The following is a 72,089-nucleotide window of genomic DNA, read 5'->3' as shown; positions in this document are numbered from 1 at the left end:
ATGGATTGAGGATTGAAGACTGAATATTCAGGATTGAATGTTGACGATTGAGGATTGAGGATTGAGGATTGAGTATTGAGGATTGAGGATGAGGGCTGAGGATCGAGGATGGAGGATGAGGGCTGATGGTTGAGGATTAAGGTTTGAGTATTGAATCCTGCGAATTCAGGATATTCTATAGTGTATTGAGGATTGAGTATTGATGGTAGAGAATTGAGGATTGAGAATTGAGGATTGAGGATTGAGTATTGAAGATTGAGGGTTGATGATTGAGGATTGAGGATTGAGGATTGAGGATTGAGGATTGAGAATTCAGTATTGAAGATTGAGTATTGAGGATTGAAGAGTGAGGATTGGGGATTGAGCATTGAGGATTGAGGATTGAGTATTTGGGACAGAGGATTGAAGATTCAGGATTGAGGATTGAGAATTGAGGATTGAGGATTGAGGATTGAAGATTCAGTATTGAGGATTGAATATCGAGAATTGAGGATTGAGTATTGAACATTGAGGACTGAGTGTTGAGGGTTGAGTGATGAGAATTGATGTTTGTGGATAGTGATTTGAAGATTGCAGATGGAGTATTGAGTATTGAAAACTGTGAATTGAGGATATTCTATCGAGGATTGAGGATTGACAACTGATTGTTGAGGACTGAGGGCTGAAGATTGAGGATTCAGGATTGAGGATTCAGAATTGAGGTTTGAGGACTGAGGATTGAGGATTGAAGGTTGAGTATTGAGGATTGAAGATTGAGGATTGAGGATTGAGAATTGAGGATTGAGGATGAGGGCCGAGGGTTGAGGACTGAGGATTGAGGACTGAGGGCTGAGGATTGTGGATTGAGAATTGAGGATTGAGGATTGATAATTGAAGATTGAGGATTGGGTATTGAGGATTGAAGAATGAGGGTTGAGGATTGAGGATTGGGGATTGAGAATTGAGGATTGAGGATTGAAGATTGAGTGTTGAGTATTGAAGATTGAGGATTGAGGATTGAGGATTGAGGATTGAGGATTGAAGATTGAGGATTGGGGACTTAGTGTTGAGGGTTGAGTGGTGAGAATTGATGTTTGTGGATAGATATTTGAAGATTGCAGATAGGGTATTGAGTATTGAAAACTGTGAATTGAGGATATTCTATTGAGGATTGAGGATTGACAACTGATTGTTGAGGACTGGGGGCTGAAGATTGAGGATTCAGGATTGAGGATTCAGGATTGTGGTTTGAGGACTGAGGATTGAGGACTGAGGATTGAGGATTGAGGATTGAAGATTGAATATTGATGATTGAAGATTGAGGATTGAGTATCGAGGGTTGTGGACTGAGGACGAGGACTGAGGGTTGAGTATTGATGTTTGAGGTCTGAGGACTGAGGATTGAGGATTGAGAATTGAGGATTGAGGATTGAGGACTGAGGATTGAAGATTGAGTATTGAGGATTGCAGATTGAGGTCTGAGGGTTGGGGATTAAGGATTGAGGATTGGAAATTGAGGAGTGAAGATTGAGTATTGAGGATTGAAGATTGAGGATTGAGGATTGAGGATTGAGGATTGAGGATTGAAGATTGAGGGTTGGGGATTGAGGATTGACGATTGAGGATTGAGGATTGAGGATTGAGGATAGAGGATTGAGGATTGATTATTGAAGATTGAGTATTCATGACTGAGGACTGAGGATTGAGGATTGAGGATTGAGGATTGAGGATTGAAGATTGAGGGTTGGGGATTGAGGATTGACGGTTGAGGATTGAGGATTGAGGACTGAGGATTGAGGATTGAGGATAGAGGATTGAGGATTGAGTATTGAAGATTGAGTATTCATGACTGAGGATTGAGTATTGAGGATTGAAGATTGAGGATGGAGGATGAGGGCTGAGGGTTGAGGATAGAGGCTTCAGTATTGAATCCTGAGAATTCAGGATATTCTATTGAGTATTGAAGAATTGAGGATTGATGGTTGAGTATTGAGGATTGAGGATTGAGGATTGAGGACTGAGGATTGAACATTGAGGGCTGAGTGTTGAGGGTTGAGTGATGAGGATTGATGTTTGTGGATAGACATTTGAAGATTGCAGATAGAGTATTGAGTATTGAAAACTGTGATTTGATGATTTTCTATTGAGGATTGAGGATTGACAACTGATTGTTGAGAACTGAGGGCTGAAGATTGAGGATTCAGGATTGAGGATTCGGAATTGAGGTTTGAGAACTGAGGATTGAGGATTGAAGATTGTGTATTGAGGATTGAAGATTGAGGACTGAGGATTGAGGATTGAGGATTGAGGATTGAGGACATAGGATTGAGGATTGAATATTGAAGATTGAGTATTCATGACTGAGGATTGAGGATTGAGGATTGAGGATTGAGGATTGAGGATTCGGAATTGAGGTTTGAGGACTGAGGATTGAGGATTGAAGATTGTGTATTGAGGATTGAAGATTGAGGATTGAGGATTGAGGTTTGAGGATTGAATCTTGCGAATTCAGGATATTCTATTGAGTATTGAGAATTGAGGATTGATGGCTGAATATTGAGGACTGAGGATTGACGGTTGAAGGTTGAGTATTGAGGATTCAGAATTGAGGATTGAGGACTGAGGATTGAGGATTGAAGGTTGAGTATTGAGGATTGAAGATTGAGGATTGAGTATTGACGATTGAGGATTGAGGATGAGGTCTGAGGGTTGAGGATTGAGGATTGAGGATTGAGGATTGAGGATTGAAGATTGAGGATTGGGGATTGAGGATTGACAATTGAGGTTTGAGGATTGAGGATTGAGGATAGAGGACTGAGGATTGAGTATTGAAGATTGAGTATTCATGACTGAGGATTGAGGATTGAGTATTGAGGATTGAGGATTGAGGATTGAGGATTGAGGATTGGGGATTGAGGATTGGGGACTGAGGATTGAAGACTGAGGATTGAGGATTGTGGATTGAGGATTGAGGTTTGAGGATTGAAGATACAGTATTGAGAATTGAAGATTGAGAATTGAGGATTGGGGATTGAACATTGAGGACTGAGTGTTGAGGGTTGAGTGATGAGAATTGATGTTTGTGGATAGAGATTTGAAGATTGCAGATAGAGTATTCAGTATTGAAAACTGTAAATTGAGGATATTCTATTGAGGATTGAGGATTGACAACTGATTGTTGAGGACTGGGGGCTGAAGATTGAGGATTCAGGATTGAGGATTCAGGATTGAGGTTTGAGGACTGAGGATTGAGGACTGAGGATTGAGGATTGAGGATTGAAGATTGAATATTGATGATTGAAGGTTGAGGATTGAGTATTGAGGGTTGTGGACTGAGGACGAGGACTGAGGGTTGAGTATTGATGTTTGAGGTTTGAGGACTGAGGATTGAGGATTGAGAATTGAGGATTGAGGATTGAGGACTGAGGATTGAGGATTGAGAATTATGGATTGAGGATTGAAGACTGAATATTCAGGATTGAAGGTTGACGATTGAGGATTGAGGATTGAGGATTGAGTATTGAGGATTGAGGATGAGGGCTGAGGATCGAGGATGGAGGATGAGGGCTGATGGTTGAGGATTAAGGTTTGAGTATTGAATCCTGCGAATTCAGGATATTCTATAGTGTATTGAGGATTGAGTATTGATGGTTGAGAATTGAGGATTGAGAATTGAGGATTGAGGATTGAGTATTGAAGATTGAGGGTTGATGATTGAGGATTGAGGATTGAGGATTGAGGATTGAGGATTGAGAATTCAGTATTGAAGATTGAGTATTGAGGATTGAAGATTGAGGATTGGGGATTGACCATTGAGGATTGAGGATTGAGGATTGAGGATTGAGTATTTGGGACAGAGGAATGAAGATTCAGGATTGAGGAATGAGAATTGAGGATTGAGGATTGAGGATTGAAGATTCAGTATTGAGGATTGAAGATCGAGATTTGAGGATTGAGTATTGAACATTGAGGACTGAGTGTTGAGGGCTGAGTAATGAGAATTGATGTTTGTGGATACAGATTTGAAGATTGCAGATTGAGTATTGAGTATAGAAAACTGTGAATTGAGAATATTCTATTGAGGATTGAGGATTGACAACTGCTTGTTGAGGACTGAGGGCTGAAGATTGAGGATGCAGGATTGAGGATTCAGGATTGAGGTTTGAGGACTGAGGATTGAGGATTGACAATTGAGGATTGAACATTGAGGACTGAGTGTTGAAGGCTGAGAGATGAGAATTGATGTTTGTGGATAGAGATTTGAAGATTGCAGATTGAGTACTGAGTACTGAAAACTGTGAATTGAGGATATTCTATTGAGGATTGAGGATTGACAACTGACTGTTGAGGACTGAGGGCTGAGGGTTGAGGATTCAGGGTTGAGGATTCAGAATTGAGGTTTGAGGACTGAGGATTTAGGATTGAAGGTTGAGTATTGAGGATTGAAGATTGAGGACTGAGCATTGAGGATTGGGGATTGAGGATGACGGCTGAGGGTTGAGGACTGAGGATTGAGGACTGAGGACTGAGGATTGAGGATTGAGAATTGAGGATTGAGGATTGAAGACTGAATATTCAGGATTGAAGGTTGACGATTGAGGATTGAGGATTGAGTATTGAGGATTGAGGATGAGGGCTGAGGATCGAGGATGGAGGATGAGGGCTGATGGTTGAGGATTAAGGTTTGAGTATTGAATCCTGCGAATTCAGGATATTCTATAGTGTATTGAGGATTGAGTATTGATGGTTGAGAATTGAGGATTGAGAATTGAGGATTGAGGATTGAGTATTGAAGATTGAGGGTTGATGATTGAGGATTGAGGATTGAGGATTGAGGATTGAGGATTGAGTATTCAGTATTGAAGATTGAGTATTGAGGATTGAAGAGTGAGGATTGGGGATTGAGCATTGAGGATTGAGGATTGAGTATTTGGGACAGAGGATTGAAGATTCAGGATTGAGGATTGAGAATTGAGGATTGAGGATTGAGGATTGAAGATTCAGTATTGAGGATTGAATATCGAGAATTGTGGATTGAGTATTGAACATTGAGGACTGAGTGTTGAGGGTTGAGTGATGAGAATTGATGTTTGTGGATAGTGATTTGAAGATTGCAGATGGAGTATTGAGTATTGAAAACTGTGAATTGAGGATATTCTATCGAGGATTGAGGATTGACAACTGATTGTTGAGGACTGAGGGCTGAAGATTGAGGATTCAGGATTGAGGATTCAGAATTGAGGTTTGAGGACTGAGGATTGAGGATTGAAGGTTGAGTATTGAGGATTGAAGATTGAGGATTGAGGATTGAGAATTGAGGATTGAGGATGAGGGCTGAGGGTTGAGGACTGAGGATTGAGGACTGAGGGCTGAGGATTGTGGATTGAGAATTGAGGATTGAGGATTGATAATTGAAGATTGAGGATTGGGTATTGAGGATTGAAGAATGAGGGTTGAGGATTGAGGATTGGGGATTGAGAATTGAGGATTGAGGATTGAAGATTGAGTGTTGAGTATTGAAGATTGAGGATTGAGGATTGAGGATTGAGGATTGAGGATTGAAGATTGAGGATTGGGGACTTAGTGTTGAGGGTTGAGTGGTGAGAATTGATGTTTGTGGATAGAGATTTGAAGATTGCAGATAGGGTATTGAGTATTGAAAACTGTGAATTGAGGATATTCTATTGAGGATTGAGGATTGACAACTGATTGTTGAGGACTGGGGGCTGAAGATTGAGGATTCAGGATTGAGGATTCAGGATTGTGGTTTGAGGACTGAGGATTGAGGACTGAGGATTGAGGATTGAGGATTGAAGATTGAATATTGATGATTGAAGATTGAGGATTGAGTATTGAGGGTTGTGGACTGAGGACGAGGACTGAGGGTTGAGTATTGATGTTTGAGGTCTGAGGACTGAGGATTGAGGATTGAGAATTGAGGATTGAGGATTGAGGACTGAGGATTGAAGATTGAGTATTGAGGATTGCAGATTGAGGTCTGAGGGTTGGGGATTAAGGATTGAGGATTGGAAATTGAGGTGTGAAGATTGAGTATTGAGGATTGAAGATTGAGGATTGAGGATTGAGGATTGAGGATTGAGGATTGAAGATTGAGGGTTGGGGATTGAGGATTGACGATTGAGGATTGAGGATTGAGGATTGAGGATAGAGGATTGAGGATTGATTATTGAAGATTGAGTATTCATGACTGAGGACTGAGGATTGAGGATTGAGGATTGAGGATTGAGGATTGAAGATTGAGGGTTGGGGATTGAGGATTGACGGTTGAGGATTGAGGATTGAGGACTGAGGATTGAGGATTGAGGATAGAGGATTGAGGATTGAGTATTGAAGATTGAGTATTCATGACTGAGGATTGAGTATTGAGGATTGAAGATTGAGGATGGAGGATGAGGGCTGAGGGTTGAGGATAGAGGCTTCAGTATTGAATCCTGAGAATTCAGGATATTCTATTGAGTATTGAAGAATTGAGGATTGATGGTTGAGTATTGAGGATTGAGGATTGAGGATTGAGGACTGAGGATATAGGATTGAGGATTGAATATTGAAGATTGAGTATTCATGACTGAGGATTGAGGATTGAGGATTGAGGATTGAGGATTTTGGATTCGGAATTGAGGTTTGAGGACTGAGGATTGAGGATTGAAGATTGTGTATTGAGGATTGAAGATTGAGGATTGAGTATTGACGATTGTGGATTGAGGACGAGGACTGAGGGTTGAGTATTGATGTTTGAGGTCTGAGGATTGAGGGTTAAGGGTTGAGAAATGAGGATTGAGGATTGAGGACTGAGGATTGAAGATTGAGTATTGAGGATTGAAGATTGAGGATTGAGGATTGGGGATTAAGGATTGAGGATTGGGAATTGAGGAGTGATGATTGAGTATTGAGGATTGAAGATTGAGGATTGAGGATTGAGGATTGAGTATTGAGGACTGAGAATTGAGGATTGAGGATTGAGTATTGAAGATTGAGAATTGAGAATTGGGGATGAGGACTGAGGGTTGAGGATTGACGTTTGAGGAACGAGGATTGAGGATTGAGGATTGAGGTCTGACGATTGACGATTGAGTATTGAAGATTGAGGATTGATGACTGAGGATTGAAGATTGAGGATTGAGGATTGAGGATTGAGTACTGAGGATTGAAGATTGAGGATTTTGGATTGAGGATTGAGGACTGAGGATTGAGGATTGAAGATTGAGTATTGAGGATTGAAGATTGAGGATTGGGGATTGAGCATTGAGGATTGAGGATTGAGGATTGAGGATTGAGTATTTGGGACAGAGGATTGAAGATTCAGGATTGAGGATTGAGAATTGAGGATTGAGGACTGAGGATTGAAGATTCAGTATTGAGGATTGAAGATCGAGATTTGAGGATTGAGTATTGAACATTGAGGACTGCGTGTTGAGGGCTGAGTAATGAGAATTGATGTTTGTGGATACAGATTTGAAGATTGCAGATTGAGTATTGAGTATAGAAAACTGTGAATTGAGAATATTCTATTGAGGATCGAGGATTGACAACTGCTTGTTGAGGACTGAGGGCTGAAGATTGAGGATTCAGGATTGAGGTTTGAGGACTGACGATTGAGGATTGAGGATCGAGGATTGAAGATTGAGGATTGGGTATTGAGGATTGAACATTGAGGATTGAGGATTGAGGATTGAGGATTGAGGATTGAGTATTGAAGGTTGAATATTGGTGATTGAATATTGAGGATAGAGGATTGAGGGTTGTGGATTGAGGACGAGGACTGAGGGCTGAGTATTGAAGTTTGAGGTCTGAGGATTGAGGATTGACGATTGAGAATTGAGGATTGATGATTGAGGTCTGAGGATTGAAGATTGAGTATTGAGGATTGAAGATTGAGGATTGAGGATTGGGGATTAAAGATTGAGGATTGGGAATTGAGGAGTGAAGGTTGAGTATTGAGGATTGAAGATTGAGGATTGAGGATTGAGTATTGAGGATTGAGGATTGAAGATTGAGGATTGGAAATTGAGGATTGAGGATTGAGGATTGAAGATTGAGGATTGGGGATTGAGGATTGACGATTGAGGATTGAGGATTGAGGATTGAGGATAGAGGATTGAGGATTGAGTATTGAAGATCCAGTATTCATTACTGAGGATTGAGTATTGAGGATTGAAGATTCAGGTTTGAGGATTGAGGATTGAGGATGGAGGATGAGGGCTGAGGGTTGAGGATTCAGGTTTGAGTATTGAATCCTGAGAATTCAGGATATTCTATTGAGTATTGAAGAATTGAGGATTGATGGTTGAGTATTGAGGATTGAGGATTGAGGATTGAGGCCTGAGTATTAAAGATTGAGGATTGATGATTGAGGATTGAGAATTGAGGATTGAGGATTGAGGATTGAGGATTGAGGATTGAGTATTGAAGATTGAGGATTGTTGATTGAGGATTGAGGATTGAGGATTGAGGACTGTTGATTGAAGATCGAGGATTGAGTATTGAGGATTGAAGATTGAGGATTGAGGATTGAGGATTGAGGATTGAGGATTGAGGATTGAGGATTGAAGATTGAGGATTTGGGACTGAGGATTGAAGATTGAGGATTGAGGATTGAGGATTGAGGATTGAGGATTGAGGATTGAGAATTGAAGATTCAGTATTGAGGATTGAAGGTTGAGAATTGAGAATTGAGGATTGAACATTGAGGACTGAGTGTTGAGCGTTGAGAGGTGAGAATTGATGTTTGTGGATAGAGATTTGAAGATTGCAGATTGAGTACTGAGTACTGAAAACTGTGAGTTGAGGATATTCTATTGGGGATAGAGGATTGACAACTGACTGTTGAGGACTGAGGGCTGAAGTTTGAGGATTCAGGGTTGAGGATTCAGAATTGAGGTTTCAGGACTGAGGATTGAGGATTGAAGGTTGAGTATTGAGGATTGAAGATTGAGGATTGAGGATTGAGGACTGGGGATTGAGGATGAGGGCTGAGGGTTGAGGACTGAGGATTGAGGACTGAGGACTGAGGATTGAGGATTGAGAATTGATGATTGAGGATTGACGATTGAAGATTGAGGATTGGGTATTGAGGATTGAAGAATGAGGGTTGAGGATTGTGGATTGTGGATTGAGGATTGAAGACTGAATATTCAGGATTGAAGGTTGACGATTGAGGATTGAGGATTGACGATTGAAGATTGAAGATTGAGGATTGGGGACTGAGTGTTGAGGGTTGAGTGATGAGAATTGATGTTTGTGGATAGTGATTTGAAGATTGCAGATGGAGTATTGAGTATTGAAAACTGTGAATTGAGGATATTCTATCGAGGATTGAGGATTGACAACTGATTGTTGAGGACTGGGGGCCGAAGATTGAGGATTCAGGATTGAGGATTCAGGATTGAGGTTTGAGGACTGAGGATTGAGGACTGAGGATTGAGGATTGAGGATTGAAGATTGAATATTGATGATTGAAGGTTGAGGATTGAGTATTGAGGGTTGTGGACTGAGGATGAGGACTGAGGGTTCAGTATTGATGTTTGAGGTCTGAGGACTGAGGATTGAGGATTGAGAATTGAGGATTGAGGATTGAGGACTGAGGATTGAGGATTGAGAATTGAGGATTGAGGATTGAAGACTGAATATTCAGGATTGAAGGTTGACGATTGAGGATTGAGGATTGAGGATTGAGTATTGAGGATTGAGGATGAGGGCTGAGGATCGAGGATGGAGGATGAGGGCTGATGGTTGAGGATTAAGGTTTGAGTATTGAATCCTGCGAATTCAGGATATTCTATAGTGTATTGAGGATTGAGTATTGATGGTTGAGTATTGAGGATTGAGAATTGAGTATTGAGGATTGAGTATTGAAGATTGAGGGTTGATGATTGAGGATTGAGGATTGAGGATTGAGGATTGAGGATTGAGAATTCAGTATTGAAGATTGAGTATTGAGGATTGAAGATTGAGGATTGGGGATTGAGCATTGAGGATTGAGGATTGAGGATTGAGGATTGAGTATTTGGGACAGAGGATTGAAGATTCAGGATTGAGGATTGAGAATTGAGGATTGAGGATTGAGGATTGAAGATTCAGTATTGAGGATTGAAGATCGAGATTTGAGGATTGAGTATTGAACATTGAGGACTGAGTGTTGAGGGCTGAGTAATGAGAATTGATGTTTGTGGATACAGATTTGAAGATTGCAGATTGAGTATTGAGTATAGAAAACTGTGAATTGAGAATATTCTATTGACGATTGAGGATTGACAACTGCTTGTTGTGGACTGAGGGCTGAAGATTGAGGATGCAGGATTGAGGATTCAGGATTGAGGTTTGAGGACTGAGGATTGAGGATTGAGGATCGAGGATTGAAGATTGAGGATTGGGTATTGAGGATTGAACATTGAGGATTGAGGACTGAGGATTGAGGATTGAGGATTGAGTATTGAAGGTTGAATATTGATGATTGAAGATTGAGGATAGAGGATTGAGGGTTGTGGATTGAGGACGAGGACTGAGGGTTGAGTATTGAAGTTTGAGGTCTGAGGATTGAGGATTGAGGATTGAGAATTGAGGATTGATGATTGAGGTCTGAGGATTGAAGATTGAGTATTGAGGATTGAAGATTGAGGATTGAGGATTGGGGATTAAAGATTGAGGATTGGGAATTGAGGAGTGAAGGTTGAGTATTGAGGATTGAAGATTGAGGATTGAGGATTGAGTATTGAGGATTGAGGATTGAAGATTGAGGATTGGAAATTGAGGATTGAGGATTGAGGATTGAAGATTGAGGACTGGGGATTGAGGATTGACGATTGAGGATTGAGGATTGAGGATTGAGGGTAGAGGATTGAGGATTGAGTATTGAAGATCCAGTATTCATTACTGAGGATTGAGTATTGAGGATTGAAGATTGAGGATTGAGGATTGAGGATTGAGGATGGAGGATGAGGGCTGAGGGTTGAGGATTGAGGTTTGAGTATTGAATCCTGAGAATTCAGGATATTCTATTGAGTATTGAAGAATTGAGGATTGATGGTTGAGTATTGAGGATTGAGGATTGAGGATTGAGGACTGAGTATTAAAGATTGAGGATTGATGATTGAGGATTGAGGATTGAGGATTGAGGATTGAGGATTGAGGATTGAGTATTGAAGATTGAGGATTGTTGATTGAGGATTGAGGATTGAGGATTGAGGATTGTTGATTGAGGATCGAGGATTGAGTATTGAGGATTGAAGATTGAGGATTGAGGATTGAGGATTGAGGATTGAGGATTGAGGATTGAAGATTGAGGATTTGGGACTGAGGATTGAAGATTGAGGATTGAGGATTGAGGATTGAGGATTGAGGATTGAGGATTGAGGATTGAAGATTCAGTATTGAGAATTGAAGGTTGAGAATTAGGAATTGAGGATTGAACATTGAGGACAGAGTGTTGAGGGTTGAGAGGTGAGAATTGATGTTTGTGGATAGAGATTTGAAGATTGCAGATTGAGTACTGAGTACTTAAAGCTGTGAGTTGAGGATATTCTATTGGGGATAGAGGATTGACAACTGACTGTTGAGGACTGAGGGCTGAAGTTTGAGGATTCAGGGTTGAGGATTCAGAATTGAGGTTTCAGGACTGAGGATTGAGGATTGAAGGTTGAGTATTGAGGATTGAAGATTGAGGATTCAGGATTGAGGATTCGGAATTGAGGTTTGAGGACTGAGGATTGAGGATTGAAGATTGTGTATTGAGGATTGAAGATTGAGGATTGAGGATTGAGGATTGAGGATTGAGGATTGAGGATAGAGGATTGACGATTGAGTATTGAAGATTGAGGATTGATGACTGAGGATTGAGGATTGAGGACTGAGGATTGAGGATTGAGTATTGAGGATTGAAGATTGAGGATTGAGGATTGAGGATTGAGGATTGAGGATTGGGGATTAAGGATTGAGGATTGGGAATTGAAGAGTGATGATTGAGTATTGAGGATTGAAGATTGAGGATAGAGGATTGAGGATTGAGGATTGAGGATTGAAGATTGAGGATTGGGGATTGAAGATTGACGATTGAGGATTGAGGACTGAGGATTGAGGATTGAGGATTGAGGATAGAGTATTGAAGATTGAGGATTGATGATTGAGGATTGAGGATTGAGGATTGAGGTTTGAGGATTGATTATTGAGGATTGAGGATGAGGGCTGAGGATCGAGGATGGAGGATGAGGGCTGAGGGTATAGGAGTGAGGTTTGAGTATTGAATCCTGCGAATTCAGGATATTCTATTGTGTATTGAGAATTCAGTATTGATGGTTGAGTATTGAGGACTGAGAATTGAGGACTGAGGATTGAGTATTGAAGATTGAGAATTGAGAATTGGGGATGAGGACTGAGGGTTGAGGATTGAGGTTTGAGGAACGAGGATTGAGGATTTAGGATTGAGGTCTGACGATTGACGATTGAGTATTGAAGATTGAGGATTGATGACTGAGGATTGAGGATTGAGGAATGAGGATTGAGGATTGAGTATTGAGGATTGAAGATTGAGGATTGAGGATTGAGGATTGAGGATTGAGGATTGAGGATTGAAGACTGAGGATTGGGGACTGAGGATTGAGGATTGAGGTTTGAGTATTGAATCTTGCGAATTCAGGATATTCTATTGAGTATTGAGAATTGAGGATTGATGGCTGAATATTGAGGACTGAGGATTGAGGGTTGAAGGTTGAGTATTGAGGATTCAGAATTGAGGATTGAGGACTGAGGATTGAGGATTGAAGGTTGAGTATTGAGGATTGAAGATTGAGGATTGAGTATTGAGGATTGAGGATTGAGGATGAGGTCTGAGGGTTGAGGATTGAGGTTTGGGGACTGAGGACTGAGGATTGAGGATTGAGGATTGAGGACTGAGGATTGATGATTGAGGATTGAAGGTTGGGTCTTGAGGATTGAAGATTGAGGATTGGTAATTGAGGATTGAGGATTGAGGATGAGGGCAGAGGGTTGAGGACTGAGGATTGAGGACTGAGGACTGAGGATTGAGGATTGAGAATTGAGGATTGAGGATTGAGGATTGACAACTGATTGCTGAGGACTGGGGGCTGAACATTGAGGATTCAGGTTTGAGGATTCAGGAATGAGGTTTGAGAACTGAGGATTGAGGACTGAGGATTCAGGATTGAGGATTGAAGATTGAATATTGACGTTTGAAGATTGAGGATTGAGTATTGAGTGTTGTGGATTGAGGACGAGGACTGAGGGTTGAGTATTGATGTTTGAGGTCTGAGGATTGAGGATTGAGGATTGAGAATTGAGGATTGAGGATTGAGGACTGAGGATTGGAGATTGAGTATTGAGGATTGAAGATTGAGGATTGAGGATTGGGTATTAAGGATTGAGGATTGGGAATAGAGGATTGAGGATTGGTGATTAAGGATTGAGGATTGGGAATTGAGGAGTGAAGATTGAGTATTGAGGATTGGAAATTGAGGATTGAGGATTGAGGATTGAGGATTGAGGATTGAAGATTGAGGATTGGGGATTGAGGATTGACGATTGAGGTTTGAGGACTGAGGATTGAGGATAGAGGTCTGAGGATTGAGTATTGAAGATTGAGTATTCATGACTGAGGATTGAGGATCGAGTATTGAGGATTGAGGATTGGGGATTAAGGATTGAGGATTGGAATTGAGGATTGAGGATTGGTGATTAAGGATTGAGGATTGGGAATTGAGGAGTGAAGATTGAGTATTGAGGATTGGAAATTGAGGATTGAGGATTGAGGATTGAGGATTGAGGATTGAAGATTGAGGATTGGGGATTGAGGATTGACGATTGAGGTTTGAGGACTGAGGATTGAGGATAGAGGTCTGAGGATTGAGTATTGAAGATTGAGTATTCATGACTGAGGATTGAGGATCGAGTATTGAGGATTGAGGATTGAGGATTGAGGATTGGGGATTGAGGATTGAGGATTGAGGACTGAGGATTGAGGATTGAGGATAGAGGATTGAGGATTGAGTATTGAATATTGAGTATTCATGACTGAGGATTGAGTATTGAGGATTGAAGGTTTAGGATTGAGGATTGAGGATTGAGGATGGAGGATGAGGCTGAGCGTTGAGGATTGAGGGTTGAGTATTGAATCCTGAGAATTCAGGATATTCTATTGAGTATTGAAGAATTGAGGATTGATGGTAGAGTATTGAGGACTGAGGATTGAGGATTGAGGACTGAGTATTGAAGATTGAGTATTGATGATTGAGGATTGAGGATTGAGGATTGAGTATTGAGGATTGAGGATTGAGTATTGAAGATTGAGGATTGATGATTGAGGATTGAGGATTGAGGATTGAGGATTGAGGATTGATCATTGAGGATTGAGCATTGAGGATTGAAGATAGAGGATTGAGGATTGAGGTTTGAGGATTGAGGATTGAGGATTGAAGATTGAGGATTTGGGACTGAGGATTGAAGATTGAGGATTGAGGATTGAGGATTGAGGATTGAGGATTGAGGATTGAAGATTCAGTATTGAGGATTGAAGATTGAGAATTGAGAATTGAGGATTGAACATTGAGGACTGAGTGTTGAAGGCTGAGAGATGAGAATTGATGTTTGTGGATAGAGATTTGTAGATTGCAGATTGAGTACTGAGTACTGAAAACTGTGAATTGAGGATATTCTATTGAGGATTGAGGATTGACAACTGACTGTTGAGGACTGAGGGCTGAGGGTTGAGGATTCAGGGTTGAGGATTCAGAATTGAGGTTTGAGGACTGAGGATTTAGGATTGAAGGTTGAGTACTGAGCATTGAAGATTGAGGACTGAGCATTGAGGATTGGGGATTGAGGATGACGGCTGAGGGTTGAGGACTGAGGATTGAGGACTGAGGACTGAGGATTGAGGATTGAGAATTGAGGATTGAGGATTGAAGACTGAATATTCAGGATTGAAGGTTGACGATTGAGGATTGAGGATTGAGGATTGTGTATTGAGGATTGAGGATGAGGGCTGAGGATCGAGGATGGAGGATGAGGGCTGATGGTTGAGGATTAAGGTTTGAGTATTGAAGATTGAGGGTTGATGATTGAGGATTGAGGATTGAGGATTGAGGATTGAGGATTGAGTATTCAGTATTGAAGATTGAGTATTGAGGATTGAAGAGTGAGGATTGGGGATTGAGCATTGAGGATTGAGGATTGAGTATTTGGGACAGAGGATTGAAGATTCAGGATTGAGGATTGAGAATTGAGGATTGAGGATTGAGGATTGAAGATTCAGTATTGAGGATTGAATATCGAGAATTGAGGATTGAGTATTGAACATTGAGGACTGAGTGTTGAGGGTTGAGTGATGAGAATTGATGTTTGTGGATAGTGATTTGAAGATTGCAGATGGAGTATTGAGTATTGAAAACTGTGAATTGAGGATATTCTATCGAGGATTGAGTATTGACAACTGATTGTTGAGGACTGAGGGCTGAAGATTGAGGATTCAGGATTGAGGATTCAGAATTGAGGTTTGAGGACTGAGGATTGAGGATTGAAGGTTGAGTATTGAGGATTGAAGATTGAGGATTGAGGATTGAGAATTGAGGATTGAGGATGAGGGCTGAGGGTTGAGGACTGAGGATTGAGGACTGAGGGCTGAGGATTGTGGATTGAGAATTGAGGATTGAGGATTGATAATTGAAGATTGAGGTTTGGGTATTGAGGATTGAAGAATGAGGGTTGAGGATTGAGGATTGGGGATTGAGAATTGAGGATTGAGGATTGAAGATTGAGTGTTGAGTATTGAAGATTGAGGATTGAGGATTGAGGATTGAGGATTGAGGATTGAAGATTGAGGATTGGGGACTTAGTGTTGCGGGTTGAGTGGTGAGAATTGATGTTTGTGGATAGAGATTTGAAGATTGCATATAGGGTATTGAGTATTGAAAACTGTGAATTGAGGATATTCTATTGAGGATTGAGGATTGACAACTGATTGTTGAGGACTGGGGGCTGAAGATTGAGGATTCAGGATTGAGGATTCAGGATTGTGGTTTGAGGACTGAGGATTGAGGACTGAGGATTGAGGATTGAGGATTGAAGATTGAATATTGATGATTGAAGATTGAGGATTGAGTATCGAGGGTTGTGGACTGAGGACGAGGACTGAGGGTTGAGTATTGATGTTTGAGGTCTGAGGACTGAGGATTGAGGATTGAGAATTGAGGATTGAGGATTGAGGACTGAGGATTGAAGATTGAGTATTGAGGATTGCAGATTGAGGTCTGAGGGTTGGGGATTAAGGATTGAGGATTGGAAATTGAGGAGTGAAGATTGAGTATTGAGGATTGAAGATTGAGGATTGAGGATTGAGGATTGAGGATCGAGGATTGAAGATTGAGGGTTGGGGATTGAGGATTGACGATTGAGGATTGAGGATTGAGGATTGAGGATAGAGGATTGAGGATTGATTATTGAAGATTGAGTATTCATGACTGAGGACTGAGGATTGAGGATTGAGGATTGAGGATTGAGGATTGAAGATTGAGGGTTGGGGATTGAGGATTGACGGTTGAGGATTGAGGATTGAGGACTGAGGATTGAGGATTGAGGATAGAGGATTGAGGATTGAGTATTGAAGATTGAGTATTCATGACTGAGGATTGAGTATTGCGGATTGAAGATTGAGGATGGAGGATGAGGGCTGAGGGTTGAGGATAGAGGCTTCAGTATTGAATCCTGAGAATTCAGGATATTCTATTGAGTATTGAAGAATTGAGGATTGATGGTTGAGTATTGAGGATTGAGGATTGAGGATTGAGGACTGAGGATTGAACATTGAGGGCTGAGTGTTGAGGGTTGAGTGATGAGGATTGATGTTTGTGGATAGACATTTGAAGATTGCAGATAGAGTATTGAGTATTGAAAACTGTGAATTGATGATTTTCTATTGAGGATTGAGGATTGACAACTGATTGTTGAGAACTGAGGGCTGAAGATTGAGGATTCAGGATTGAGGATTCGGAATTGAAGTTTGAGAACTGAGGATTGAGGATTGAAGATTGTGTATTGAGGATTGAAGATTGAGGATTGAGGATTGAGGATTGAGGATTGAGGATTGAGGATATAGGATTGAGGATTGAATATTGAAGATTGAGTATTCATGACTGAGGATTGAGGATTGAGGATTGAGGATTGAGGATTGAGGATTCGGAATTGAGGTTTGAGGACTGAGGATTGAGGATTGAAGATTGTGTATTGAGGATTGAAGATTGAGGATTGAGTATTGACGATTGTGGATTGAGGACGAGGACTGAGGGTTGAGTATTGATGTTTGAGGTCTGAGGATTGAGGGTTAAGGGTTGAGAAATGAGGATTGAGGATTGAGGACTGAGGATTGAAGATTGAGTATTGAGGATTGAAGATTGAGGATTGAGGATTGGGGATTAAGGATTGAGGATTGGGAATTGAGGAGTGATGATTGAGTATTGAGGATTGAAGATTGAGGATTGAGGATTGAGGATTGAGTATTGAGGACTGAGAATTGAGGATTGAGGATTGAGTATTGAAGATTGAGAATTGAGAATTGGGGATGAGGACTGAGGGTTGAGGATTGAGGTTTGAGGAACGAGGATTGAGGATTGAGGATTGAGGTCTGACGATTGACGATTGAGTATTGAAGATTGAGGATTGATGACTGAGGATTGAAGATTGAGGATTGAGGATTGAGGATTGAGTACTGAGGATTGAAGATTGAGGATTTTGGATTGAGGATTGAGGACTGAGGATTGAGGATTGAAGATTGAGTATTGAGGATTGAAGATTGAGGATTGGGGATTGAGCATTGAGGATTGAGGATTGAGGATTGAGGATTGAGTATTTGGGACAGAGGATTGAAGATTCAGGATTGAGGATTGAGAATTGAGGATTGAGGACTGAGGATTGAAGATTCAGTATTGAGGATTGAAGATCGAGATTTGAGGATTGAGAATTGAACATTGAGGACTGAGTGTTGAGGGCTGAGTAATGAGAATTGATGTTTGTGGATACAGATTTGAAGATTGCAGATTGAGTATTGAGTATAGAAAACTGTGAATTGAGAATATTCTATTGAGGATCGAGGATTGACAACTGCTTGTTGAGGACTGAGGGCTGAAGATTGAGGATGCAGGATTGAGGATTCAGGATTGAGGTTTGAGGACTGAGGACTGAGGATTGAGGATTGAGAATTGAGGATTGAGGATTGAGGATTGACAACTGATTGCTGAGGACTGGGGGCTGAACATTGAGGATTCAGGTTTGAGGATTCAGGAATGAGGTTTGAGAACTGAGGATTGAGGACTGAGGATTCAGGATTGAGGATTGAAGATTGAATATTGACGTTTGAAGATTGAGGATTGAGTATTGAGTGTTGTGGATTGAGGACGAGGACTGAGGGTTGAGTATTGATGTTTGAGGTCTGAGGATTGAGGATTGAGGATTGAGAATTGAGGATTGAGGATTGAGGACTGAGGATTGAAGATTGAGTATTGAGGATTGAAGATTGAGGATTGAGGATTGGGTATTAAGGATTGAGGATTGGGAATTGAGGATTGAGGATTGGTGATTAAGGATTGAGCATTGGGAATTGAGGAGTGAAGATTGAGTATTGAGGATTGGAAATTGAGGATTGAGGATTGAGGATTGAGGATTGAGGATTGAAGATTGAGGATTGGGGATTGAGGATTGACGATTGAGGTTTGAGGACTGAGGATAGAGGATAGAGGTCTGAGGATTGAGTATTGAAGATTGAGTATTCATGACTGAGGATTGAGGATCGAGTATTGAGGATTGAGGATTGGGGATTAAGGATTGAGGATTGGGAATTGAGGATTGAGGGTTGGTGATTAAGGATTGAGGATTGGGAATTGAGGAGTGAAGATTGAGTATTGAGGATTGGAAATTGAGGATTGAGGATTGAGGATTGAGGATTGAGGATTGAAGATTGAGGATTGGGGATTGAGGATTGACGATTGAGGTTTGAGGACTGAGGATTGAGGATAGAGGTCTGAGGATTGAGTATTGAAGATTGAGTATTCATGACTGAGGATTGAGGATCGAGTATTGAGGATTGAGGATTGAGGATTGAGGATTGGGGATTGAGGATTGAGGATTGAGGACTGAGGATTGAGGATTGAGGATAGAGGATTGAGGATTGAGTATTGAATATTGAGTATTCATGACTGAGGATTGAGTATTGAGGACTGAAGGTTTAGGATTGAGGATTGAGGATTGAGGATGGAGGATGAGGGCTGAGCGTTGAGGGTTGAGGGTTGAGTATTGAATCCTGAGAATTCAGGATATTCTATTGAGTATTGAAGAATTGAGGATTGATGGTAGAGTATTGAGGACTGAGGATTGAGGATTGAGGACTGAGTATTGAAGATTGAGTATTGATGATTGAGGATTGAGGATTGAGGATTGAGTATTGAGGATTGAGGATTGAGTATTGAAGATTGAGGATTGATGATTGAGGATTGAGGATTGAGGATTGAGGATTGAGGATTGATCATTGAGGATTGAGCATTGAGGATTGAAGATAGAGGATTGAGGATTGAGGTTTGAGGATTGAGGATTGAGGATTGAAGATTGAGGATTTGGGACTGAGGATTGAAGATTGAGGATTGAGGATTGAGGATTGAGGATTGAGGATTGAAGATTCAGTATTGAGGATTGAAGATTGAGAATTGAGAATTGAGGATTGAACATTGAGGACTGAGTGTTGAAGGCTGAGAGATGAGAATTGATGTTTGTGGATAGAGATTTGTAGATTGCAGATTGAGTACTGAGTACTGAAAACTGTGAATTGAGGATATTCTATTGAGGATTGAGGATTGACAACTGACTGTTGAGGACTGAGGGCTGAGGGTTGAGGATTCAGGGTTGAGGATTCAGAATTGAGGTTTGAGGACTGAGGATTTAGGATTGAAGGTTGAGTACTGAGCATTGAAGATTGAGGACTGAGCATTGAGGATTGGGGATTGAGGATGACGGCTGAGGGTTGAGGACTGAGGATTGAGGACTGAGGACTGAGGATTGAGGATTGAGAATTGAGGATTGAGGATTGATGACTGAATATTCAGGATTGAAGGTTGACGATTGAGGATTGAGGATTGAGGATTGTGTATTGAGGATTGAGGATGAGGGCTGAGGATCGAGGATGGAGGATGAGGGCTGATGGTTGAGGATTAAGGTTTGAGTATTGAATCCTGCGAATTCAGGATATTCTATAGTGTATTGAGGATTGAGTATTGATGGTTGAGAATTGAGGATTGAGAATTGAGGATTGAGGATTGAGTATTGAAGATTGAGGGTTGATGATTGAGGATTGAGGATTGAGGATTGAGGATTGAGGATTGAGGATTGAGTATTCAGTATTGAAGATTGAGTATTGAGGATTGAAGAGTGAGGATTGGGGATTGAGCATTGAGGATTGAGGATTGAGTATTTGGGACAGAGGATTGAAGATTCAGGATTGAGGATTGGGGATTGAGGATTGACAATTGAGGTTTGAGGATTGAGGATTGAGGATAGAGGACTGAGGATTGAGTATTGAAGATTGAGTATTCATGACTGAGGATTGAGGATTGAGTATTGAGGATTGAGGATTGAGGATTGAGGATTGAGGATTGGGGATTGAGGATTGGGGACTGAGGATTGAAGACTGAGGATTGAGGATTGTGGATTGAGGATTGAGGTTTGAGGATTGAAGATACAGTATTGAGAATTGAAGATTGAGAATTGAGGATTGGGGATTGAACATTGAGGACTGAGTGTTGAGGGTTGAGTGATGAGAATTGATGTTTGTGGATAGAGATTTGAAGATTGCAGATAGAGTATTCAGTATTGAAAACTGTAAATTGAGGATATTCTATTGAGGATTGAGGATTGACAACTGATTGTTGAGGACTGGGGGCTGAAGATTGAGGATTCAGGATTGAGGATTCAGGATTGAGGTTTGAGGACTGAGGATTGAGGACTGAGGATTGAGGATTGAGGATTGAAGATTGAATATTGATGATTGAAGGTTGAGGATTGAGTATTGAGGGTTGTGGACTGAGGACGAGGACTGAGGGTTGAGTATTGATGTTTGAGGTTTGAGGACTGAGGATTGAGGATTGAGAATTGAGGATTGAGGATTGAGGACTGAGGATTGAGGATTGAGAATTATGGATTGAGGATTGAAGACTGAATATTCAGGATTGAAGGTTGACGATTGAGGATTGAGGATTGAGGATTGAGTATTGAGGATTGAGGATGAGGGCTGAGGATCGAGGATGGAGGATGAGGGCTGATGGTTGAGGATTAAGGTTTGAGTATTGAATCCTGCGAATTCAGGATATTCTATAGTGTATTGAGGATTGAGTATTGATGGTTGAGAATTGAGGATTGAGAATTGAGGATTGAGGATTGAGTATTGAAGATTGAGGGTTGATGATTGAGGATTGAGGATTGAGGATTGAGGATTGAGGATTGAGAATTCAGTATTGAAGATTGAGTATTGAGGATTGAAGATTGAGGATTGGGGATTGACCATTGAGGATTGAGGATTGAGGATTGAGGATTGAGTATTTGGGACAGAGGAATGAAGATTCAGGATTGAGGATTGAGAATTGAGGATTGAGGATTGAGGATTGAAGATTCAGTATTGAGGATTGAAGATCGAGATTTGAGGATTGAGTATTGAACATTGAGGACTGAGTGTTGAGGGCTGAGTAAAGAGAATTGATGTTTGTGGATACAGATTTGAAGATTGCAGATTGAGTATTGAGTATAGAAAACTGTGAATTGAGAATATTCTATTGAGGATTGAGGATTGACAACTGCTTGTTGAGGACTGAGGGCTGAAGATTGAGGATGCAGGATTGAGGATTCAGGATTGAGGTTTGAGGACTGAGGATTGAGGATTGAGAATTGAGGATTGAACATTGAGGACTGAGTGTTGAAGGCTGAGAGATGAGAATTGATGTTTGTGGATAGAGATTTGAAGATTGCAGATTGAGTACTGAGTACTGAAAACTGTGAATTGAGGATATTCTATTGAGGATTGAGGATTGACAACTGACTGTTGAGGACTGAGGGCTGAGGGTTGAGGATTCAGGGTTGAGGATTCAGAATTGAGGTTTGAGGACTGAGGATTTAGGATTGAAGGTTGAGTATTGAGGATTGAAGATTGAGGACTGAGCATTGAGGATTGGGGATTGAGGATGACGGCTGAGGGTTGAGGACTGAGGATTGAGGACTGAGGACTGAGGATTGAGGATTGAGAATTGAGGATTGAGGATTGATGACTGAATATTCAGGATTGAAGGTTGACGATTGAGGATTGAGGATTGAGGATTGTGTATTGAGGATTGAGGATGAGGGCTGAGGATCGAGGATGGAGGATGAGGGCTGATGGTTGAGGATTAAGGTTTGAGTATTGAATCCTGCGAATTCAGGATATTCTATAGTGTATTGAGGATTGAGTATTGATGGTTGAGAATTGAGGATTGAGAATTGAGGATTGAGGATTGAGTATTGAAGATTGAGGGTTGATGATTGAGGATTGAGGATTGAGGATTGAGGATTGAGGATTGAGGATTGAGTATTCAGTATTGAAGATTGAGTATTGAGGATTGAAGAGTGAGGATTGGGGATTGAGCATTGAGGATTGAGGATTGAGTATTTGGGACAGAGGATTGAAGATTCAGGATTGAGGATTGGGGATTGAGGATTGACAATTGAGGTTTGAGGATTGAGGATTGAGGATAGAGGACTGAGGATTGAGTATTGAAGATTGAGTATTCATGACTGAGGATTGAGGATTGAGTATTGAGGATTGAGGATTGAGGATTGAGGATTGAGGATTGGGGATTGAGGATTGGGGACTGAGGATTGAAGACTGAGGATTGAGGATTGCGGATTGAGGATTGAGGTTTGAGGATTGAAGATACAGTATTGAGAATTGAAGATTGAGAATTGAGGATTGGGGATTGAACATTGAGGACTGAGTGTTGAGGGTTGAGTGATGAGAATTGATGTTTGTGGATAGAGATTTGAAGATTGCAGATAGAGTATTCAGTATTGAAAACTGTAAATTGAGGATATTCTATTGAGGATTGAGGATTGACAACTGATTGTTGAGGACTGGGGGCTGAAGATTGAGGATTCAGGATTGAGGATTCAGGATTGAGGTTTGAGGACTGAGGATTGAGGACTGAGGATTGAGGATTGAGGATTGAAGATTGAATATTGATGATTGAAGGTTGAGGATTGAGTATTGAGGGTTGTGGACTGAGGACGAGGACTGAGGGTTGAGTATTGATGTTTGAGGTTTGAGGACTGAGGATTGAGGATTGAGAATTGAGGATTGAGGATTGAGGACTGAGGATTGAGGATTGAGAATTATGGATTGAGGATTGAAGACTGAATATTCAGGATTGAAGGTTGACGATTGAGGATTGAGGATTGAGGATTGAGTATTGAGGATTGAGGATGAGGGCTGAGGATCGAGGATGGAGGATGAGGGCTGATGGTTGAGGATTAAGGTTTGAGTATTGAATCCTGCGAATTCAGGATATTCTATAGTGTATTGAGGATTGAGTATTGATGGTTGAGAATTGAGGATTGAGAATTGAGGATTGAGGATTGAGTATTGAAGATTGAGGGTTGATGATTGAGGATTGAGGATTGAGGATTGAGGATTGAGGATTGAGGATTGAGAATTCAGTATTGAAGATTGAGTATTGAGGATTGAAGATTGAGGATTGGGGATTGACCATTGAGGATTGAGGATTGAGGATTGAGGATTGAGTATTTGGGACAGAGGAATGAAGATTCAGGATTGAGGATTGAGAATTGAGGATTGAGGATTGAGGATTGAAGATTCAGTATTGAGGATTGAAGATCGAGATTTGAGGATTGAGTATTGAACATTGAGGACTGAGTGTTGAGGGCTGAGTAAAGAGAATTGATGTTTGTGGATACAGATTTGAAGATTGCAGATTGAGTATTGAGTATAGAAAACTGTGAATTGAGAATATTCTATTGAGGATTGAGGATTGACAACTGCTTGTTGAGGACTGAGGGCTGAAGATTGAGGATGCAGGATTGAGGATTCAGGATTGAGGTTTGAGGACTGAGGATTGAGGATTGAGAATTGAGGATTGAACATTGAGGACTGAGTGTTGAAGGCTGAGAGATGAGAATTGATGTTTGTGGATAGAGATTTGAAGATTGCAGATTGAGTACTGAGTACTGAAAACTGTGAATTGAGGATATTCTATTGAGGATTGAGGATTGACAACTGACTGTTGAGGACTGAGGGCTGAGGGTTGAGGATTCAGGGTTGAGGATTCAGAATTGAGGTTTGAGGACTGAGGATTTAGGATTGAAGGTTGAGTATTGAGGATTGAAGATTGAGGACTGAGCATTGAGGATTGGGGATTGAGGATGACGGCTGAGGGTTGAGGACTGAGGATTGAGGACTGAGGACTGAGGATTGAGGATTGAGAATTGAGGATTGAGGATTGAAGACTGAATATTCAGGATTGAAGGTTGACGATTGAGGATTGAGGATTGAGTATTGAGGATTGAGGATGAGGGCTGAGGATCGAGGATGGAGGATGAGGGCTGATGGTTGAGGATTAAGGTTTGAGTATTGAATCCTGCGAATTCAGGATATTCTATAGTGTATTGAGGATTGAGTATTGATGGTTGAGAATTGAGGATTGAGAATTGAGGATTGAGGATTGAGTATTGAAGATTGAGGGTTGATGATTGAGGATTGAGGATTGAGGATTGAGGATTGAGGATTGAGTATTCAGTATTGAAGATTGAGTATTGAGGATTGAAGAGTGAGGATTGGGGATTGAGCATTGAGGATTGAGGATTGAGTATTTGGGACAGAGGATTGAAGATTCAGGATTGAGGATTGAGAATTGAGGATTGAGGATTGAGGATTGAAGATTCAGTATTGAGGATTGAATATCGAGAATTGAGGATTGAGTATTGAACATTGAGGACTGAGTGTTGAGGGTTGAGTGATGAGAATTGATGTTTGTGGATAGTGATTTGAAGATTGCAGATGGAGTATCGAGTATTGAAAACTGTGAATTGAGGATATTCTATCGAGGATTGAGGATTGACAACTGATTGTTGAGGACTGAGGGCTGAAGATTGAGGATTCAGGATTGAGGATTCAGAATTGAGGTTTGAGGACTGAGGATTGAGGATTGAAGGTTGAGTATTGAGGATTGAAGATTGAGGATTGAGGATTGAGAATTGAGGATTGAGGATGAGGGCTGAGGGTTGAGGACTGAGGATTGAGGACTGAGGGCTGAGGATTGTGGATTGAGAATTGAGGATTGAGGATTGATAATTGAAGATTGAGGATTGGGTATTGAGGATTGAAGAATGAGGGTTGAGGATTGAGGATTGGGGATTGAGAATTGAGGATTGAGGATTGAAGATTGAGTGTTGAGTATTGAAGATTGAGGATTGAGGATTGAGGATTGAGGATTGAGGATTGAAGATTGAGGATTGGGGACTTAGTGTTGAGGGTTGAGTGGTGAGAATTGATGTTTGTGGATAGAGATTTGAAGATTGCAGATAGGGTATTGAGTATTGAAAACTGTGAATTGAGGATATTCTATTGAGGATTGAGGATTGACAACTGATTGTTGAGGACTGGGGGCTGAAGATTGAGGATTCAGGATTGAGGATTCAGGATTGTGGTTTGAGGACTGAGGATTGAGGACTGAGGATTGAGGATTGAGGATTGAAGATTGAATATTGATGATTGAAGATTGAGGATTGAGTATTGAGGGTTGTGGACTGAGGACGAGGACTGAGGGTTGAGTATTGATGTTTGAGGTCTGAGGACTGAGGATTGAGGATTGAGAATTGAGGATTGAGGATTGAGGACTGAGGATTGAAGATTGAGTATTGAGGATTGCAGATTGAGGTCTGAGGGTTGGGGATTAAGGATTGAGGATTGGAAATTGAGGTGTGAAGATTGAGTATTGAGGATTGAAGATTGAGGATTGAGGATTGAGGATTGAGGATTGAGGATTGAAGATTGAGGGTTGGGGATTGAGGATTGACGATTGAGGATTGAGGATTGAGGATTGAGGATAGAGGATTGAGGATTGATTATTGAAGATTGAGTATTCATGACTGAGGACTGAGGATTGAGGATTGAGGATTGAGGATTGAGGATTGAAGATTGAGGGTTGGGGATTGAGGATTGACGGTTGAGGATTGAGGATTGAGGACTGAGGATTGAGGATTGAGGATAGAGGATTGAGGATTGAGTATTGAAGATTGAGTATTCATGACTGAGGATTGAGTATTGAGGATTGAAGATTGAGGATGGAGGATGAGGGCTGAGGGTTGAGGATAGAGGCTTCAGTATTGAATCCTGAGAATTCAGGATATTCTATTGAGTATTGAAGAATTGAGGATTGATGGTTGAGTATTGAGGATTGAGGATTGAGGATTGAGGACTGAGGATATAGGATTGAGGATTGAATATTGAAGATTGAGTATTCATGACTGAGGATTGAGGATTGAGGATTGAGGATTGAGGATTTTGGATTCGGAATTGAGGTTTGAGGACTGAGGATTGAGGATTGAAGATTGTGTATTGAGGATTGAAGATTGAGGATTGAGTATTGACGATTGTGGATTGAGGACGAGGACTGAGGGTTGAGTATTGATGTTTGAGGTCTGAGGATTGAGGGTTAAGGGTTGAGAAATGAGGATTGAGGATTGAGGACTGAGGATTGAAGATTGAGTATTGAGGATTGAAGATTGAGGATTGAGGATTGGGGATTAAGGATTGAGGATTGGGAATTGAGGAGTGATGATTGAGTATTGAGGATTGAAGATTGAGGATTGAGGATTGAGGATTGAGTATTGAGGACTGAGAATTGAGGATTGAGGATTGAGTATTGAAGATTGAGAATTGAGAATTGGGGATGAGGACTGAGGGTTGAGGATTGAGGTTTGAGGAACGAGGATTGAGGATTGAGGATTGAGGTCTGACGATTGACGATTGAGTATTGAAGATTGAGGATTGATGACTGAGGATTGAAGATTGAGGATTGAGGATTGAGGATTGAGTACTGAGGATTGAAGATTGAGGATTTTGGATTGAGGATTGAGGACTGAGGATTGAGGATTGAAGATTGAGTATTGAGGATTGAAGATTGAGGATTGGGGATTGAGCATTGAGGATTGAGGATTGAGGATTGAGGATTGAGTATTTGGGACAGAGGATTGAAGATTCAGGATTGAGGATTGAGAATTGAGGATTGAGGACTGAGGATTGAAGATTCAGTATTGAGGATTGAAGATCGAGATTTGAGGATTGAGTATTGAACATTGAGGACTGAGTGTTGAGGGCTGAGTAATGAGAATTGATGTTTGTGGATACAGATTTGAAGATTGCAGATTGAGTATTGAGTATAGAAAACTGTGAATTGAGAATATTCTATTGAGGATCGAGGATTGACAACTGCTTGTTGAGGACTGAGGGCTGAAGATTGAGGATTCAGGATTGAGGTTTGAGGACTGAGGATTGAGGATTGAGGATCGAGGATTGAAGATTGAGGATTGGGTATTGAGGATTGAACATTGAGGATTGAGGATTGAGGATTGAGGATTGAGGATTGAGTATTGAAGGTTGAATATTGGTGATTGAATATTGAGGATAGAGGATTGAGGGTTGTGGATTGAGGACGAGGACTGAGGGCTGAGTATTGAAGTTTGAGGTCTGAGGATTGAGGATTGACGATTGAGAATTGAGGATTGATGATTGAGGTCTGAGGATTGAAGATTGAGTATTGAGGATTGAAGATTGAGGATTGAGGATTGGGGATTAAAGATTGAGGATTGGGAATTGAGGAGTGAAGGTTGAGTATTGAGGATTGAAGATTGAGGATTGAGGATTGAGTATTGAGGATTGAGGATTGAAGATTGGGGATTGGAAATTGAGGATTGAGGATTGAGGATTGAAGATTGAGGATTGGGGATTGAGGATTGACGATTGAGGATTGAGGATTGAGGATTGAGGATAGAGGATTGAGGATTGAGTATTGAAGATCCAGTATTCATTACTGAGGATTGAGTATTGAGGATTGAAGATTCAGGTTTGAGGATTGAGGATTGAGGATGGAGGATGAGGGCTGAGGGTTGAGGATTCAGGTTTGAGTATTGAATCCTGAGAATTCAGGATATTCTATTGAGTATTGAAGAATTGAGGATTGATGGTTGAGTATTGAGGATTGAGGATTGAGGATTGAGGCCTGAGTATTAAAGATTGAGGATTGATGATTGAGGATTGAGAATTGAGGATTGAGGATTGAGGATTGAGGATTGAGGATTGAGTATTGAAGATTGAGGATTGTTGATTGAGGATTGAGGATTGAGGATTGAGGACTGTTGATTGAAGATCGAGGATTGAGTATTGAGGATTGAAGATTGAGGATTGAGGATTGAGGATTGAGGATTGAGGATTGAGGATTGAGGATTGAAGATTGAGGATTTGGGACTGAGGATTGAAGATTGAGGATTGAGGATTGAGGATTGAGGATTGAGGATTGAGGATTGAGAATTGAAGATTCAGTATTGAGGATTGAAGGTTGAGAATTGAGAATTGAGGATTGAACATTGAGGACTGAGTGTTGAGCGTTGAGAGGTGAGAATTGATGTTTGTGGATAGAGATTTGAAGATTGCAGATTGAGTACTGAGTACTGAAAACTGTGAGTTGAGGATATTCTATTGGGGATAGAGGATTGACAACTGACTGTTGAGGACTGAGGGCTGAAGTTTGAGGATTCAGGGTTGAGGATTCAGAATTGAGGTTTCAGGACTGAGGATTGAGGATTGAAGGTTGAGTATTGAGGATTGAAGATTGAGGATTGAGGATTGAGGACTGGGGATTGAGGATGAGGGCTGAGGGTTGAGGACTGAGGATTGAGGACTGAGGACTGAGGATTGAGGATTGAGAATTGATGATTGAGGATTGACGATTGAAGATTGAGGATTGGGTATTGAGGATTGAAGAATGAGGGTTGAGGATTGTGGATTGTGGATTGAGGATTGAAGACTGAATATTCAGGATTGAAGGTTGACGATTGAGGATTGAGGATTGACGATTGAAGATTGAAGATTGAGGATTGGGGACTGAGTGTTGAGGGTTGAGTGATGAGAATTGATGTTTGTGGATAGTGATTTGAAGATTGCAGATGGAGTATTGAGTATTGAAAACTGTGAATTGAGGATATTCTATCGAGGATTGAGGATTGACAACTGATTGTTGAGGACTGGGGGCCGAAGATTGAGGATTCAGGATTGAGGATTCAGGATTGAGGTTTGAGGACTGAGGATTGAGGACTGAGGATTGAGGATTGAGGATTGAAGATTGAATATTGATGATTGAAGGTTGAGGATTGAGTATTGAGGGTTGTGGACTGAGGATGAGGACTGAGGGTTCAGTATTGATGTTTGAGGTCTGAGGACTGAGGATTGAGGATTGAGAATTGAGGATTGAGGATTGAGGACTGAGGATTGAGGATTGAGAATTGAGGATTGAGGATTGAAGACTGAATATTCAGGATTGAAGGTTGACGATTGAGGATTGAGGATTGAGGATTGAGTATTGAGGATTGAGGATGAGGGCTGAGGATCGAGGATGGAGGATGAGGGCTGATGGTTGAGGATTAAGGTTTGAGTATTGAATCCTGCGAATTCAGGATATTCTATAGTGTATTGAGGATTGAGTATTGATGGTTGAGTATTGAGGATTGAGAATTGAGTATTGAGGATTGAGTATTGAAGATTGAGGGTTGATGATTGAGGATTGAGGATTGAGGATTGAGGATTGAGGATTGAGAATTCAGTATTGAAGATTGAGTATTGAGGATTGAAGATTGAGGATTGGGGATTGAGCATTGAGGATTGAGGATTGAGGATTGAGGATTGAGTATTTGGGACAGAGGATTGAAGATTCAGGATTGAGGATTGAGAATTGAGGATTGAGGATTGAGGATTGAAGATTCAGTATTGAGGATTGAAGATCGAGATTTGAGGATTGAGTATTGAACATTGAGGACTGAGTGTTGAGGGCTGAGTAATGAGAATTGATGTTTGTGGATACAGATTTGAAGATTGCAGATTGAGTATTGAGTATAGAAAACTGTGAATTGAGAATATTCTATTGACGATTGAGGATTGACAACTGCTTGTTGTGGACTGAGGGCTGAAGATTGAGGATGCAGGATTGAGGATTCAGGATTGAGGTTTGAGGACTGAGGATTGAGGATTGAGGGTTGTGGATTGAGGACGAGGACTGAGGGTTGAGTATTGAAGTTTGAGGTCTGAGGATTGAGGATTGAGGATTGAGAATTGAGGATTGATGATTGAGGTCTGAGGATTGAAGATTGAGTATTGAGGATTGAAGATTGAGGATTGAGGATTGGGGATTAAAGATTGAGGATTGGGAATTGAGGAGTGAAGGTTGAGTATTGAGGATTGAAGATTGAGGATTGAGGATTGAGTATTGAGGATTGAGGATTGAAGATTGAGGATTGGAAATTGAGGATTGAGGATTGAGGATTGAAGATTGAGGATTGGGGATTGAGGATTGACGATTGAGGATTGAGGATTGAGGATTGAGGATAGAGGATTGAGGATTGAGTATTGAAGATCCAGTATTCATTACTGAGGATTGAGTATTGAGGATTGAAGATTGAGGATTGAGGATTGAGGATTGAGGATGGAGGATGAGGGCTGAGGGTTGAGGATTGAGGTTTGAGTATTGAATCCTGAGAATTCAGGATATTCTATTGAGTATTGAAGAATTGAGGATTGATGGTTGAGTATTGAGGATTGAGGATTGAGGATTGAGGACTGAGTATTAAAGATTGAGGATTGATGATTGAGGATTGAGGATTGAGGATTGAGGATTGAGGATTGAGGATTGAGTATTGAAGATTGAGGATTGTTGATTGAGGATTGAGGATTGAGGATTGAGGATTGTTGATTGAGGATCGAGGATTGAGTATTGAGGATTGAAGATTGAGGATTGAGGATTGAGGATTGAGGATTGAGGATTGAGGATTGAAGATTGAGGATTTGGGACTGAGGATTGAAGATTGAGGATTGAGGATTGAGGATTGAGGATTGAGGATTGAGGATTGAGGATTGAAGATTCAGTATTGAGAATTGAAGGTTGAGAATTAGGAATTGAGGATTGAACATTGAGGACAGAGTGTTGAGGGTTGAGAGGTGAGAATTGATGTTTGTGGATAGAGATTTGAAGATTGCAGATTGAGTACTGAGTACTTAAAGCTGTGAGTTGAGGATATTCTATTGGGGATAGAGGATTGACAACTGACTGTTGAGGACTGAGGGCTGAAGTTTGAGGATTCAGGGTTGAGGATTCAGAATTGAGGTTTCAGGACTGAGGATTGAGGATTGAAGGTTGAGTATTGAGGATTGAAGATTGAGGATTCAGGATTGAGGATTCGGAATTGAGGTTTGAGGACTGAGGATTGAGGATTGAAGACTGAATATTCAGGATTGAAGGTTGACGATTGAGGATTGAGGATTGAGTATTGAGGATTGAGGATGAGGGCTGAGGATCGAGGATGGAGGATGAGGGCTGATGGTTGAGGATTAAGGTTTGAGTATTGAATCCTGCGAATTCAGGATATTCTATAGTGTATTGAGGATTGAGTATTGATGGTTGAGAATTGAGGATTGAGAATTGAGGATTGAGGATTGAGTATTGAAGATTGAGGGTTGATGATTGAGGATTGAGGATTGAGGATTGAGGATTGAGGATTGAGTATTCAGTATTGAAGATTGAGTATTGAGGATTGAAGAGTGAGGATTGGGGATTGAGCATTGAGGATTGAGGATTGAGTATTTGGGACAGAGGATTGAAGATTCAGGATTGAGGATTGAGAATTGAGGATTGAGGATTGAGGATTGAAGATTCAGTATTGAGGATTGAATATCGAGAATTGAGGATTGAGTATTGAACATTGAGGACTGAGTGTTGAGGGTTGAGTGATGAGAATTGATGTTTGTGGATAGTGATTTGAAGATTGCAGATGGAGTATCGAGTATTGAAAACTGTGAATTGAGGATATTCTATCGAGGATTGAGGATTGACAACTGATTGTTGAGGACTGAGGGCTGAAGATTGAGGATTCAGGATTGAGGATTCAGAATTGAGGTTTGAGGACTGAGGATTGAGGATTGAAGGTTGAGTATTGAGGATTGAAGATTGAGGATTGAGGATTGAGAATTGAGGATTGAGGATGAGGGCTGAGGGTTGAGGACTGAGGATTGAGGACTGAGGGCTGAGGATTGTGGATTGAGAATTGAGGATTGAGGATTGATAATTGAAGATTGAGGATTGGGTATTGAGGATTGAAGAATGAGGGTTGAGGATTGAGGATTGGGGATTGAGAATTGAGGATTGAGGATTGAAGATTGAGTGTTGAGTATTGAAGATTGAGGATTGAGGATTGAGGATTGAGGATTGAGGATTGAAGATTGAGGATTGGGGACTTAGTGTTGAGGGTTGAGTGGTGAGAATTGATGTTTGTGGATAGAGATTTGAAGATTGCAGATAGGGTATTGAGTATTGAAAACTGTGAATTGAGGATATTCTATTGAGGATTGAGGATTGACAACTGATTGTTGAGGACTGGGGGCTGAAGATTGAGGATTCAGGATTGAGGATTCAGGATTGTGGTTTGAGGACTGAGGATTGAGGACTGAGGATTGAGGATTGAGGATTGAAGATTGAATATTGATGATTGAAGATTGAGGATTGAGTATTGAGGGTTGTGGACTGAGGACGAGGACTGAGGGTTGAGTATTGATGTTTGAGGTCTGAGGACTGAGGATTGAGGATTGAGAATTGAGGATTGAGGATTGAGGACTGAGGATTGAAGATTGAGTATTGAGGATTGCAGATTGAGGTCTGAGGGTTGGGGATTAAGGATTGAGGATTGGAAATTGAGGTGTGAAGATTGAGTATTGAGGATTGAAGATTGAGGATTGAGGATTGAGGATTGAGGATTGAGGATTGAAGATTGAGGGTTGGGGATTGAGGATTGACGATTGAGGATTGAGGATTGAGGATTGAGGATAGAGGATTGAGGATTGATTATTGAAGATTGAGTATTCATGACTGAGGACTGAGGATTGAGGATTGAGGATTGAGGATTGAGGATTGAAGATTGAGGGTTGGGGATTGAGGATTGACGGTTGAGGATTGAGGATTGAGGACTGAGGATTGAGGATTGAGGATAGAGGATTGAGGATTGAGTATTGAAGATTGAGTATTCATGACTGAGGATTGAGTATTGAGGATTGAAGATTGAGGATGGAGGATGAGGGCTGAGGGTTGAGGATAGAGGCTTCAGTATTGAATCCTGAGAATTCAGGATATTCTATTGAGTATTGAAGAATTGAGGATTGATGGTTGAGTATTGAGGATTGAGGATTGAGGATTGAGGACTGAGGATATAGGATTGAGGATTGAATATTGAAGATTGAGTATTCATGACTGAGGATTGAGGATTGAGGATTGAGGATTGAGGATTTTGGATTCGGAATTGAGGTTTGAGGACTGAGGATTGAGGATTGAAGATTGTGTATTGAGGATTGAAGATTGAGGATTGAGTATTGACGATTGTGGATTGAGGACGAGGACTGAGGGTTGAGTATTGATGTTTGAGGTCTGAGGATTGAGGGTTAAGGGTTGAGAAATGAGGATTGAGGATTGAGGACTGAGGATTGAAGATTGAGTATTGAGGATTGAAGATTGAGGATTGAGGATTGGGGATTAAGGATTGAGGATTGGGAATTGAGGAGTGATGATTGAGTATTGAGGATTGAAGATTGAGGATTGAGGATTGAGGATTGAGTATTGAGGACTGAGAATTGAGGATTGAGGATTGAGTATTGAAGATTGAGAATTGAGAATTGGGGATGAGGACTGAGGGTTGAGGATTGAGGTTTGAGGAACGAGGATTGAGGATTGAGGATTGAGGTCTGACGATTGACGATTGAGTATTGAAGATTGAGGATTGATGACTGAGGATTGAAGATTGAGGATTGAGGATTGAGGATTGAGTACTGAGGATTGAAGATTGAGGATTTTGGATTGAGGATTGAGGACTGAGGATTGAGGATTGAAGATTGAGTATTGAGGATTGAAGATTGAGGATTGGGGATTGAGCATTGAGGATTGAGGATTGAGGATTGAGGATTGAGTATTTGGGACAGAGGATTGAAGATTCAGGATTGAGGATTGAGAATTGAGGATTGAGGACTGAGGATTGAAGATTCAGTATTGAGGATTGAAGATCGAGATTTGAGGATTGAGTATTGAACATTGAGGACTGAGTGTTGAGGGCTGAGTAATGAGAATTGATGTTTGTGGATACAGATTTGAAGATTGCAGATTGAGTATTGAGTATAGAAAACTGTGAATTGAGAATATTCTATTGAGGATCGAGGATTGACAACTGCTTGTTGAGGACTGAGGGCTGAAGATTGAGGATTCAGGATTGAGGTTTGAGGACTGAGGATTGAGGATTGAGGATCGAGGATTGAAGATTGAGGATTGGGTATTGAGGATTGAACATTGAGGATTGAGGATTGAGGATTGAGGATTGAGGATTGAGTATTGAAGGTTGAATATTGGTGATTGAATATTGAGGATAGAGGATTGAGGGTTGTGGATTGAGGACGAGGACTGAGGGCTGAGTATTGAAGTTTGAGGTCTGAGGATTGAGGATTGACGATTGAGAATTGAGGATTGATGATTGAGGTCTGAGGATTGAAGATTGAGTATTGAGGATTGAAGATTGAGGATTGAGGATTGGGGATTAAAGATTGAGGATTGGGAATTGAGGAGTGAAGGTTGAGTATTGAGGATTGAAGATTGAGGATTGAGGATTGAGTATTGAGGATTGAGGATTGAAGATTGGGGATTGGAAATTGAGGATTGAGGATTGAGGATTGAAGATTGAGGATTGGGGATTGAGGATTGACGATTGAGGATTGAGGATTGAGGATTGAGGATAGAGGATTGAGGATTGAGTATTGAAGATCCAGTATTCATTACTGAGGATTGAGTATTGAGGATTGAAGATTCAGGTTTGAGGATTGAGGATTGAGGATGGAGGATGAGGGCTGAGGGTTGAGGATTCAGGTTTGAGTATTGAATCCTGAGAATTCAGGATATTCTATTGAGTATTGAAGAATTGAGGATTGATGGTTGAGTATTGAGGATTGAGGATTGAGGATTGAGGCCTGAGTATTAAAGATTGAGGATTGATGATTGAGGATTGAGAATTGAGGATTGAGGATTGAGGATTGAGGATTGAGGATTGAGTATTGAAGATTGAGGATTGTTGATTGAGGATTGAGGATTGAGGATTGAGGACTGTTGATTGAAGATCGAGGATTGAGTATTGAGGATTGAAGATTGAGGATTGAGGATTGAGGATTGAGGATTGAGGATTGAGGATTGAGGATTGAAGATTGAGGATTTGGGACTGAGGATTGAAGATTGAGGATTGAGGATTGAGGATTGAGGATTGAGGATTGAGGATTGAGAATTGAAGATTCAGTATTGAGGATTGAAGGTTGAGAATTGAGAATTGAGGATTGAACATTGAGGACTGAGTGTTGAGCGTTGAGAGGTGAGAATTGATGTTTGTGGATAGAGATTTGAAGATTGCAGATTGAGTACTGAGTACTGAAAACTGTGAGTTGAGGATATTCTATTGGGGATAGAGGATTGACAACTGACTGTTGAGGACTGAGGGCTGAAGTTTGAGGATTCAGGGTTGAGGATTCAGAATTGAGGTTTCAGGACTGAGGATTGAGGATTGAAGGTTGAGTATTGAGGATTGAAGATTGAGGATTGAGGATTGAGGACTGGGGATTGAGGATGAGGGCTGAGGGTTGAGGACTGAGGATTGAGGACTGAGGACTGAGGATTGAGGATTGAGAATTGATGATTGAGGATTGACGATTGAAGATTGAGGATTGGGTATTGAGGATTGAAGAATGAGGGTTGAGGATTGTGGATTGTGGATTGAGGATTGAAGACTGAATATTCAGGATTGAAGGTTGACGATTGAGGATTGAGGATTGACGATTGAAGATTGAAGATTGAGGATTGGGGACTGAGTGTTGAGGGTTGAGTGATGAGAATTGATGTTTGTGGATAGTGATTTGAAGATTGCAGATGGAGTATTGAGTATTGAAAACTGTGAATTGAGGATATTCTATCGAGGATTGAGGATTGACAACTGATTGTTGAGGACTGGGGGCCGAAGATTGAGGATTCAGGATTGAGGATTCAGGATTGAGGTTTGAGGACTGAGGATTGAGGACTGAGGATTGAGGATTGAGGATTGAAGATTGAATATTGATGATTGAAGGTTGAGGATTGAGTATTGAGGGTTGTGGACTGAGGATGAGGACTGAGGGTTCAGTATTGATGTTTGAGGTCTGAGGACTGAGGATTGAGGATTGAGAATTGAGGATTGAGGATTGAGGACTGAGGATTGAGGATTGAGAATTGAGGATTGAGGATTGAAGACTGAATATTCAGGATTGAAGGTTGACGATTGAGGATTGAGGATTGAGGATTGAGTATTGAGGATTGAGGATGAGGGCTGAGGATCGAGGATGGAGGATGAGGAATGATGGTTGAGGATTAAGGTTTGAGTATTGAATCCTGCGAATTCAGGATATTCTATAGTGTATTGAGGATTGAGTATTGATGGTTGAGTATTGAGGATTGAGAATTGAGTATTGAGGATTGAGTATTGAAGATTGAGGGTTGATGATTGAGGATTGAGGATTGAGGATTGAGGATTGAGGATTGAGAATTCAGTATTGAAGATTGAGTATTGAGGATTGAAGATTGAGGATTGGGGATTGAGCATTGAGGATTGAGGATTGAGGATTGAGGATTGAGTATTTGGGACAGAGGATTGAAGATTCAGGATTGAGGATTGAGAATTGAGGATTGAGGATTGAGGATTGAAGATTCAGTATTGAGGATTGAAGATCGAGATTTGAGGATTGAGTATTGAACATTGAGGACTGAGTGTTGAGGGCTGAGTAATGAGAATTGATGTTTGTGGATACAGATTTGAAGATTGCAGATTGAGTATTGAGTATAGAAAACTGTGAATTGAGAATATTCTATTGACGATTGAGGATTGACAACTGCTTGTTGTGGACTGAGGGCTGAAGATTGAGGATGCAGGATTGAGGATTCAGGATTGAGGTTTGAGGACTGAGGATTGAGGATTGAGGGTTGTGGATTGAGGACGAGGACTGAGGGTTGAGTATTGAAGTTTGAGGTCTGAGGATTGAGGATTGAGGATTGAGAATTGAGGATTGATGATTGAGGTCTGAGGATTGAAGATTGAGTATTGAGGATTGAAGATTGAGGATTGAGGATTGGGGATTAAAGATTGAGGATTGGGAATTGAGGAGTGAAGGTTGAGTATTGAGGATTGAAGATTGAGGATTGAGGATTGAGTATTGAGGATTGAGGATTGAAGATTGAGGATTGGAAATTGAGGATTGAGGATTGAGGATTGAAGATTGAGGATTGGGGATTGAGGATTGACGATTGAGGATTGAGGATTGAGGATTGAGGATAGAGGATTGAGGATTGAGTATTGAAGATCCAGTATTCATTACTGAGGATTGAGTATTGAGGATTGAAGATTGAGGATTGAGGATTGAGGATTGAGGATGGAGGATGAGGGCTGAGGGTTGAGGATTGAGGTTTGAGTATTGAATCCTGAGAATTCAGGATATTCTATTGAGTATTGAAGAATTGAGGATTGATGGTTGAGTATTGAGGATTGAGGATTGAGGATTGAGGACTGAGTATTAAAGATTGAGGATTGATGATTGAGGATTGAGGATTGAGGATTGAGGATTGAGGATTGAGGATTGAGTATTGAAGATTGAGGATTGTTGATTGAGGATTGAGGATTGAGGATTGAGGATTGTTGATTGAGGATCGAGGATTGAGTATTGAGGATTGAAGATTGAGGATTGAGGATTGAGGATTGAGGATTGAGGATTGAGGATTGAAGATTGAGGATTTGGGACTGAGGATTGAAGATTGAGGATTGAGGATTGAGGATTGAGGATTGAGGATTGAGGATTGAGGATTGAAGATTCAGTATTGAGAATTGAAGGTTGAGAATTAGGAATTGAGGATTGAACATTGAGGACAGAGTGTTGAGGGTTGAGAGGTGAGAATTGATGTTTGTGGATAGAGATTTGAAGATTGCAGATTGAGTACTGAGTACTTAAAGCTGTGAGTTGAGGATATTCTATTGGGGATAGAGGATTGACAACTGACTGTTGAGGACTGAGGGCTGAAGTTTGAGGATTCAGGGTTGAGGATTCAGAATTGAGGTTTCAGGACTGAGGATTGAGGATTGAAGGTTGAGTATTGAGGATTGAAGATTGAGGATTCAGGATTGAGGATTCGGAATTGAGGTTTGAGGACTGAGGATTGAGGATTGAAGATTGTGTATTGAGGATTGAAGATTGAGGATTGAGGATTGAGGATTGAGGATTGAGGATTGAGGATAGAGGATTGAGGATTGAGTATTGAAGATTGAGCATTCATGACTGAGGACTGAGGATTGAGGATTGAGGATTGAGGATTCGGAATTGAGGTTTGAGGACTGAGGATTGAGGATTGAAGATTGTGTATTGAGGATTGAAGATTGAGGGTTGAGTATTGAGGGTTGTGGATTGAGGACGGGGACTGAGGGTTGAGTATTGATGTTTGAGGTCTGAGGATTGAGGGTTGAGGGTTGAGAAATGAGGATTGAGGATTGAGGACTGAGGATTGAAGATTGAGTATTGAGGATTGAAGATTGAGGATTGAGGATTGGGGATTAAGGATTGAGGATTGGGAATTGAAGAGTGATGATTGAGTATTGAGGATTGAAGATTGAGGATAGAGGATTGAGGATTGAGGATTGAGGATTGAAGATTGAGGATTGGGGATTGAAGATTGACGATTGAGAATTGAGGACTGAGGATTGAGGATTGAGGATTGAGGATAGAGTATTGAAGATTGAGGATTGATGATTGAGGATTAAGGATTGAGGTTTGAGGATTGATTATTGAGGATTGAGGATGAGGGCTGAGGATCGAGGATGGAGGATGAGGGCTGAGGGTATAGGAGTGAGGTTTGAGTATTGAATCCTGCGAATTCAGGATATTCTATTGTGTATTGAGAATTCAGTATTGATGGTTGAGTATTGAGGACTGAGAATTGAGGACTGAGGATTGAGTATTGAAGATTGAGAATTGAGAATTGGGGATGAGGACTGAGGGTTGAGGATTGAGGTTTGAGGAACGAGGATTGAGGATTTAGGATTGAGGTCTGACGATTGACGATTGAGTATTGAAGATTGAGGATTGATGACTGAGGATTGAGGATTGAGGACTGAGGATTGAGGATTGAGTATTGAGGATTGAAGATTGAGGATTGAGGATTGAGGATTGAGGATTGAGGATTGGGGATTAAGGATTGAGGATTGGGAATTGAAGAGTGATGATTGAGTATTGAGGATTGAAGATTGAGGATAGAGGATTGAGGATTGAGGTTTGAGGATTGAAGATTGAGGATTGGGGATTGAAGATTGACGATTGAGGATTGAGGACTGAGGATTGAGGATTGAGGATTGAGGATAGAGTATTGAAGATTGAGGATTGATGATTGAGGATTGAGGATTGAGGTTTGAGGATTGATTATTGAGGATTGAGGATGAGGGCTGAGGATCGAGGATGGAGGATGAGGGCTGAGGGTATAGGAGTGAGGTTTGAGTATTGAATCCTGCGAATTCAGGATATTCTATTGTGTATTGAGAATTCAGTATTGATGGTTGAGTATTGAGGACTGAGAATTGAGGACTGAGGATTGAGTATTGAAGATTGAGAATTGAGAATTGGGGATGAGGACTGAGGGTTGAGGATTGAGGTTTGAGGAACGAGGATTGAGGATTTAGGATTGAGGTCTGACGATTGACGATTGAGTATTGAAGATTGAGGATTGATGACTGAGGATTGAGGATTGAGGACTGAGGATTGAGGATTGAGTATTGAGGATTGAAGATTGAGGATTGAGGATTGAGGATTGAGGATTGAGGATTGAGGATTGAAGACTGAGGATTGGGGACTGAGGATTGAGGATTGAGGTTTGAGTATTGAATCTTGCGAATTCAGGATATTCTATTGAGTATTGAGAATTGAGGATTGATGGCTGAATATTGAGGACTGAGGATTGAGGGTTGTAGGTTGAGTATTGAGGATTCAGAATTGAGGATTGAGGACTGAGGATTGAGGATTGAAGGTTGAGTATTGAGGATTGAAGATTGAGGATTGAGTATTGAGGATTGAGGATTGAGGATGAGGTCTGAGGGTTGAGGATTGAGGTTTGGGGACTGAGGACTGAGGATTGAGGATTGAGGATTGAGGACTGAGGATTGATGATTGAGGATTGAAGGTTGGGTCTTGAGGATTGAAGATTGAGGATTGGTAATTGAGGATTGAGGATTGAGGATGAGGGCAGACGGTTGAGGACTGAGGATTGAGGACTGAGGACTGAGGATTGAGGATTGAGAATTGAGGATTGAGGATTGAGGATTGACAACTGATTGCTGAGGACTGGGGGCTGAACATTGAGGATTCAGGTTTGAGGATTCAGGAATGAGGTTTGAGAACTGAGGATTGAGGACTGAGGATTCAGGATTGAGGATTGAAGATTGAATATTGACGTTTGAAGATTGAGGATTGAGTATTGAGTGTTGTGGATTGAGGACGAGGACTGAGGGTTGAGTATTGATGTTTGAGGTCTGAGGATTGAGGATTGAGGATTGAGGATTGAGAATTGAGGATTGAGGATTGAGGACTGAGGATTGGAGATTGAGTATTGAGGATTGAAGATTGAGGATTGAGGATTGGGTATTAAGGATTGAGGATTGGGAATTGAGGATTGAGGATTGGTGATTAAGGATTGAGGATTGGGAATTGAGGAGTGAAGATTGAGTATTGAGGATTGGAAATTGAGGATTGAGGATTGAGGATTGAGGATTGAGGATTGAAGATTGAGGATTGGGGATTGAGGATTGACGATTGAGGTTTGAGGACTGAGGATTGAGGATAGAGGTCTGAGGATTGAGTATTGAAGATTGAGTATTCATGACTGAGGATTGAGGATCGAGTATTGAGGATTGAGGATTGGGGATTAAGGATTGAGGATTGGGAATTGAGGATTGAGGATTGGTGATTAAGGATTGAGGATTGGGAATTGAGGAGTGAAGATTGAGTATTGAGGATTGGAAATTGAGGATTGAGGATTGAGGATTGAGGATTGAGGATTGAAGATTGAGGATTGGGGATTGAGGATTGACGATTGAGGTTTGAGGACTGAGGATTGAGGATAGAGGTCTGAGGATTGAGTATTGAAGATTGAGTATTCATGACTGAGGATTGAGGATCGAGTATTGAGGATTGAGGATTGAGGATTGAGGATTGGGGATTGAGGATTGAGGATTGAGGACTGAGGATTGAGGATTGAGGATAGAGGATTGAGGATTGAGTATTGAATATTGAGTATTCATGACTGAGGATTGAGTATTGAGGATTGAAGGTTTAGGATTGAGGATTGAGGATTGAGGATGGAGGATGAGGGCTGAGCGTTGAGGATTGAGGGTTGAGTATTGAATCCTGAGAATTCAGGATATTCTATTGAGTATTGAAGAATTGAGGATTGATGGTAGAGTATTGAGGACTGAGGATTGAGGATTGAGGACTGAGTATTGAAGATTGAGTATTGATGATTGAGGATTGAGGATTGAGGATTGAGTATTGAGGATTGAGGATTGAGTATTGAAGATTGAGGATTGATGATTGAGGATTGAGGATTGAGGATTGAGGATTGAGGATTGATCATTGAGGATTGAGCATTGAGGATTGAAGATAGAGGATTGAGGATTGAGGTTTGAGGATTGAGGATTGAGGATTGAAGATTGAGGATTTGGGACTGAGGATTGAAGATTGAGGATTGAGGATTGAGGATTGAGGATTGAGGATTGAGGATTGAAGATTCAGTATTGAGGATTGAAGATTGAGAATTGAGAATTGAGGATTGAACATTGAGGACTGAGTGTTGAAGGCTGAGAGATGAGAATTGATGTTTGTGGATAGAGATTTGTAGATTGCAGATTGAGTACTGAGTACTGAAAACTGTGAATTGAGGATATTCTATTGAGGATTGAGGATTGACAACTGACTGTTGAGGACTGAGGGCTGAGGGTTGAGGATTCAGGGTTGAGGATTCAGAATTGAGGTTTGAGGACTGAGGATTTAGGATTGAAGGTTGAGTACTGAGCATTGAAGATTGAGGACTGAGCATTGAGGATTGGGGATTGAGGATGACGGCTGAGGGTTGAGGACTGAGGATTGAGGACTGAGGACTGAGGATTGAGGATTGAGAATTGAGGATTGAGGATTGAAGACTGAATATTCAGGATTGAAGGTTGACGATTGAGGATTGAGGATTGAGGATTGTGTATTGAGGATTGAGGGTGAGGGCTGAGGATCGAGGATGGAGGATGAGGGCTGATGGTTGAGGATTAAGGTTTGAGTATTGAAGATTGAGGGTTGATGATTGAGGATTGAGGATTGAGGATTGAGGATTGAGGATTGAGTATTCAGTATTGAAGATTGAGTATTGAGGATTGAAGAGTGAGGATTGGGGATTGAGCATTGAGGATTGAGGATTGAGTATTTGGGACAGAGGATTGAAGATTCAGGATTGAGGATTGAGAATTGAGGATTGAGGATTGAGGATTGAAGATTCAGTATTGAGGATTGAATATCGAGAATTGAGGATTGAGTATTGAACATTGAGGACTGAGTGTTGAGGGTTGAGTGATGAGAATTGATGTTTGTGGATAGTGATTTGAAGATTGCAGATGGAGTATTGAGTATTGAAAACTGTGAATTGAGGATATTCTATCGAGGATTGAGTATTGACAACTGATTGTTGAGGACTGAGGGCTGAAGATTGAGGATTCAGGATTGAGGATTCAGAATTGAGGTTTGAGGACTGAGGATTGAGGATTGAAGGTTGAGTATTGAGGATTGAAGATTGAGGATTGAGGATTGAGAATTGAGGATTGAGGATGAGGGCTGAGGGTTGAGGACTGAGGATTGAGGACTGAGGGCTGAGGATTGTGGATTGAGAATTGAGGATTGAGGATTGATAATTGAAGATTGAGGTTTGGGTATTGAGGATTGAAGAATGAGGGTTGAGGATTGAGGATTGGGGATTGAGAATTGAGGATTGAGGATTGAAGATTGAGTGTTGAGTATTGAAGATTGAGGATTGAGGATTGAGGATTGAGGATTGAGGATTGAAGATTGAGGATTGGGGACTTAGTGTTGAGGGTTGAGTGGTGAGAATTGATGTTTGTGGATAGAGATTTGAAGATTGCAGATAGGGTATTGAGTATTGAAAACTGTGAATTGAGGATATTCTATTGAGGATTGAGGATTGACAACTGATTGTTGAGGACTGGGGGCTGAAGATTGAGGATTCAGGATTGAGGATTCAGGATTGTGGTTTGAGGACTGAGGATTGAGGACTGAGGATTGAGGATTGAGGATTGAAGATTGAATATTGATGATTGAAGATTGAGGATTGAGTATCGAGGGTTGTGGACTGAGGACGAGGACTGAGGGTTGAGTATTGATGTTTGAGGTCTGAGGACTGAGGATTGAGGATTGAGAATTGAGGATTGAGGATTGAGGACTGAGGATTGAAGATTGAGTATTGAGGATTGCAGATTGAGGTCTGAGGGTTGGGGATTAAGGATTGAGGATTGGAAATTGAGGAGTGAAGATTGAGTATTGAGGATTGAAGATTGAGGATTGAGGATTGAGGATTGAGGATCGAGGATTGAAGATTGAGGGTTGGGGATTGAGGATTGACGATTGAGGATTGAGGATTGAGGATTGAGGATAGAGGATTGAGGATTGATTATTGAAGATTGAGTATTCATGACTGAGGACTGAGGATTGAGGATTGAGGATTGAGGATTGAGGATTGAAGATTGAGGGTTGGGGATTGAGGATTGACGGTTGAGGATTGAGGATTGAGGACTGAGGATTGAGGATTGAGGATAGAGGATTGAGGATTGAGTATTGAAGATTGAGTATTCATGACTGAGGATTGAGTATTGAGGATTGAAGATTGAGGATGGAGGATGAGGGCTGAGGGTTGAGGATAGAGGCTTCAGTATTGAATCCTGAGAATTCAGGATATTCTATTGAGTATTGAAGAATTGAGGATTGATGGTTGAGTATTGAGGATTGAGGATTGAGGATTGAGGACTGAGGATTGAACATTGAGGGCTGAGTGTTGAGGGTTGAGTGATGAGGATTGATGTTTGTGGATAGACATTTGAAGATTGCAGATAGAGTATTGAGTATTGAAAACTGTGAATTGATGATTTTCTATTGAGGATTGAGGATTGACAACTGATTGTTGAGAACTGAGGGCTGAAGATTGAGGATTCAGGATTGAGGATTCGGAATTGAAGTTTGAGAACTGAGGATTGAGGATTGAAGATTGTGTATTGAGGATTGAAGATTGAGGATTGAGGATTGAGGATTGAGGATTGAGGATTGAGGATATAGGATTGAGGATTGAATATTGAAGATTGAGTATTCATGACTGAGGATTGAGGATTGAGGATTGAGGATTGAGGATTGAGGATTCGGAATTGAGGTTTGAGGACTGAGGATTGAGGATTGAAGATTGTGTATTGAGGATTGAAGATTGAGGATTGAGTATTGACGATTGTGGATTGAGGACGAGGACTGAGGGTTGAGTATTGATGTTTGAGGTCTGAGGATTGAGGGTTAAGGGTTGAGAAATGAGGATTGAGGATTGAGGACTGAGGATTGAAGATTGAGTATTGAGGATTGAAGATTGAGGATTGAGGATTGGGGATTAAGGATTGAGGATTGGGAATTGAGGAGAGATGATTGAGTATTGAGGATTGAAGATTGAGGATTGAGGATTGAGGATTGAGTATTGAGGACTGAGAATTGAGGATTGAGGATTGAGTATTGAAGATTGAGAATTGAGAATTGGGGATGAGGACTGAGGGTTGAGGATTGAGGTTTGAGGAACGAGGATTGAGGATTGAGGATTGAGGTCTGACGATTGACGATTGAGTATTGAAGATTGAGGATTGATGACTGAGGATTGAAGATTGAGGATTGAGGATTGAGGATTGAGTACTGAGGATTGAAGATTGAGGATTTTGGATTGAGGATTGAGGACTGAGGATTGAGGATTGAAGATTGAGTATTGAGGATTGAAGATTGAGGATTGGGGATTGAGCATTGAGGATTGAGGATTGAGGATTGAGGATTGAGTATTTGGGACAGAGGATTGAAGATTCAGGATTGAGGATTGAGAATTGAGGATTGAGGACTGAGGATTGAAGATTCAGTATTGAGGATTGAAGATCGAGATTTGAGGATTGAGTATTGAACATTGAGGACTGAGTGTTGAGGGCTGAGTAATGAGAATTGATGTTTGTGGATACAGATTTGAAGATTGCAGATTGAGTATTGAGTATAGAAAACTGTGAATTGAGAATATTCTATTGAGGATCGAGGATTGACAACTGCTTGTTGAGGACTGAGGGCTGAAGATTGAGGATGCAGGATTGAGGATTCAGGATTGAGGTTTGAGGACTGAGGACTGAGGATTGAGGATTGAGAATTGAGGATTGAGGATTGAGGATTGACAACTGATTGCTGAGGACTGGGGGCTGAACATTGAGGATTCAGGTTTGAGGATTCAGGAATGAGGTTTGAGAACTGAGGATTGAGGACTGAGGATTCAGGATTGAGGATTGAAGATTGAATATTGACGTTTGAAGATTGAGGATTGAGTATTGAGTGTTGTGGATTGAGGACGAGGACTGAGGGTTGAGTATTGATGTTTGAGGTCTGAGGATTGAGGATTGAGGATTGAGAATTGAGGATTGAGGATTGAGGACTGAGGATTGAAGATTGAGTATTGAGGATTGAAGATTTAGGATTGAGGATTGGGTATTAAGGATTGAGGATTGGGAATTGAGGATTGAGGATTGGTGATTAAGGATTGAGCATTGGGAATTGAGGAGTGAAGATTGAGTATTGAGGATTGGAAATTGAGGATTGAGGATTGAGGATTGAGGATTGAGGATTGAAGATTGAGGATTGGGGATTGAGGATTGACGATTGAGGTTTGAGGACTGAGGATAGAGGATAGAGGTCTGAGGATTGAGTATTGAAGATTGAGTATTCATGACTGAGGATTGAGGATCGAGTATTGAGGATTGAGGATTGGGGATTAAGGATTGAGGATTGGGAATTGAGGATTGAGGGTTGGTGATTAAGGATTGAGGATTGGGAATTGAGGAGTGAAGATTGAGTATTGAGGATTGGAAATTGAGGATTGAGGATTGAGGATTGAGGATTGAGGATTGAAGATTGAGGATTGGGGATTGAGGATTGACGATTGAGGTTTGAGGACTGAGGATTGAGGATAGAGGTCTGAGGATTGAGTATTGAAGATTGAGTATTCATGACTGAGGATTGAGGATCGAGTATTGAGGATTGAGGATTGAGGATTGAGGATTGGGGATTGAGGATTGAGGATTGAGGACTGAGGATTGAGGATTGAGGATAGAGGATTGAGGATTGAGTATTGAATATTGAGTATTCATGACTGAGGATTGAGTATTGAGGATTGAAGGTTTAGGATTGAGGATTGAGGATTGAGGATGGAGGATGAGGGCTGAGCGTTGAGGATTGAGGGTTGAGTATTGAATCCTGAGAATTCAGGATATTCTATTGAGTATTGAAGAATTGAGGATTGATGGTAGAGTATTGAGGACTGAGGATTGAGGATTGAGGACTGAGTATTGAAGATTGAGTATTGATGATTGAGGATTGAGGATTGAGGATTGAGTATTGAGGATTGAGGATTGAGTATTGAAGATTGAGGATTGATGATTGAGGATTGAGGATTGAGGATTGAGGATTGAGGATTGATCATTGAGGATTGAGCATTGAGGATTGAAGATAGAGGATTGAGGATTGAGGTTTGAGGATTGAGGATTGAGGATTGAAGATTGAGGATTTGGGACTGAGGATTGAAGATTGAGGATTGAGGATTGAGGATTGAGGATTGAGGATTGAAGATTCAGTATTGAGGATTGAAGATTGAGAATTGAGAATTGAGGATTGAACATTGAGGACTGAGTGTTGAAGGCTGAGAGATGAGAATTGATGTTTGTGGATAGAGATTTGTAGATTGCAGATTGAGTACTGAGTACTGAAAACTGTGAATTGAGGATATTCTATTGAGGATTGAGGATTGACAACTGACTGTTGAGGACTGAGGGCTGAGGGTTGAGGATTCAGGGTTGAGGATTCAGAATTGAGGTTTGAGGACTGAGGATTTAGGATTGAAGGTTGAGTACTGAGCATTGAAGATTGAGGACTGAGCATTGAGGATTGGGGATTGAGGATGACGGCTGAGGGTTGAGGACTGAGGATTGAGGACTGAGGACTGAGGATTGAGGATTGAGAATTGAGGATTGAGGATTGAAGACTGAATATTCAGGATTGAAGGTTGACGATTGAGGATTGAGGATTGAGGATTGTGTATTGAGGATTGAGGATGAGGGCTGAGGATCGAGGATGGAGGATGAGGGCTGATGGTTGAGGATTAAGGTTTGAGTATTGAATCCTGCGAATTCAGGATATTCTATAGTGTATTGAGGATTGAGTATTGATGGTTGAGAATTGAGGATTGAGAATTGAGGATTGAGGATTGAGTATTGAAGATTGAGGGTTGATGATTGAGGATTGAGGATTGAGGATTGAGGATTGAGGATTGAGGATTGAGTATTCAGTATTGAAGATTGAGTATTGAGGATTGAAGAGTGAGGATTGGGGATTGAGCATTGAGGATTGAGGATTGAGTATTTGGGACAGAGGATTGAAGATTCAGGATTGAGGACTGAGAATTGAGGATTGAGGATTGAGGATTGAAGATTCAGTATTGAGGATTGAATATCGAGAATTGAGGATTGAGTATTGAACATTGAGGACTGAGTGTTGAGGGTTGAGTGATGAGAATTGATGTTTGTGGATAGTGATTTGAAGATTGCAGATGGAGTATTGAGTATTGAAAACTGTGAATTGAGGATATTCTATCGAGGATTGAGGATTGACAACTGATTGTTGAGGACTGAGGGCTGAAGATTGAGGATTCAGGATTGAGGATTCAGAATTGAGGTTTGAGGACTGAGGATTGAGGATTGAAGGTTGAGTATTGAGGATTGAAGATTGAGGATTGAGGATTGAGAATTGAGGATTGAGGATGAGGGCTGAGGGTTGAGGACTGAGGATTGAGGACTGAGGGCTGAGGATTGTGGATTGAGAATTGAGGATTGAGGATTGATAATTGAAGATTGAGGATTGGGTATTGAGGATTGAAGAATGAGGGTTGAGGATTGAGGATTGGGGATTGAGAATTGAGGATTGAGGATTGAAGATTGAGTGTTGAGTATTGAAGATTGAGGATTGAGGATTGAGGATTGAGGATTGAGGATTGAAGATTGAGGATTGGGGACTTAGTGTTGAGGGTTGAGTGGTGAGAATTGATGTTTGTGGATAGAGATTTGAAGATTGCAGATAGGGTATTGAGTATTGAAAACTGTGAATTGAGGATATTCTATTGAGGATTGAGGATTGACAACTGATTGTTGAGGACTGGGGGCTGAAGATTGAGGATTCAGGATTGAGGATTCAGGATTGTGGTTTGAGGACTGAGGATTGAGGACTGAGGATTGAGGATTGAGGATTGAAGATTGAATATTGATGATTGAAGATTGAGGATTGAGTATCGAGGGTTGTGGACTGAGGACGAGGACTGAGGGTTGAGTATTGATGTTTGAGGTCTGAGGACTGAGGATTGAGGATTGAGAATTGAGGATTGAGGATTGAGGACTGAGGATTGAAGATTGAGTATTAAGGATTGCAGATTGAGGTCTGAGGGTTGGGGATTAAGGATTGAGGATTGGAAATTGAGGAGTGAAGATTGAGTATTGAGGATTGAAGATTGAGGATTGAGGATTGAGGATTGAGGATCGAGGATTGAAGATTGAGGGTTGGGGATTGAGGATTGACGATTGAGGATTGAGGATTGAGGATTGAGGATAGAGGATTGAGGATTGATTATTGAAGATTGAGTATTCATGACTGAGGATTGAGTATTGAGGATTGAAGATTGAGGATGGAGGATGAGGGCTGAGGGTTGAGGATAGAGGCTTCAGTATTGAATCCTGAGAATTCAGGATATTCTATTGAGTATTGAAGAATTGAGGATTGATGGTTGAGTATTGAGGATTGAGGATTGAGGATTGAGGACTGAGGATTGAACATTGAGGGCTGAGTGTTGAGGGTTGAGTGATGAGGATTGATGTTTGTGGATAGACATTTGAAGATTGCAGATAGAGTATTGAGTATTGAAAACTGTGAATTGATGATTTTCTATTGAGGATTGAGGATTGACAACTGATTGTTGAGAACTGAGGGCTGAAGATTGAGGATTCAGGATTGAGGATTCGGAATTGAAGTTTGAGAACTGAGGATTGAGGATTGAAGATTGTGTATTGAGGATTGAAGATTGAGGATTGAGGATTGAGGATTGAGGATTGAGGATTGAGGATATAGGATTGAGGATTGAATATTGAAGATTGAGTATTCATGACTGAGGATTGAGGATTGAGGATTGAGGATTGAGGATTGAGGATTCGGAATTGAGGTTTGAGGACTGAGGATTGAGGATTGAAGATTGTGTATTGAGGATTGAAGATTGAGGATTGAGTATTGACGATTGTGGATTGAGGACGAGGACTGAGGGTTGAGTATTGATGTTTGAGGTCTGAGGATTGAGGGTTAAGGGTTGAGAAATGAGGATTGAGGATGGAGGACTGAGGATTGAAGATTGAGTATTGAGGATTGAAGATTGAGGATTGAGGATTGGGGATTAAGGATTGAGGATTGGGAATTGAGGAGTGATGATTGAGTATTGAGGATTGAAGATTGAGGATTGAGGATTGAGGATTGAGTATTGAGGACTGAGAATTGAGGATTGAGGATTGAGTATTGAAGATTGAGAATTGAGAATTGGGGATGAGGACTGAGGGTTGAGGATTGAGGTTTGAGGAACGAGGATTGAGGATTGAGGATTGAGGTCTGACGATTGACGATTGAGTATTGAAGATTGAGGATTGATGACTGAGGATTGAAGATTGAGGATTGAGGATTGAGGATTGAGTACTGAGGATTGAAGATTGAGGATTTTGGATTGAGGATTGAGGACTGAGGATTGAGGATTGAAGATTGAGTATTGAGGATTGAAGATTGAGGATTGGGGATTGAGCATTGAGGATTGAGGATTGAGGATTGAGGATTGAGTATTTGGGACAGAGGATTGAAGATTCAGGATTGAGGATTGAGAATTGAGGATTGAGGACTGAGGATTGAAGATTCAGTATTGAGGATTGAAGATCGAGATTTGAGGATTGAGTATTGAACATTGAGGACTGAGTGTTGAGGGCTGAGTAATGAGAATTGATGTTTGTGGATACAGATTTGAAGATTGCAGATTGAGTATTGAGTATAGAAAACTGTGAATTGAGAATATTCTATTGAGGATCGAGGATTGACAACTGCTTGTTGAGGACTGAGGGCTGAAGATTGAGGATGCAGGATTGAGGATTCAGGATTGAGGTTTGAGGACTGAGGATTGAGGATTGAGGATCGAGGATTGAAGATTGAGGATTGGGTATTGAGGATTGAACATTGAGGATTGAGGACTGAGGATTGAGGATTGAGGATTGAGGATTGAGTATTGAAGGTTGAATATTGATGATTGAAGATTGAGGATAGAGGATTGAGGGTTGTGGATTGAGGACGAGGACTGAGGGCTGAGTATTGAAGTTTGAGGTCTGAGGATTGAGGATTGACGATTGAGAATTGAGGATTGATGATTGAGGTCTGAGGATTGAAGATTGAGTATTGAGGATTGAAGATTGAGGATTGAGGATTGGGGATTAAAGATTGAGGATTGGGAATTGAGGAGTGAAGGTTGAGTATTGTCGATTGAAGATTGAGGATTGAGGATTGAGTATTGAGGATTGAGGATTGAAGATTGAGGATTGGAAATTGAGGATTGAGGATTGAGGATTGAAGATTGAGGATTGGGGATTGAGGATTGACGATTGAGGATTGAGGATTGAGGATTGAGGATAGAGGATTGAGGATTGAGTATTGAAGATCCAGTATTCATTACTGAGGATTGAATATTGAGGATTGAAGATTGAGGTTTGAGGATTGAGGATTGAGGATGGAGGATGAGGGCTGAGGGTTGAGGATTCAGGTTTGAGTATTGAATCCTGAGAATTCAGGATATTCTAATGAGTATTGAAGAATTGAGGATTGATGGTTGAGTATTGAGGATTGAGGATTGAGGATTGAGGCCTGAGTATTAAAGATTGAGGATTGATGATTGAGGATTGAGAATTGAGGATTGAGGATTGAGGATTGAGGATTGAGGATTGAGTATTGAAGATTGAGGATTGTTGATTGAGGATTGAGGATTGAGGATTGAGGATTGTTGATTGAAGATCGAGGATTGAGTATTGAGGATTGAAGATTGAGGATTGAGGATTGAGGATTGAGGATTGAGGATTGAGGATTGAGGATTGAAGATTGAGGATTTGGGACTGAGGATTGAAGATTGAGGATTGAGGATTGAGGATTGAGGATTGAGGATTGAGGATTGAGGATTGAGGATTGAAGATTCAGTATTGAGGATTGAAGGTTGAGAATTGAGAATTGAGGATTGAACATTGAGGACTGAGTGTTGAGCGTTGAGAGGTGAGAATTGATGTTTGTGGATAGAGATTTGAAGATTGCAGATTGAGTACTGAGTACTGAAAACTGTGAGTTGAGGATATTCTATTGGGGATAGAGGATTGACAACTGACTGTTGAGGACTGAGGGCTGAAGTTTGAGGATTCAGGGTTGAGGATTCAGAATTGAGGTTTCAGGACTGAGGATTGAGGATTGAAGGTTGAGTATTGAGGATTGAAGATTGAGGATTGAGGATTGAGGACTGGGGATTGAGGATGAGGGCTGAGGGTTGAGGACTGAGGATTGAGGACTGAGGACTGAGGATTGAGGATTGAGAATTGATGATTGAGGATTGACGATTGAAGATTGAGGATTGGGTATTGAGGATTGAAGAATGAGGGTTGAGGATTGTGGATTGTGGATTGAGGACTGAAGACTGAATATTCAGGATTGAAGGTTGACGATTGAGGATTGAGGATTGACGATTGAAGATTGAAGATTGAGGATTGGGGACTGAGTGTTGAGGGTTGAGTGATGAGAATTGATGTTTGTGGATAGTGATTTGAAGATTGCAGATGGAGTATTGAGTATTGAAAACTGTGAATTGAGGATATTCTATCGAGGATTGAGGATTGACAACTGATTGTTGAGGTCTGAGGGCTGAAGATTGAGGATACAGGTTTGAGGATTCAGGATTGAGGTTTGAGGACTGAGGATTGAGGATTGGGGATTGAGGATTGGGTATTGAGGATTGAAGAATGAGGGTTGAGGATTGAGGATTGAGGATTGAGGATTGAAGACTGAATATTCAGGATTGAAGGTTGACGATTGAGGATTGAGGATTGAGGATTGAGTATTGAGGATTGAGGATGAGGGCTGAGGATCGAGGATGGAGGATGAGGGCTGATGGTTGGGGATTAAGGTTTGAGTATTGAATCCTGCGAATTCAGGATATTCTACAGTGTATTGAGGATTGAGTATTGATGGTTGAGTATTGAGGATTGAGAATTGAGGATTGAGGATTGAGTATTGAAGATTGAGGGTTGATGATTGAGGATTGAGGATTGAGGATTGAGGATTGAGGATTGAGAATTCAGTATTGAAGATTGAGTATCGAGGATTGAAGATTGAGGATTGGGGATTGAGCATTGAGGATTGAGGATTGAGGATTGAGGATTGAGTATTTGGGACAGAGGATTGAAGATTCAGGATTGAGGATTGAGAATTGAGGATTGAGGATTGAGGATTGAAGATTCAGTATTGAGGATTGAAGATCGAGATTTTAGGATTGAGTATTGAACATTGAGGACTGAGTGTTGAGGGCTGAGTAATGAGAATTGATGTTTGTGGATACAGATTTGAAGATTGCAGATTGAGTATTGAGTATAGAAAACTGTGAATTGAGAATATTCTATTGACGATTGAGGATTGACAACTGCTTGTTGAGGACTGAGGGCTGAAGATTGAGGATGCAGGATTGAGGATTCAGGATTGAGGTTTGAGGACTGAGGATTGAGGATTGAGGATCGAGGATTGAAGATTGAGGATTGGGTATTGAGGATTGAACATTGAGGATTGAGGACTGAGTATTGAGGATTGAGGATTGAGTATTGAAGATTGAATATTGATGATTGAAGATTGAGGATAGAGGATTGAGGGTTGTGGATTGAGGACGAGGACTGAGGGTTGAGTATTGAAGTTTGAGGTCTGAGGATTGAGGATTGAGGATTGAGAATTGAGGATTGATGATTGAGGTCTGAGGATTGAAGATTGAGTATTGAGGATTGAAGATTGAGGATTGAGGATTGGGGATTAAAGATTGAGGATTGGGAATTGAGGAGTGAAGGTTGAGTATTGAGGATTGAAGATTGAGGATTGAGGATTGAGTATTGAGGATTGAGGATTGAAGATTGGGGATTGGAAATTGAGGATTGAGGATTGAGGATTGAAGATTGAGGATTGGGGATTGAGGATTGACGATTGAGGATTGAGGATTGAGGATTGAGGATAGAGGATTGAGGATTGAGTATTGAAGATCCAGTATTCATTACTGAGGATTGAGTATTGAGGATTGAAGATTGAGGATTGAGGATTGAGGATTGAGGATGGAGGATGAGGGCTGAGGGTTGAGGATTGAGGTTTGAGTATTGAATCCTGAGAATTCAGGATATTCTATTGAGTATTGAAGAATTGAGGATTGATGGTTGAGTATTGAGGATTGAGGATTGAGGATTGAGGACTGAGTATTAAAGATTGAGGATTGATGATTGAGGATTGAGGATTGAGGATTGAGGATTGAGGATTGAGGATTGAGTATTGAAGATTGAGGATTGTTGATTGAGGATTGAGGATTGAGGATTGAGGATGAGGGCTGAGGATCGAGGATGGAGGATGAGGGCTGATGGTTGAGGATTAAGGTTTGAGTATTGAATCCTGCGAATTCAGGATATTCTATAGTGTATTGAGGATTGAGTATTGATGGTTGAGAATTGAGGATTGAGAATTGAGGATTGAGGATTGAGTATTGAAGATTGAGGGTTGATGATTGAGGATTGAGGATTGAGGATTGAGGATTGAGGATTGAGGATTGAGTATTCAGTATTGAAGATTGAGTATTGAGGATTGAAGAGTGAGGATTGGGGATTGAGCATTGAGGATTGAGGATTGAGTATTTGGGACAGAGGATTGAAGATTCAGGATTGAGGATTGAGAATTGAGGATTGAGGATTGGGGATTGAAGATTCAGTATTGAGGATTGAATATCGAGAATTGAGGATTGAGTATTGAACATTGAGGACTGAGTGTTGAGGGTTGAGTGATGAGAATTGATGTTTGTGGATAGTGATTTGAAGATTGCAGATGGAGTATTGAGTATTGAAAACTGTGAATTGAGGATATTCTATCGAGGATTGAGGATTGACAACTGATTGTTGAGGACTGAGGGCTGAAGATTGAGGATTCAGGATTGAGGATTCAGAATTGAGGTTTGAGGACTGAGGATTGAGGATTGAAGGTTGAGTATTGAGGATTGAAGATTGAGGATTGAGGATTGAGAATTGAGGATTGAGGATGAGGGCTGAGGGTTGAGGACTGAGGATTGAGGACTGAGGGCTGAGGATTGTGGATTGAGAATTGAGGATTGAGGATTGATAATTGAAGATTGAGGATTGGGTATTGAGGATTGAAGAATGAGGGTTGAGGATTGAGGATTGGGGATTGAGAATTGAGGATTGAGGATTGAAGATTGAGTGTTGAGTATTGAAGATTGAGGATTGAGGATTGAGGATTGAGGATTGAGGATTGAAGATTGAGGATTGGGGACTTAGTGTTGAGGGTTGAGTGGTGAGAATTGATGTTTGTGGATAGAGATTTGAAGATTGCAGATTGAGTACTGAGTACTGAAAACTGTGAGTTGAGGATATTCTATTGGGGATAGAGGATTGACAACTGACTGTTGAGGACTGAGGGCTGAAGTTTGAGGATTCAGGGTTGAGGATTCAGAATTGAGGTTTCAGGACTGAGGATTGAGGATTGAAGGTTGAGTATTGAGGATTGAAGATTGAGGATTGAGGATTGAGGACTGGGGATTGAGGATGAGGGCTGAGGGTTGAGGACTGAGGATTGAGGACTGAGGACTGAGGATTGAGGATTGAGAATTGATGATTGAGGATTGACGATTGAAGATTGAGGATTGGGTATTGAGGATTGAAGAATGAGGGTTGAGGATTGTGGATTGTGGATTGAGGACTGAAGACTGAATATTCAGGATTGAAGGTTGACGATTGAGGATTGAGGATTGACGATTGAAGATTGAAGATTGAGGATTGGGGACTGAGTGTTGAGGGTTGAGTGATGAGAATTGATGTTTGTGGATAGTGATTTGAAGATTGCAGATGGAGTATTGAGTATTGAAAACTGTGAATTGAGGATATTCTATCGAGGATTGAGGATTGACAACTGATTGTTGAGGACTGAGGGCTGAAGATTGAGGATACAGGTTTGAGGATTCAGGATTGAGGTTTGAGGACTGAGGATTGAGGATTGGGGATTGAGGATTGGGTATTGAGGATTGAAGAATGAGGGTTGAGGATTGAGGATTGAGGATTGAGGATTGAAGACTGAATATTCAGGATTGAAGGTTGACGATTGAGGATTGAGGATTGAGGATTGAGTATTGAGGATTGAGGATGAGGGCTGAGGATCGAGGATGGAGGATGAGGGCTGATGGTTGAGGATTAAGGTTTGAGTATTGAATCCTGCGAATTCAGGATATTCTACAGTGTATTGAGGATTGAGTATTGATGGTTGAGTATTGAGGATTGAGAATTGAGGATTGAGGATTGAGTATTGAAGATTGAGGGTTGATGATTGAGGATTGAGGATTGAGGATTGAGGATTGAGGATTGAGAATTCAGTATTGAAGATTGAGTATTGAGGATTGAAGATTGAGGATTGGGGATTGAGCATTGAGGATTGAGGATTGAGGATTGAGGATTGAGTATTTGGGACAGAGGATTGAAGATTCAGGATTGAGGATTGAGAATTGAGGATTGAGGATTGAGGATTGAAGATTCAGTATTGAGGATTGAAGATCGAGATTTTAGGATTGAGTATTGAACATTGAGGACTGAGTGTTGAGGGCTGAGTAATGAGAATTGATGTTTGTGGATACAGATTTGAAGATTGCAGATTGAGTATTGAGTATAGAAAACTGTGAATTGAGAATATTCTATTGACGATTGAGGATTGACAACTGCTTGTTGAGGACTGAGGGCTGAAGATTGAGGATGCAGGATTGAGGATTCAGGATTGAGGTTTGAGGACTGAGGATTGAGGATTGAGGATCGAGGATTGAAGATTGAGGATTGGGTATTGAGGATTGAACATTGAGGATTGAGGACTGAGTATTGAGGATTGAGGATTGAGTATTGAAGATTGAATATTGATGATTGAAGATTGAGGATAGAGGATTGAGGGTTGTGGATTGAGGACGAGGACTGAGGGTTGAGTATTGAAGTTTGAGGTCTGAGGATTGAGGATTGAGGATTGAGGATTGAGAATTGAGGATTGATGATTGAGGTCTGAGGATTGAAGATTGAGTATTGAGGATTGAAGATTGAGGATTGAGGATTGGGGATTAAAGATTGAGGATTGGGAATTGAGGAGTGAAGGTTGAGTATTGAGGATTGAAGATTGAGGATTGAGGATTGAGTATTGAGGATTGAGGATTGAAGATTCAGGATTGGAAATTGAGGATTGAGGATTGAGGATTGAAGATTGAGGATTGGGGATTGAGGATTGACGATTGAGGATTGAGGATTGAGGATTGAGGATAGAGGATTGAGGATTGAGTATTGAAGATCCAGTATTCATTACTGAGGATTGAGTATTGAGGATTGAAGATTGAGGATTGAGGATTGAGGATTGAGGATGGAGGATGAGGGCTGAGGGTTGAGGATTGAGGTTTGAGTATTGAATCCTGAGAATTCAGGATATTCTATTGAGTATTGAAGAATTGAGGATTGATGGTTGAGTATTGAGGATTGAGGATTGAGGATTGAGGACTGAGTATTAAAGATTGAGGATTGATGATTGAGGATTGAGGATTGAGGATTGAGGATTGAGGATTGAGGATTGAGTATTGAAGATTGAGGATTGTTGATTGAGGATTGAGGATTGAGGATTGAGGATTGTTGATTGAGGATCGAGGATTGAGTATTGAGGATTGAAGATTGAGGATTGAGGATTGAGGATTGAGGATTGAGGATTGAGGATTGAAGATTGAGAATTTGGGACTGAGGATTGAAGATTGAGGATTGAGGATTGAGGATTGAGGATTGAGGATTGAGGATTGAGGATTGAAGATTCAGTATTGAGAATTGAAGGTTGAGAATTGAGAATTGAGGATTGAACATTGAGGACAGAGTGTTGAGGGTTGAGAGGTGAGAATTGATGTTTGTGGATAGAGATTTGAAGATTGCAGATTGAGTACTGAGTACTTAAAGCTGTGAGTTGAGGATATTCTATTGGGGATAGAGGATTGACAACTGACTGTTGAGGACTGAGGGCTGAAGTTTGAGGATTCAGGGTTGAGGATTCAGAATTGAGGTTTCAGGACTGAGGATTGAGGATTGAAGGTTGAGTATTGAGGATTGAAGATTGAGGATTCAGGATTGAGGATTCGGAATTGAGGTTTGAGGACTGAGGATTGAGGATTGAAGATTGTGTATTGAGGATTGAAGATTGAGGATTGAGGATTGAGGATTGAGGATTGAGGATTGAGGATAGAGGATTGAGGAGTGAGTATTGAAGATTGAGCATTCATGACTGAGGACTGAGGATTGAGGATTGAGAATTGAGGATTCGGAATTGAGGTTTGAGGACTGAGGATTGAGGATTGAAGATTGTGTATTGAGGATTGAAGATTGAGGATTGAGTATTGAGGGTTGTGGATTGAGGACGAGGACTGAGGGTTGAGTATTGATGTTTGAGGTCTGAGGATTGAGGGTTGAGGGTTGAGAAATGAGGATTGAGGATTGAGGACTGAGGATTGAAGATTGAGTATTGAGGATTGAAGATTGAGGATTGAGGATTGGGGATTAAGGATTGAGGATTGGGAATTGAGGAGTGATGATTGAGTATTGAGGATTGAAGATTGAGGATAGAGGATTGAGGATTGAGGATTGAGGATTGAAGATTGAGGATTGGGGATTGAAGATTGACGATTGAGGATTGAGGACTGAGGATTGAGGATTGAGGATTGAGGATAGAGTATTGAAGATTGAGGATTGATGATTGAGGATTGAGGATTGAGGTTTGAGGATTGATTATTGAGGATTGAGGATGAGGGCTGAGGATCGAGGATGGAGGATGAGGGCTGAGGGTATAGGAGTGAGGTTTGAGTATTGAATCCTGCGAATTCAGGATATTCTATTGTGTATTGAGAATTCAGTATTGATGGTTGAGTATTGAGGACTGAGAATTGAGGACTGAGGATTGAGTATTGAAGATTGAGAATTGAGAATTGGGGATGAGGACTGAGGGTTGAGGATTGAGGTTTGAGGAACGAGGATTGAGGATTTAGGATTGAGGTCTGACGATTGACGATTGAGTATTGAAGATTGAGGATTGATGACTGAGGATTGATGATTGAGGACTGAGGATTGAGGATTGAGTATTGAGGATTGAAGATTGAGGATTGAGGATTGAGTATTGAAGGTTGAATATTGATGATTGAAGATTGAGGATAGAGGATTGAGGGTTGTGGATTGAGGACGAGGACTGAGGGTTGAGTATTGAAGTTTGAGGTCTGAGGATTGAGGATTGAGGATTGAGAATTGAGGATTGATGATTGAGGTCTGAGGATTGAAGATTGAGTATTGAGGATTGAAGATTGAGGATTGAGGATTGGGGATTAAAGATTGAGGATTGGGAATTGAGGAGTGAAGGTTGAGTATTGAGGATTGAAGATTGAGGATTGAGGATTGAGTATTGAGGATTGAGGATTGAAGATTGAGGATTGGAAATTGAGGATTGAGGATTGAGGATTGAAGATTGAGGATTGGGGATTGAGGATTGACGATTGAGGATTGAGGATTGAGGATTGAGGATAGAGGATTGAGGATTGAGTATTGAAGATCCAGTATTCATTACTGAGGATTGAGTATTGAGGATTGAAGATTGAGGATTGAGGATTGAGGATTGAGGATGGAGGATGAGGGCTGAGGGTTGAGGATTGAGGTTTGAGTATTGAATCCTGAGAATTCAGGATATTCTATTGAGTATTGAAGAATTGAGGATTGATGGTTGAGTATTGAGGATTGAGGATTGAGGATTGAGGACTGAGTATTAAAGATTGAGGATTGATGATTGAGGATTGAGGATTGAGGATTGAGGATTGAGGATTGAGGATTGAGTATTGAAGATTGAGGATTGTTGATTGAGGATTGAGGATTGAGGATTGAGGATTGTTGATTGAGGATCGAGGATTGAGTATTGAGGATTGAAGATTGAGGATTGAGGATTGAGGATTGAGGATTGAGGATTGAGGATTGAAGATTGAGGATTTGGGACTGAGGATTGAAGATTGAGGATTGAGGATTGAGGATTGAGGATTGAGGATTGAGGATTGAGGATTGAAGATTCAGTATTGAGAATTGAAGGTTGAGAATTGAGAATTGAGGATTGAACATTGAGGACAGAGTGTTGAGGGTTGAGAGGTGAGAATTGATGTTTGTGGATAGAGATTTGAAGATTGCAGATTGAGTACTGAGTACTTAAAGCTGTGAGTTGAGGATATTCTATTGGGGATAGAGGATTGACAACTGACTGTTGAGGACTGAGGGCTGAAGTTTGAGGATTCAGGGTTGAGGATTCAGAATTGAGGTTTCAGGACTGAGGATTGAGGATTGAAGGTTGAGTATTGAGGATTGAAGATTGAGGATTCAGGATTGAGGATTCGGAATTGAGGTTTGAGGACTGAGGATTGAGGATTGAAGATTGTTTATTGAGGATTGAAGATTGAGGATTGAGGATTGAGGATTGAGGATTGAGGATTCAGGATAGAGGATTGAGGATTGAGTATTGAAGATTGAGCATTCATGACTGAGGACTGAGGATTGAGGATTGAGGATTGAGGATTCGGAATTGAGGTTTGAGGACTGAGGATTGAGGATTGAAGATTGTGTATTGAGGATTGAAGATTGAGGATTGAGTATTGAGGGTTGTGGATTGAGGACGAGGACTGAGGGTTGAGAATTGTTGTTTGAGGTCTGAGGATTGAGGGTTGAGGGTTGAGAAATGAGGATTGAGGATTGAGGACTGAGGATTGAAGATTGAGTATTGAGGATTGAAGATTGAGGATTGAGGATTGGGGATTAAGGATTGAGGATTGGGAATTGAGGAGTGATGATTGAGTATTGAGGATTGAAGATTGAGGATAGAGGATTGAGGATTGAGGATTGAGGATTGAAGATTGAGGATTGGGGATTGAAGATTGACGATTGAGGATTGAGGACTGAGGATTGAGGATTGAGGATTGAGGATAGAGTATTGAAGATTGAGGATTGATGATTCAGGATTGAGGATTGAGGTTTGAGGATTGATTATTGAGGATTGAGGATGAGGGCTGAGGATCGAGGATGGAGGATGAGGGCTGAGGGTATAGGAGTGAGGTTTGAGTATTGAATCCTGCGAATTCAGGATATTCTATTGTGTATTGAGAATTCAGTATTGATGGTTGAGTATTGAGGACTGAGAATTGAGGACTGAGGATTGAGTATTGAAGATTGAGAATTGAGAATTGGGGATGAGGACTGAGGGTTGAGGATTGAGGTTTGAGGAACGAGGATTGAGGATTTAGGATTGAGGTCTGACGATTGACGATTGAGTATTGAAGATTGAGGATTGATGACTGAGGTTTGAGGATTGAGGACTGAGGATTGAGGATTGAGTAATGAGGATTGAAGATTGAGGATTGAGGATTGAGGATTGAGGATTGAGGATTGAGGATTGAAGACTGAGGATTGGGGACTGAGGATTGAGGATTGAGGTTTGAGTATTGAATCTTGCGAATTCAGGATATTCTATTGAGTATTGAGAATTGAGGATTGATGGCTGAATATTGAGGACTGAGGATTGAGGGTTGAAGTTTGAGTATTGAGGTTTCAGAATTGAGGATTGGGGACTGAGGATTGAGGATTGAAGGTTGAGTATTGAGGATTGAAGATTGAGGATTGAGTATTGAGGATTGAGGATTGAGGATGAGGTCTGAGGGTTGAGGATTGAGGTTTGGGGACTGAGGACTGAGGATTGAGGATTGAGGATTGAGGACTGAGGATTGATGATTGAGGATTGAAGGTTGGGTCTTGAGGATTGAAGATTGAGGATTGGTAATTGAGGATTGAGGATTGAGGACGAGGGCTGAGGGTTGAGGACTGAGGATTGAGGACTGAGGACTGAGGATTGAGGATTGAGAATTGAGGATTGAGGATTGAGGATTGACAACTGATTGCTGAGGACTGGGGGCTGAACATTGAGGATTCAGGTTTGAGGATTCAGGAATGAGGTTTGAGAACTGAGGATTGAGGACTGAGGATTGAGGATTGAGGATTGAAGATTGAATATTGACGTTTGAAGATTGAGGATTGAGTATTGAGTGTTGTGGATTGAGGACGAGGACTGAGGGTTGAGTATTGATGTTTGAGGTCTGAGGATTGAGGATTGAGGATTGAGAATTGAGGATTGAGGATTGAGGACTGAGGATTGAAGATTGAGTATTGAGGATTGAAGATTGAGGATTGAGGATTGGGGATTAAGGATTGAGGATTGGGAATTGAGGATTGAGGATTGGTGATTAAGGATTGAGGATTGGGAATTGAGGAGTGAAGATTGAGTATTGAGGATTGGAAATTGAGGATTGAGGATTGAGGATTGAGGATTGAGGATTGAAGATTGAGGGTTGGGGATTGAGGATTGACGATTGAGGTTTGAGGACTGAGGATTGAGGATAGAGGTCTGAGGATTGAGTATTGAAGATTGAGTATTCATGACTGAGGATTGAGGATCGAGTATTGAGGATTGAGGATTGAGGATTGAGGATTGGGGATTGAGGATTGACGGTTGAGGATTGAGGATTGAGGACTGAGGATTGAGGATTGAGGATAGAGGATTGAGGATTGAGTATTGAATATTGAGTATTCATGACTGAGGATTGAGTATTGAGGATTGAAGGTTTAGGATTGAGGATTGAGGATTGAGGATTGAGGATTGAGGATTGAGGATTGAAGATTGAAGATTGAGTATTGAGGATTGAAAATTGAGGATTGAAGATTAAGTATTGAGGATGAAGGATGAGGGCTGACTGTTGAGGATTGAGGTTTGAGTATTGAATCCTGAGAGTTCAGGATATTCTAGTCTGCATTGGGAATTGAGGATTGATGGTTGAGTACTGAGGATTGAGTATTGAGGATTGAGGATTGAGTATTGAAGATTGAGGATTGATGATTGAGGATTGATGATTGAGGATTGAGGGTTGATGGTTGAGAACTGAAGGTTGAGGATTGATGATTGAGGATTGAGGATTGAGGTTTGAGTATTGAATCCTGAGAGTTCAGGATATTCTAGTCTGCATTGAGAATTGAGGATTGATGGTTGAGTATTGAGGATTGATGATTGAGGATTGAGGATTGAGGATTGAGGATTGAGGGTTGAGTATTGAAGGTTGAGGATTGATGATTGAGGATTGAGGATTGAGGATTTAGGATTGAAGATTGAGTATTGAGGATTGAAGATTGAGTATTGAGTATTGAGGATTGATGGTTGAGTGTTGTGTGGTGAATATTGAGGATTGAGGTTTGAGGATTGAGGACTGAGGATTGAAGATTGAGTATTGATGATTGAAGATTGAGGAATTAGTATCGTGGTTTGAGGATTGAGGACGGGGACTGACGGTTGAGGATTGAGGTTTGAGGATTGAGGATTGAGGATTGAGGATTGATGACTGAGGCTTGAGGATTGAGGATTGAGCATTGAGGATTGAACATTGAGGACTGGGGATTGAGGATTGAAGATTGAGGATTAAGGATTGAGGATTGGGGATTGAGGATCTAGGATTGGAGTTTGATTATTGAGGATTCAAGATTGAGGATTGAATATTGAGGATTGCGAATTGAGAATTGAGAATTGAGGATGAGGACTGAGGGTTGAGGATTGAGGTTTGAGGAACGAGGATTGAGGATTGAGGATTGAGAATTGAGGTTTGAGGATTGAGGATTGAGGATTGAGGATTGAGTATTGAAGATTGAGGATTGTTGATTGAGGATTGAGGATTGAGGATTGAGGATTGTTGATTGAAGATCGAGGATTGAGTATTGAGGATTGAAGATTGAGGATTGAGGATTGAGGATTGAGGATTGAGGATTGAGGATTGAGGATTGAAGATTGAGGATTTGGGACAGAGGATTGAAGATTGAGGATTGAGGATTGAGGATTGAGGATTGAGGATTGAGGATTGAGGATTGAGGATTGAGGATTGAAGATTCACTATTGAGGATTGAAGGTTGAGAATTGAGAATTGAGGATTGAACATTGAGGACTGAGTGTTGAGCGTTGAGAGGTGAGAATTGATGTTTGTGGATAGAGATTTGAAGATTGCAGATTGAGTACTGAGTACTGAAAACTGTGAGTTGAGGATATTCTATTGGGGATAGAGGATTGACAACTGACTGTTGAGGACTGAGGGCTGAAGTTTGAGGATTCAGGGTTGAGGATTCAGAATTGAGGTTTCAGGACTGAGGATTGAGGATTGAAGGTTGAGTATTGAGGATTGAAGATTGAGGATTGAGGATTGAGGACTGGGGATTGAGGATGAGGGCTGAGGGTTGAGGACTGAGGATTGAGGACTGAGGACTGAGGATTGAGGATTGAGAATTGATGATTGAGGATTGACGATTGAAGATTGAGGATTGGGTATTGAGGATTGAAGAATGAGGGTTGAGGATTGTGGATTGTGGATTGAGGACTGAAGACTGAATATTCAGGATTGAAGGTTGACGATTGAGGATTGAGGATTGACGATTGAAGATTGAAGATTGAGGATTGGGGACTGAGTGTTGAGGGTTGAGTGATGAGAATTGATGTTTGTGGATAGTGATTTGAAGATTGCAGATGGAGTATTGAGTATTGAAAACTGTGAATTGAGGATATTCTATCGAGGATTGAGGATTGACAACTGATTGTTGAGGACTGGGGGCTGAAGATTGAGGATACAGGTTTGAGGATTCAGGATTGAGGTTTGAGGACTGAGGATTGAGGATTGGGGATTGAGGATTGAGGATTGAGGACTGAGTATTAAAGATTGAGGATTGATGATTGAGGATTGAGGATTGAGGATTGAGGATTGAGGATTGAGGATTGAGTATTGAAGATTGAGGATTGTTGATTGAGGATTGAGGATTGAGGATTGAGGATTGTTGATTGAGGATCGAGGATTGAGTATTGAGGATTGAAGATTGAGGATTGAGGATTGAGGATTGAGGATTGAGGATTGAGGATTGAAGATTGAGGATTTGGGACTGAGGATTGAAGATTGAGGATTGAGGATTGAGGATTGAGGATTGAGGATTGAGGATTGAGGATTGAAGATTCAGTATTGAGAATTGAAGGTTGAGAATTGAGAATTGAGGATTGAACATTGAGGACAGAGTGTTGAGGGTTGAGAGGTGAGAATTGATGTTTGTGGATAGAGATTTGAAGATTGCAGATTGAGTACTGCATACTTAAAGCTGTGAGTTGAGGATATTCTATTGGGGATAGAGGATTGACAACTGACTGTTGAGGACTGAGGGCTGAAGTTTGAGGATTCAGGGTTGAGGATTCAGAATTGAGGTTTCAGGACTGAGGATTGAGGATTGAAGGTTGAGTATTGAGGATTGAAGATTGAGGATTCAGGATTGAGGATTCGGAATTGAGGTTTGAGGACTGAGGATTGAGGATTGAAGATTGTGTATTGAGGATTGAAGATTGAGGATTGAGGATTGAGGATTGAGGATTGAGGATTGAGGATAGAGGATTGAGGATTGAGTATTGAAGATTGAGCATTCATGACTGAGGACTGAGGATTGAGGATTGAGGATTGAGGATTCGGAATTGAGGTTTGAGGACTGAGGATTGAGGATTGAGGATTGTGTATTGAGGATTGAAGATTGAGGATTGAGTATTGAGGGTTGTGGATTGAGGACGAGGACTGAGGGTTGAGTATTGATGTTTGAGGTCTGAGGATTGAGGGTTGAGGGTTGAGAAATGAGGATTGAGGATTGAGGACTGAGGATTGAAGATTGAGTATTGAGGATTGAAGATTGAGGATTGAGGATTGGGGATTAAGGATTGAGGATTGGGAATTGAGGAGTGATGATTGAGTATTGAGGATTGAAGATTGAGTATTGAGGATTGAAAATTGAGGATTGAAGATTAAGGATTGAGGATGAAGGATGAGGGCTGACGGTTGAGGATTGAGGTTTGAGTATTGAATCCTGAGAGTTCAGGATATTCTAGTCTGCATTGGGAATTGAGGATTGATGGTTGAGTATTGAGGATTGAGTATTGAGGATTGAGGATTGAGTATTGAAGATTGAGGATTGATGATTGAGGATTGATGATTGAGGATTGAGTGTTGATGGTTGAGAACTGAAGGTTGAGGATTGATGATTGAGGATTGAGGATTGAGGTTTGAGTATTGAATCCTGAGAGTTCAGGATATTCTAGTCTGCATTGAGAATTGAGGATTGATGGTTGAGTATTGAGGATTGATGATTGAGGATTGAGGATTGAGGATTGAGGATTGAGGGTTGAGTATTGAAGGTTGAGGGTTGATGTTTGAGGATTGAGGATTGAGGATTTAGGATTGAAGATTGAGTATTGAGGATTGAAGATTGAGTATTGAGTATTGAGGATTGATGGTTGAGTGTTGTGTGGTGAATATTGAGGATTGAGGTTTGAGGATTGAGGACTGAGGATTGAAGATTGAGTATTGATGATTGAAGATTGAGGAATTAGTATCGTGGTTTGAGGATTGAGGACGGGGACTGACGGTTGAGGATTGAGGTTTGAGGATTGAGGATTGAGGATTGAGGATTGATGACTGAGGCTTGAGGATTGAGGATTGAGCATTGAGGATTGAACATTGAGGACTGGGGATTGAGGATTGAAGATTGAGGATTAAGGATTGAGGATTGGGGATTGAGGATCTAGGATTGGAGTTTGAATATTGAGGATTCAAGATTGAGGATTGAATATTGAGGATTGCGAATTGAGAATTGAGAATTGAGGATGAGGACTGAGGGTTGAGGATTGAGGTTTGAGGAACGAGGATTGAGGATTGAGGATTGAGAATTGAGGTTTGAGGATTGAGGATTGAGTATTGAAGATTGAGTATTCATGACTGAGGATTGAGGATTGAGGATTGAGGATTGAGGATTGAGGATTGAGGATTGAAGATTGAGTATTGAGGATTGAAAATTGAGGATTGAAGATTAAGGATTGAGGATGAAGGATGAGGGCTGAGGGTTGAGGATTGAGGTTTGAGTATTGAATCCTGAGAGTTCAGGATATTCTAGTCTGCATTGAGAATTGAGGATTGATGGTTGAGTATTGAGGATTGAGTATTGAGGATTGAGGATTGAGTATTGAAGATTGAGGATTGATGATTGAGGATTGAGGATTGATTCTTGAGGATTGAAGATTGAGGATTGAGGATTGAGGATTGAGAACCGAGAATTGAGGGTGAGGACTGAGGGTTGAGGATTGAGGATTGAGGATTGAGGATTGAGGATTGAGGACTGAGGCTTGAGGATTGAGGATTGAGCATTGAGGATTGAGGATTGAGGATTGAAGATTGAGGATTGATGATTGAAGATTGAGGAATGAGTATTGAGGGTTGAGGATTCAGGTTTGAGGATTGAGGATTGAGGATTGAGGATTGAGGATTGAGGACTGAGGCTTGAGGATTGAGGATTGAGCATTGAGAATGCAATATTGAGGATTGAGGTTTGAGGATTGAGGACTGAGGATTGAGAATGAGGGCTGAGGGTTGAGGATTGAGGTTTGAGTATTGAATCCTGAGAATTCAGGATATTCTATTGAGTATTGAGAATTGAGGTTTGATGGTTGACTATTGAGGATTGATGGTTGAGGGTTGTGTGTTGAATATTGAGGATTGAGGATTGAGGATTGAGGATTGAGGATTGATGATTGAGTATTGATGATTGAAGATTGAGGATTCAGGGTTGAGGGTTAAGGATTGAGGACGAGGAATGACGGTTGAGGGTTGAGATTTGAGGATTGAGGATTGAGGACTGAGGATTGAGGATTGATGATTGAGCATTGAGGATTGTAGATTGAGGTCCGGGGATTGAGGATTGAAGATTGAGGATTAAGGATTGAGGATTGGGGATTGAGTATCTAGGATTGGAGATTGATTATTGAGGATTGAAGATTGAGGATTGAGGATTGAGGATAGAGAATTGAGAATTGAGGGTGAGGACTGAGGGTTGAGGATTGAGGTTTGAGGAATGACGATTGAAGCTTGAGGTTTGAGAATTGAGGTTTGAGGGTTGAGTATTGAAGGTTGAGTATTGATGACTGAGGATTGAGGATTGAGGATTGAGGATTGAAGTTTGAGTATTGAGGATTGAAGATTGAGGATTGAGGATTGAGGATTGAGGATGAAGAATGAGGGCTGAGGGTTGAGGATTGAGGTTTGATTATTGAATCCTGAGAATTCAGGATATTCTAGTCAGTATTGAGAATTGAGGATTGATGGTTGAGTATTGAGGATTGAGTATTGAGGATTGAGGGCTGAGTATTGAAGATTGATGATTGATGATTGAGGATTGAGGATTGAGGATTGAGGATTGAGGGTTGAGTACTGAAGGTTGAGGATTGATGATTGAGGATTGAGGATTAAGGATTGAGGATTGAAGATTGAGTATTGAGGATTGAAGATTGAGGATTGAGGATTGAGGATTGAGGATGAAGGATGTGGGCTGAGGGTTGAGGATTGAGGTTTGAGTATTGAATCCTGAGAATTCAGGATATTCTAGAGAGTATTGAGAATTGAGTATTGATGGTTGAGTATTGAGGATTGAGTATTGAGGATTGAGGATTGAGTATTGAAGATTGAGGATTGATGATTGAGGATTGAGGATTGAGGATTGAGGATTGAGGATTGAGGGTTGAGTATTGAAGGTTGAGGATTGATGATTGAGGATTGAGGATTGAGGATTGAGGATTGAGGATTGAAGATTGAGTATCGAGGATTGAAGATTGAGGATTGAGTATTGAGGATTGATTGTTGAGGGTTGTGTGGTGAATATTGAGGATTGAGGATTGAGGATTGAGGATTGAGGATTGAAGATTGAGTATTGATGATTGAAGATTGAGGAATTAGTATTGTGGTTTGATGATTGAGGACGGGGACTGACGGTTTAGGATTTAGGTTTGAGGATTGAGGATTGAGGGTTGAGGATTGAGGACTGAGGCTGGAGGATTGAGGATTGAGCATTGAGGATTCAAGATTGAGGATTGTGGATTGAGGATTGAGGATTCAGGATTTAGGATGAAGGATGAGGGCTGAGGGTTGAGGATTGAGGTTTGATTATTGAATCCCGAGAATTCAGGATATTCTAGACAGTATTGAGAATTGGACATTGATGGTTGAGTATTGAGGATTGAGTATTGAGGATTGAGGATTGAGGATTGAGGATTGAGGATTGAAGATTGAGTATTGAGGATTGAGGATTGAGTATTGAAGATTGAGGATTGATGATTGAGAATTGAGGGTTGAGGATTGAGGATTGATGGTTGAGTAATGAGGATTGAGGATTGAGGACTGAGGCTTGAGGATTGAGGATTGAGGATTGAAGATTGAGTATTGAGGATTGAAGATTGAGGATTGAGTATTGAGGATTGATGGTTGAGGGTTGTGTGTTGAATATTGAGGATTGAGGATTGAGGATTGAGGATTGAGGATTGAAGATTGAGTATTGATGGTTGAAGATTGAGGATTGAGTATTGAGGGTTGAGGATTGAGGACGAGGACTGACGGTTGAGGATTGAGGTTTGAGGATTGAGGATTGAGGATTGAGGATTGAGGACTGAGAACTGAGGCTTGAGGATTGAGCATTGAGGATTGAACATTGAGGACTGGGGATTGAGGATTGAAGATTGAGGATTAGGGATTGAGGATTGGGGATTGAGGATCTAGGATTGGAGATTGATTATTGAGGATTCAAGATTGAGGATTGAGGATTGAGTGTTGAGAATGGAGAATTGAGAATTGAGATTTGATTGTTGAATATTGTGGATTGAGTATAGAACCATGAGAATTCAGGATATTCTGTTGAGTATTGAGGATTGAGGATTGATGGTTGAGTGTTGTATGTTGAATATTGAGGATTGAGGATTGAGGATTGAGGATTGAGGATTGACGATTGAGCATTGAAGATTGAGGATTTATGACTGAGGATTGAGTATTGAAGATTGAGGATTGAGGATTGTGGATTGAGGATTGAAGATTGAGTATTGAGGTTTGAATATTGAGGATCGAGGATTGAGGATTGAGGATTGAGAATGAGGGCTGTGGGTTGAGGATTGAGGTTTGAGTATTGAATCCTGAGAACTCAGGATATTCTATTGAGTATTGAGAATTGAGTATTGATGGTTGAGTATTGAGCATTGAGTATTGAGGATTAAGGATTGAGGATTGAGAATTGAGGATTGAGGATTGAAGATTGAGTATTGAGGATTGAGGATTGATGATTGAGTATTGATGATTGAAGATTGAGGATTGAGGATTGAGGGTTAAGGATTGAGGACGAGGACTGACGGTTGAGTGTTGAGGTTTGAGGATTGAGGATTGAGGATTGAGGACTGAGGATTGAGGATTGAGGATTGAGCATTGAGGATTGTAGATTGAGGACCGGGGATTGTGGATTGAAGATTGAAGATTAAGGATTGAGGATTGGGGATTGAGTATCTAGGATTGGGAATTGATTATTGAGGATTGAAGATTGAGGATTGAGGATTGAGTATTGAGTATTGAGAATTGAGCGTGAGGACTGAGGGTTGAGGATTGAGGTTTGAGGAATGAGGATTGAGGCTTGAGGATTGAGAACTGAGGATTGAGGGTTGAGGATTGAGTATTGAAGATTGAGTATTCATGACTGAGGATTGAGGATTGAGAATTGAAGATTGAGGATTGAGGATGAAGGATGAGGGCTGAGGGTTGAGGATTGAGGGTTGAGTATTGAATCCTGAGAATTCAGGATATTCTAGTCAGCATTGAGAATTGAGGATTGATGGTTGAGTACTGAGGATTGAGTATTGAGGATTGAGGATTGAGTATTGAAGATTGAGGATTGATGATTGAGGATTGAGGATTGAGGATTGGGGATTGAGGGTTGAGTATTGAAGGTTGAGGATTGAAGATTGAGGATTGAGGATTGAGGATTGAGGATTGAGGATTGAAGATTGAGTATCGAGGATTGAAGATTGAGGATTGAGTATTGAGGATTGATTGTTGAGGGTTGTGTGGTGAATATTGAGGATTGAGGATTGAGGATTGAGGATTGAAGATTGAGTATTGATGATTGACGATTGAGGAATTAGTATTGTGGTTTGATGATTGAGGACGGGGACTGACGGTTGAGGATTGAGGTTTGAGGATTGAGGATTGAGGATTGAGGATTGAGGACTGAGGCTTGAGGATTGAGGATTGAGCATTGAGGATTCAAGATTGAGGATTGAAGGTTGAGGATTGAGGATTGAGGATTTAGGATGAACGATGAGGGCTGAGGGTTGAGGATTGAGGTTTGAGTATTGAATCCTGAGAATTCAGGATATTCTAGACAGTATTGAGAATTGAGGATTGATGGTTGAGTATTGAGGATTGAGTATTGAGTATTGAGGATTGAGTATTGAAGATTGAGGATTGATGATTGAGGATTGAGGATTGAGGATTGAGGATTGAGGGTTGAGTATTGAAGATTGAGGATTAAGGATTGAGGATTGGGGATTGAGGATCTAGGATTGGAGTTTGATTATTGAGGATTCAAGATTGAGGATTGAATATTGAGGATTGAGAATTGAGAATTGAGAATTGAGGATGAGGACTGAGGGTTGAGGATTGAGGTTTGAGGAACGAGGATTGAGGATTGAGGATTGAGGACTGAGGATTGACGATTGAGTATTGAAGATTGAGGATTTATGACTGAGGATTGAGGATTGAGGATTGAGGATTGAGGATTGAGGATTGAGGATTGAGGATTGAGGATTGAGAATTAAGAATTGAGGGTGAGGAATTTGGGTTGAGGATTGAGGTTTGAGGAATGAGGATTGAGGCTTGAGGATTGAGAATTGAGGATTGAGGATTGAGGACTGAGTATTGAAGATTGAGTATTCATGACTGAGGATTGAGGATTGAGGATTGAGGATTGAGGATTGAGGA

Source organism: Calliopsis andreniformis, unplaced genomic scaffold, assembly GCF_051401765.1.
Source record: "Calliopsis andreniformis isolate RMS-2024a unplaced genomic scaffold, iyCalAndr_principal scaffold0041, whole genome shotgun sequence".
NCBI classification, from domain to species: domain Eukaryota; kingdom Metazoa; phylum Arthropoda; class Insecta; order Hymenoptera; family Andrenidae; genus Calliopsis; species Calliopsis andreniformis.
This window is presented reverse-complemented; position numbering follows the sequence as displayed.